Source organism: Ammodytes marinus, assembly GCF_949987685.1.
Source record: "Ammodytes marinus genome assembly, chromosome: 15".
Classification (NCBI taxonomy): Eukaryota; Metazoa; Chordata; class Actinopteri; order Uranoscopiformes; family Ammodytidae; genus Ammodytes; species Ammodytes marinus.
The window spans coordinates 20,293,363-20,365,451 of NC_137219.1; the positions used below are offsets into that span (position 1 = coordinate 20,293,363).

The 72,089-nt window shown below is 40.7% G+C and overlaps 2 protein-coding genes across 2 annotated transcripts; one reads left to right on the forward strand and one right to left on the reverse strand.

The window, feature by feature from the left end:
• Positions 1 to 3,254: 3,254 nt before the first annotated feature.
• LOC307261566 (serine palmitoyltransferase 2-like) lies at positions 3,255 to 26,349 on the reverse strand. The gene is made up of 12 exons (XM_080042141.1): positions 26,032 to 26,349; positions 21,556 to 21,750; positions 20,121 to 20,275; positions 17,803 to 17,951; positions 17,061 to 17,185; positions 14,352 to 14,445; positions 13,019 to 13,124; positions 11,602 to 11,821; positions 10,132 to 10,258; positions 8,115 to 8,250; positions 7,402 to 7,531; positions 3,255 to 4,285 (listed from the first exon to the last, which is right to left on the reverse strand). Exons 1-12 carry the CDS (start codon positions 26,233 to 26,235, stop codon positions 4,163 to 4,165), a joined length of 1,764 nt encoding a protein of 587 aa, XP_079898267.1. The 5' UTR covers positions 26,236 to 26,349; the 3' UTR covers positions 3,255 to 4,162.
• Positions 26,350 to 30,748: 4,399 nt separating this feature from the next.
• On the forward strand, positions 30,749 to 39,283 carry LOC307261710 (semaphorin-4E-like). Its single transcript, XM_080042288.1, has 14 exons — positions 30,749 to 30,904; positions 31,302 to 31,447; positions 32,334 to 32,396; positions 32,513 to 32,608; positions 33,261 to 33,360; positions 33,546 to 33,656; positions 33,759 to 33,907; positions 36,089 to 36,264; positions 36,393 to 36,540; positions 36,815 to 37,037; positions 37,120 to 37,238; positions 37,365 to 37,531; positions 37,639 to 37,688; positions 38,262 to 39,283. Exons 1-14 carry the CDS (start codon positions 30,811 to 30,813, stop codon positions 38,894 to 38,896), a joined length of 2,277 nt encoding a protein of 758 aa, XP_079898414.1. The 5' UTR covers positions 30,749 to 30,810; the 3' UTR covers positions 38,897 to 39,283.
• Positions 39,284 to 72,089: the final 32,806 nt, after the last annotated feature.

The window sequence follows — 72,089 nt, forward strand, 5'->3', positions numbered from 1 at the left end:
TTGGAAATCACACTTGCCAGTGCGATTGGCCAATTGTCCATGCTCCCAATCTTGCCTGCTTTGTTCTTAATGACGGCCACAAGAGTTACGGCCAACATAGAGTCGGGCAACAGCCCATGTGTCATAAAGCCAGTGAAACATATGGCAAGTAGAGTGGCCACTTTCGGGCTAGCAAACCTAAGGTGCTCTGCAGTGATCTGATCTGAGCCACTTGCTTTATTGACAGATAATTTTGTGATAGCTTCAAATACCTCATGTGTTGTGATTCCTACTGCATCCCTATTGGAAATATTGCCAACTGTATAAGGGTCACTTTTTACACAATTAAATAAAGCAGAGTAATTCTGCTTCCACAAATCAGCGATTTTATCAGTTCCAGAGACTCCCTCTGTGCTAGGCAACAATGTATTGCTCCTGTTAAGAGTTCTCACCTCCTTCCAAAATTCAACAACACTCCTACTTAGAAGCTTTTCAGCCCTTATTCAATGAACAAGGGATTTTAAATACAGAAATGTCGGCCCTCTATAAAGTATAATCATGCATATGTTCTCAGTACTTGGTTTGGGCCCCTTTTACATGAATTCCTGCCTCAATTCCAATTAATTTTCCATGATATTCTAATAATATGAGTATCACCTGTATAGGTCTGATTAAATAAGGTTATTCTGCTTATCTATGTAAAAAATGACAAAAGTGAAGATGATTCAAAAAAAGCTTTGTATTTATTGTTTTAATGATCTACTGATACCATTGGCATGTCTGTCACTTTACATATGAATCATTTGCAGATATGTTGCAAATAGTGCATTTTCTATGATCAAATGCAGGGCAATTAGTCAACACAAGAGGACACATCCAGTGAAGTATTGTTGAAGACAACGTAGTCAAATGAGAATGTAAAAGTAACAATAGACAGAATTCTTAGAAAATCCTTTGCTTCAAAAGGCACTATATCAGAAAATAACATCTGATGTGTGGTAACTTGCACTCGACCATTGCAATGGCTGCCTCCATTATTGGCAGCCTCTGGCGCTTCCAACGACAAGCTGCCAGTAACAGTGATAACAATCATTCTCAGGTTACCCAATAGTTAACAAAATATTCTGAATATGCTCCTTTTCGGTGCAACAATATAAATATTGTACAACATATTGGGACTATATTCCATCTCCCATCAACACGGCTTATGGACCTTTAAAAAGGCATGAGGCTTCTATGATTTTGCGCGTCTCTTTTTCCGAAAACCAAAGTGGTTTAATGGCTAGATCATTTCTCAGTTAAATTCTCAAATAGTACTGCCGAGATTGGATGTATAATAAATAATAGCCTCATCACAACATCGGGCCATTAAGTCTTGGGGTCTTTACATTAACAATTATTTATTCAACATTATATTCATATTAAAAAAACAATATTAAAATATGTTCTAAATGCCTGCTTTTAGTATCATGAGATGCCTTTACTGTGCGCAAAACTTAAAAAAAAACAACATAAAAAGACATTTCTCTATTTACACAAGTAACATTGTGACTCTTAGCTTTAAGCACATGGACAATCATTTGTAATTCCAAGATTCCGGTTTGGACTTTTTCCACAGAGAATAAAGTAACGAGCACAACCATCTCCTATTTACAGTTACAGAAAAACATTAATATGATAATAAAACATGTGAAATAACCTCCAAGAGCCCAGACAGAGCTGTTAACCTTCTCTGGAATGAAGTGGATTTTTTTATGACAACATTCAAAAACAAGTCACATCTAGCAGAACAGTGTTAATAACTGATCACCACTGGCAGTAATGCAGAGCAGCTTCAATGGCTAATTCTTACTGTGCATGCATTAGCATGTTTAACAAGTGGATACTCAATACTTATTAATGTGCATACGTGCATGATTGAATTTACGTATGTTTTTTTTTCCTCTTTTTTTTTTTTACAGCTGCCTTCATGTGGGAGTGTTGTTGAGCTCAGTAGCACAATGCGAAGATAAACCGAGAGATCAAAAGACATTAGGGTACGTGGAAGAAAAGCAAGGCCAAGATGCAGTAAAACACACACATTATTAATACAAAAAAAAACATGCAAGCACGCACGCAATCCCATCCCCATTCGCACACTGATTACAGTTATTAATGACTTCTGAGTCACAGCACGGAAGATAGCACTTTGTTTAACAAGGCATTCGAACAAGATTAGCAGTCACAAAGCCAGGAGGATATTACAAATAAGCACCCAAGAGATATGGTGGAAATGAAGGATAGGTACAAACCCGTGTTCAATCAAATCTAGCCTATTTGAGTCTTCATAGTTGATAGATGTTTTCCTGCCTTGCCTGGATATATACAGCACTGGGAAACATACACACTATCCCTCCAAATGTCCAGTGACTCTGGTTTGACTATTTATATGTATGCGTTTGAGTAAATTTACTTTTTTGTTTTATTCTGTAGACTACTGACAACATTTCTCCCAAATTCTCAATATAGATTTAGCCATTTATCATACAGTATATATCAATTAATTAATGTAAGGATGCTAATTGAGGAAACTTTTGGAGGGGTCTCATATTTTTCAGAGCATTAAGTAAGTAAGTAAGTAAGTAAGCTTTATCTATAGAGCGCCCTTCACAGACCAGGGTCACAAGGCGCTTCACAATGCACTTCCAAAGCGCTTTACATATCTTAACACATTTGATACACACACTAAAACACCGATGGCAGTTATTAAGTATCTAAATATACTGGTAAAAAAAAATGCAACTTGAGCTTTGATACAAATAAACTGGACTTTTATCGGACAGGTATTTAGTTACAAAGTAGGTGCTAATGTAGTAGCTGTGTATCTGTGTATCTGAATCTTATGGCAGTGGGGGCGGGACCCGATAAGCCTTTGGCTTCTCCTGCTTCCCTTCGGACGATAACACAAAGTAATATGTATGAATATGCAATGAGAAAATTATGTATTATGTGTAATTGTCCGGAAGAATAATAATAAAAAAAAATAAAAAATAAAATAATAATGTTATGATATCAACTCTGGCTATCTGATCTGTGGGCCATGTGAATATAGATTATGAGAAGAAACAGAAATGGTCCGATAAGGGAGGTAGGGATCCTTTGCAGTGTACTCTTGTCCATACAGATGCTAACTGCGTGTGAAAAAAATAAGTCTGGGCAGAGAATCGACTTGATTTCAACTTCCTCAGTTACACAATATAATGCCCCCCCCCCCCCCCCCCCGTCAGCAAGCGCTAGACATTTAACCTCGGACCCCACTGACAGCAATTTAAAAAGGACACACGGTAGTTTGTCATTTTGATAAAATACGCTTCTTAACACCACCCTTGTTTAGTTAGGATGAATGTGAAGCTAGAGCCAGAGGAGTTATCATCTTCTATTAAGGCTGAAAAGAGGGAGAGAGATGTCAGTTAACATTGGCAGAAAAACAACAAATTGTGGTTTTATGGGGATTTGAGGGCTGGAAGTACTTCTCCTCAGGCTGTGCTGCCCTGGCTGTATAGCTTCATATTTACCACACACGTCATGACAGCGGTGTTGGTATTGTCATGTAAGTCTAGGGAAAAAAACAAGTACAGTATATATACCTCCCAGAAATGTACCACCGTGTCAAACAATTTCTTTACGGTATAACATTTAGGAATTGAACTTTACTCACTTTAGATCCATTTTATAAAAAATTAAAACAATTTAAGAGACTGTTTGGGAATGTTGACATTTGTCTACACTTCAAATACACAAACACACGGCTTAACAATAAAGAATCCTACAAATACGGACACACACACACACACACACACACACACACACACACACACAAATACAGCTGAACAAAAAAATAATAATCTTAAGACACAAAGTGATTAACAAAACGTAATAAAAAAAATAAGCACACAGGAGATTTCAGTGTTCACCACATGTTCTGCATGTTAATGTAAGGCATTGTAAACCTAGATGAAAGTTTGAGGGTGCTCTCCATTGTGGGGTGTATGGGGTTGGGTGTTACATTATGGCAAGCTAGTGACAAGGGGTCAACCTGTGCACATCTCTGTCCTTGAGTGAGACTTTTGCGATCCATCTTCTTGACCCATTGTGTGTTTTTTTCTGGGATGGTTGTTCTAGTTCAAGGGGAGTGAGTGGTTCATCAGTGGTCAATGTCCTCGTACACATTATCGTCAGAGGGCCGCCGCGCCAAAGACGGCCGTATTCTGTGTCGGGAATACTTGAGCTGAAGAAGGTCTCCTACCTCGCTGATGGCACTCAGCGCCTGTGGAGACATTTATACAATAATAATAATAATAATTTTAAAAAAAAGCTTGTCACCCTGATGTGTGGCTTGAGGAAAATTTAAAGCTGCACCAAGGCGAGACTTTTAATGGAAAAAAATGCACCCGTCTTCTAAAGATTTAATCACAAACTTTGGGCTGAAACACAAAAAACGCCACCAAGTTTAATGCTGCAGATGGATCCAATCTTCTCAGTTTTGTAAATCTGTGTTACTCAGGTGTGTGAGGTGAAGTCACCAGTAAGATATCTTGTTTGGTCACAGGAGGGGATGAACACAGTAAAGTGTTAAACAATGCTAAAAAGCTGCATAGAGCTTTAGGAGAAACATTCTCTATGGATTTGTTACTTCTAAATTGTTTCTATTATATTACACGTGCTCCTTCGATTAAGTGTTGATATGAAGCTATTGATTGGTTTAGCTGTAACCTGATGTGTCCTTTTTATCAGTGTGTGGCACTTCTGCATCTACTGTATTCATTTATGCCAGTCCTACTGTTCCCATGCATTGTACCTGAATGGTATCATTAGACCACGTTTGGCACCAGATACAGACTTCCTGGTATGTTTTTAACTGTGTCTAGAAGACACCGAAGATCAGTGTTACTTAACCTTCGCTAAGGGGCTGCACGGATTGGATAGAAACGTGGCCAAGCAGTGACATGATGGGTATTTCAGAAGGACGGTAACAATATCATTTTGATTTAATGAGAAGGCCAAACCCGCAAAAGCTCACCAGCAGATAAAAGAAAGGCACAAATCAACATGACACATCAAAGAATGAGAAAAAAAATGTACAGAGAGGAAGGCTATAACAAAGGGAGATATTTACATCAGGACGCATTCAAAGCACTACAGTACACCCTTCTCCCGGTCTCCTCGCTCTTTTTAAAACAATTAAAAAAAGTAGAATAGTTGTGAAGAATGATCCCTGGTACCGCAACACTTCAATGCACACCTGAGTCACACAAAGACATTTACACTAAGCAGCAGGTTCACCCACTGTGTAAAATGAGCTATACTGATGTTAAAATGACAGGATGACTAAGGGTTTTTAGACGGTGACTGGGAAAGAAAGAGCTGTGAGATCAGTGCAGTAGAAGAAGAAGAAGAAGAAGAAGAAGAAGAAGAAGAAGAAGAAGAAGAAGAAGAAGAAGAAGAAGAAGAAGAAGAAGAAGAAGAAGAAGAAGAAGAAGAAGAAGAAGAAGAAGAAGAAGAAGAAGAAGAAGAAGAAGAAGAAGAAGAAGAAGAAGAAGAAGAAGAAGAAGAAGAAGAAGAAGAAGAAGAAGAAGAAGAAGAAGAAGAAGAAGAAGAAGAAGAAGAAGAAGAAGAAGAAGAAGAAGAAGAAGAAGAAGAAGAAGAAGAAGAAGAAGAAGGGCCCTCGTTGAGATGAGTGGGCGGCTGTCTGTGGCCGAGAGCAAATCAAAGGCTGAGCAGTTGGCTCTTAAGCGCAGCATGGCAGTGAGTAAAGACGGTGGGTAGAGAGAGGAGGTTTTGAACTCTAAACTCTGGGGATACACCTGCAGAGCGATATGGGCAACTACTTAAACTATCGGTTTTACATGAGGTCACTTCACTTGAACCTTTTTTTTGATAACCTACCATCAGTGACGGACTCGTTTTAACTGGCCCCTGCAGTATAGGGATGTCAGTGACAAGAGCTGGGAGAGAATGTAGGGATCACAAGAGATCACATACTTCCAATTACAGAGTTATTCACAGCCAATCAACTGCCTTTGTAGCCATTCTTCCCTTCAATGCCATGATTATCTCTTTGCTTGGTTTCAGAAACTTGAAGCATACTACCCCAACTCGGATATTCTCACACTTCCCATTTCTTCGTCACTATTTCCAGCCCTTTTCACTCTCTGTCTGAAACGCTCCATTTTAGCACCTGCCCACCCCCTTCCCAAAAGCCCAGTCTGCTGTGATTGGCCAGCTCCAAAGTGGGAGTGTCAACTGCTTGCCTTAGCAAAATGAACTCTGTAGCATCAGGTGGGGCTACCTATGGAAAGCACGATATGGTAATGAGCTGCAGAGTCTCTGGCGTCTCATTTGGAGCTAGACACGGATTATATAGACACGCATTATATACTAATGATGTGCTAATATTGCAAACTCCGCAGCTCATTTGACCAACATGCCAATTTACACATTTTCTGACATAAGCAGCACAAAAGAAACTGATGAGGTGGTTTTATTGCTGCTTTTGTGGGCTGGTAGGAACACCAAATACCCAAATATGTGTGCACTTACGCTGAAAAAGTCATAATATGGCCCCTTTGAGAATTAGTGTAACATCAAGCAGAGCAAATACTAGCCATTACCACCTACACTTGCTTAAACCTAAGCCACTGGTAGAATATTGGCTTTTGCATTCATTTATTCCTTCTGGACTCAACATAATTCATTAAGCTAACAAGACAAAAAACTTGATTTGTGCAAATCCTGTAATTAGTCATAGCCCCCTGTTAGAAATAGCTGCATTGTTGGAGTTCAGAAAGGCTTAGAAAAGGGTGTTTGTGACGGAACAATTACGGATTCAGCTGAGGCCTTTCCACTGTGTGGGCAGAGCACAGTGAGATCAGACACGCACGACTAGTCAACATCAATACACTCGCGACGGCAGGTGTAGCAGTCTAAAAATACAGATTATTTTAAAGAAAAAAACACGAGGCAGGTTTTTAAACAGTGAATTTAAGCAGGTGAGTGTGTAGGAGCTGGACAAGATCATAGTAGGTTGGCACAAGTTTGTTTAATGACAGTTAACTGCCAGGTTTGTGGAATTGCTTAAAAGGTCACTGTAACAATACACCTCGCATAGCAATCAGAACTGGGCTGTTCTAGTTGTAAAAGGATTTAATAACATAGTTAGCAAAAGCTTTTTTCTATTTGTTTGAAGTTGGGTTACACATTGTACCACTGATATGGTAATTTGCTGTGGGTTGGGTCAAGTCAACTATTTCTTCATAATAATGTTCTCAGATTAGAGTTTACATGTGGAGAACAAAAGTAAACAGAAAGCCATTTTAAGAGAAAAACAATCGTCATTCATCTCAAACTATATTATAAATGATAAAAAAGGCTGTTGGCCGTTACCCTGTCTAGCATGTCTTTAGTGTGGGCGGCTGAGATGCAGAAGCGCGCCCGGGACTCGATGATTGGCGTGGCGGGGAAGCCCACCACCACCACGCCGATGTTCCTCTTCAACATCTCCCGGCCAAACGCTCTGCAGGGACAAAACATGAGGAGACACAGTAAGAAAATATAATCATCCTATTCTTTGGCTTTCTCAGTGCAAAGTAACGTACGTGCTGGTTCTTTTGGCACAAAGAAAGACACACTGTCCCAATGCCAAACAACAGCTGACCACTGTAACAGATGCTTTACATCTGGAGCGGAGCAGAGACATCTCTCAAGGGCCAGGCTAAGTAATACAGCAAGTGTTTCTTTTTTCGAAGGAGTTGCACAGCTGATATTTAACAGAACTCATAAGGAAAGGCTGGAACATTCCTTCTCTTTATTTTCACTTCTCACTATTCTTTTTTTATGAGAACGGTTTGTGTTGATGTTTTTAAGATGATGTATCTTTTATATGTTGCCATTTGCACACACAAAATAAGCAACATGCCCATATACAGAGCCTAGGCTGTGTATTAACACTGGATTTGTTTTTCAGCACACAAACACACAGTACGGGCAGGTAGCGGATGGTGAGGAGATATATTCACTGCTAACAACTATTCTCCAGAATGGTTGACTCCACCTTTTTAAAGTCTATCAACATGAGCCGGTCAAAGCTGGAGGCTCACCCTATCTTGGCGGGCATGTAGAGCATCATGGGAACGACGGGAGAGTCCTCGTTGCCGTAGATGATGAAGCCCATCTCTCGGAGCCTCTTGCGGAAGTAGACTGTGTTCTCTGCCAGCTGCCGCACGCGCTCACAGCCTATAGGGAGGTGACAAAAAAAAGGGGTGTGTTGGCACATTAGAATCGACTGCAAAAAGCAAGGGAAAGTTCACCACACCTGTGTCAAATGATTTTCAATCATGTCGTTTATTTACAGTGTGCTGAACACGATTTACCAGGTCATTCGGTTGTGGCACATACAAGTCTTGTGTTATTCGTGAACGTTTTTTTAAGGATATTTATAGAGCTGTATTGAATGACCTCCATCTTGGCTCAGTACATTTCACCACTGAAAGAAAAAGTGCTGAATACAAATACTGGATTGCAATACAAATGCATACAAGGTGTTTGAGTTAAAACAAGATTACTCTCCGTTTTACACATCTTTTTTTCTTTACCAGATTTGATCTTTGTGGTTGGAGGAAAAAAATATAAAGACATTTTTTAGAGGTTTGTTGATGATGCTTTGAAAAGCTGAAAACAGAATAAATCAGATTTGTGGGCGAGTGTTTACAGCATCCAGGCACCATGGGGAGATCAAAAGTCTTTAAGTTTTTCGCCATCATGTTTTTTCTTCTCCCAAAATGAGATCAAGGGATTCACCGTGTCCTTTGAAAGAAAAGCCAGGTTTGCATCAAACACAAGGCGACAGACTCTTGCTAGTATGCGCACACATTTGGTTCACAGCTAATCACTTGCTATTTGTCGCATAAAACATACAGCTCCATAGCTCATTTTTCTTTCTGATTTCTGAAAATGTATCAAGTATATGCCAGCAAAAAGAAAACACCTGGAACAAAAGGCAAAACATCTGACCAAACCAAGCTTTATCTGGACTATAACTCCACAATAATGGTGCAATCAAATGTAAGGCCCCATCAATCAAATGCTAAACGCTACCTTCAGAGCCGTCCTAACCTAATGCAATACATAAGCTGATAAGCATTTACTATGTTTGCAATTAATCTGAAGGTAAACATTAGCAGGTGTTCTATATGAAGTCTACAAACAAACCAGGTACAGAGAGTTCCCCTCTAGGACAGCAGATGAACTAGCCTGGCACCGCCTGTCTACGTACTTCCGCTCAATTTTCATTTTCCTTCAGTAGTCAGTCTGGGCCTGCAGTATAGTCTTAGGTTTTCTCCGGACAGATTTCTGCCGGTTCAATTAGCGAACAGAGGGAGTGGCTCAGAAGCCGGCGCATGACGTCACAACCAAACTTTATGCGATTGGTTGGCAGATCCAGAGTGGCACTGGGCAGATCCAATAGTTTTAAACAGACACCCAGCTTCAAGTGTGCTAACATTTGTCAATTGAGCGATTCCAGACCTTCTGTACATATGAAATGAAGTACGATGGTCTGGTAGGACCAGGCTACAGGTGAACATGACTGACTACAATTAACTATAGTTTGTCTTCCCAGGGGCTTGAGTAGTCAATGCCGGTGAAAGAGATGGGATTTGTGCCTGACTGGGCTCAACTTTGGACAAAAAAAAGGATATTAGATCTTTTTTATTATATCAAATTCACAATGTTATATATTATACATTAAATATACTATATAGCAGCCATATTGTTCAGGTCAAATAAAGTCAAAAGCAAAACTGAGCTCTTGACCACACAATGCTAAAGTGAGATTCTATTACCTAGAGTTAAAACTGGGACAGCTTCAGCACCCTGGGGAATGACTTCTCTCTGACTAAAACACTGTTGCTTGGAGTGTGTCTTGGATTTTATTAGTGTGCAGTGACACCTGGTGGCAACTGGTCACAATTACAGAAGCAAACATTAAATTACTCAAAACAGCATTGTATGCTTTGGAAAGAAAAAAACAACTGTGCTAAGCTACAATAGATTTGTAATCTTTTCCTGACCAAAATCATTAGGCTTTCTGTTTGTCATGGAGTTGAAAGGACTCACCTATCGTTGTGCCGTCCTCTCCCATAATGCACTTCATAGAAGTGATGATTTGCTCCACCACAGGAGGAGACATGGACGTGGCGTAGACCGCACTGTGGGAATGGGAGCGCAGGTACTCAATAAGCTCCTAAACCCAGCAGATACACAGGAGATGTAAGAAGGAGATGTGCATTGGAAAAGCCTTAATCAGTATGTAGTCTCAAACAAGGAGAGTTCTATTGGGAGCAGAGGCCTTATATAAACAGCATCCCTTTCTTATTGAGAATAAGAGCATGCCACTTATTCAATGCATCTTCATTAAACAATTCACAGTTGGTTATCATCAATACATTTAACAACGAAAAATATAGAAAAACATACAGTACTTTTCATGTAAGACTAGAACAGGTTCTGACACATTATGTTATCCTGCCATCCATCTTCACTCTTTTGTCACAGGTTTTGAAAGGTAATAAAGAGTTTAATGCGAGCTACATCCTGTAACATGAGACAGTTTAGAGAGAATGCAGTGACGGTTGGAGGGAGAAAGCGACAAGAAGAAGCCATTGATTGTTTTAGTTTCTTTCCAATCTGTGTCGCACATCTGTTGAGACTTGTTCACTTTGTTTAGAATCCTCAACTGTGCCGATGGTGTCATCATCATTTCAGAGTTTCATGGAGAGGAATTTTTTCTTTTTTTTCTTTTAGAAGTCAAGATTTGTGTGAACCCAGAGTCTACTTGTGATAGTCACTGCAAGGCTGTACATCCGCATTGCTGTGATGACAGGCGACCTTGCTGTCACACGATACTGTACCCTCTGACTTAGCAGAGTTTGTTCTTGAATAAAGCTTTGTTAGTAAGACTGCTGGTGAGCCTTGTCAAGTAACCCAGCAAGAACACTGGCTAAATTAACTTTTCATTCCACTACAAGACAATGACTCCTATGTACAGCAAATTTTTTTACACACTGCCTTTGAACAAGATTAATCAGGACGATTATTGGCATTTTGAGATAATCTGCATCGACCTATACCTAGGCTCACGATGCTGATTAAAAACTAGTAAACAAATAATGTCTACAGACACTGCAGGCAGCCTTGTCAGTGTGGCTACTGTGGAGCAATGTTAGTGCTTTTTTAAACAAAATATTAACCTTGTGTTTTTGCATATTTTATTACTTACAGATGGCTGGACAGAAGTCCCTTATGGCAATATTTGACAGAGCCATGTGGAATAGACAATGGCATTTTTTTTATATATATATTTTTCTCTGTTTACATTTATTTAAGTTTAAAGTAGTACTTCATTTGTTATAATTTTTTAATTGAGAAAAAACAACAACAACATGAACTGGCATTATATATCAACCATCGGCTGACTTGTTTTCTAAATATCTGCACTTCTTACTGAAAAAAACCCATATCGGTCGACCACTACTTTGACCACACACTAAATGGCAATAAATGAAACCTACAACCCTCCATCCTCACCGTCTTCCCTGCGATGTATCCCCCCGCCGCGCCGAAGCTCTTTGTAAAGGTTCCCATCATAACGTCCACGTCACAGGGGTCCAGGCCAAAGTAATCCACCACGCCTCTCCCTCTGGGCCCCAGGGCTCCTATGCTGTGGGCCTCGTCTAGGTACAGGTAGGCACGGTAACGCTTCTTCAGGGCAATTATTTCTGGGAGGCACACTATACTGCCCTCCATACTGTGGGAAGGAATAGGAGAAAAAGCAGCATGAAGGTGTCAGGCAGATATACATTATATTTATATAGCACTTTCCAAAACAGAGTTACAAAGTGCTGAACAGATAAAAGCACGATCAAAACAAAGGGCATAACATACACGTAATGTACAGACAATAATGAGGCCTATAAAACAAAAGAATAAAAGACATACATTTAACACAATTAAAAGGCAGGCTCAAATGAAATCTGGAAAAGCTCTCCAATAAAAGTGGGTTTTGAGGAGAGACTTAAACATGGACAGTGACTCAGCAAACCTAATTCCCTCAGGCAGGTCGTTCCAGAGAAATAAAAAGCTCTGTCCCCTTTTGTTTTCAGCCCATATGATGTGTTCATGCTCATCTGCGCTTTTGACAATCAGGGAAAGTTTGAGCTCCAGGGAGTATTATCAATTCCCCTTACTTTACGTCTGGAGTTTTATCTGAATGACCGCTGGACCGGTCACAGGAAGTTAACGGACAGCATAAAAAGGAGCATGATTTTTTGCATGCATGTTGTAGCTGGAGATTACTTTAAAGTGCTGCTTCGTGCAGAACCGGCGAATAACAGTTAACCAAGCGCTGAATCAGCCCTGTCGACCAACCAATCCCAGTCCCAGGAGTGTGGATACTGTTGAACCTAATGGAACCACATGAACCATCAATAGAAGATAAGAGCCGTCTCCGGAAGCCTGGTTTTTGTTGTTGTGGTTGAGTACGTTTGTGTTAAGAGTTTTTCCGCACGATTTTACAGCTAACACACAGAACCAGCTTCGAAACTGAATAAAGTAGGTCAACTTTGAGTGTCACATTTAACAGCTTAACTATGGCTGTTTTTTTTTATAACTTATAGCCAAAGTGAGTTGATATTAAAAAGTTACCAATGCACTAAGTCTGATGAAAATACTGCTTGTGCAATGAGGTTGGGCAGCGCTCACGTTGAAAGGAGGAAGGAAATCACAGGAAACTCCTATTGTTCCAACTGACACTTTAAGCGCGGTTATCTATTAATGCTGCCAAAACACTGATGTCCCCGCTCTGGACTTACTCTATGCACCGATAAGATACCAACACTTGGACATTTCAGTAACCTTAAATCACAAAGCACAGAAGGTCAGAAACCCGATAAAAAATAAATAAGAGCGGACAACAACACATAATAAAAAAAGGGATAAGCTATACCTGTAAATGCCCTCTACCAAGATGAGGATCTTCTTCCATGGTCTGTGAGTCCTGGGCTGCCCGTGGACTATGGCTTCCCTCAGGAGTTTCTCAAGGCTCTGCATATCTGACGGGGAAAAACAGGAGCGATATAATTCAAAATGAAAGTTGTGGCGTCAATAGTAGTGTAAGAAAAAAATAAAAACCAGCAGCTTGTTGTCAGCTCATTCACAGACATTGAGACGGCCACCTGTAGTTTTAATATGCACCCAAACAAACCCTAAAATATTGTATATTGAGTGTTAAATAAAAAATCATATTCCTCATCAAAGTTAGCCTTTTTCTTAGCACGTTAGCCGTGGTGTGAGTCTTTAGCTTCCATGTTTTCTTATTTGGTTTGTTTGTGCTCTTAGTTGACAAGATAAACTACATTTACTGAAATGACTGAGCAGTACAAATAGAGAATAGACTGAGCAGATAGCTGCTAGCTAATGCCTAGAAGTGACAAGGTTGGATGCTAACCATTAGCCGCTAATTGCACAGACATGATTGGTTCATTAGCCTTGAGTGGGAAAGCTGTTTACTTACTAATTACTGTATTATAGATGTTGTTGACCCAGCTGGATTATTTATTACCGTAAATGTGATATCAACTAATCCAACCAGATTATCTGTGAAACAACACAAACAAACAATGCCTGTACACGGGTGTAGCTGCGGCTAGTTATCTTTTAATGCTTAAAACAATTAAGGCTAATCCTTTTTTACGACTAATTACACACGCACACACACAAATTATTACACTGCATAATTAATGTGCCTCATGTTCTCTAACATAAGGAGCCATTTTATGAGCCTCAAAGGCAAACTAAGTATATTTTAGTATGTGATAATTATTTGACGTGGATATAATGAGGATTTTGTTACATTATAAAACAACAAGATGGTAGCTTCATTTTGTATTCTAAGGATTTACACGTAAGAGCCAAACAGTGACCTAATGAAATGCAAAAATTGGGGTTAGTTAAACCTTACACAATACTCAAACTATGATTCAATCGAGACATAAGTAGATATACAGTATAAACCTACTGTACATATTTATACATACATAGAATATATTCATACAGAACAGAAAATATACTATGATGATCTCAAATGACCACACAGCAGTGGCATACATGTATGTGGAAGGATGAATTATGCAAAACATTGCCACAGTACATCAAATGATGGACAGATGAAAGTAGTTAGAGCCGTTGAGACTTCTAGAGAAAGAAGCAGAAGATGAAGGCAAACCGCGTACACTTGGGGGAAATAAAAATGCTGGGGGTGGGGGGGGACGACGACTCACTGTTGTGTTTGAAGACTCTGATGGTGGACCCGGAGAGTCTGGCTCCCAGGACCAGAGAGGCGTGGTTCAGTTCATCACTCAGAATCAGACAGCCCTGCAGGAGGACAGCAGACCAACTTCAATACGTATAAAAGATTCATAACGTCTGATTAGTTTCTATTCGTCAGAGGTAGGCGGATAGTGTTCCAAACACAGGCCTACTTTGGGTGCGGTGAGAGGGGTTTCCATTTTCTTTTCTTTTTTTTATTTATTTCACCTTTATTTCTACAGGCAGGTCATTAAGAAGGAGTTTCTTATTTACAATGGCGGCCTCGACAAGCGACAAAAGCCAGGGCAACTTTATACGTCGACTCTATCTAATCGCAAGATCTCTGGCAAATATTGTCCTTTCTACTTCCACTGCATTCATTTTAGGTTTAAAGTTACCTTCCAGATTACACGAGTCTCATATGCCCTTCCTGTTCAGAGAAAACCATGCGTCTCCAAATGTGAAGATTAACGTTTATGATAATGAGTAGGACTTTTGATACTTGAGCTACATTTTGCTTTTACTACTTACATACTTTTATACTTAAGTGTGATTTAATACAGGACTGTTTATAGTCAACCGAGTATTTTCTTACAGATATGATGCTTTTACTTTTTTCTAAAAGCATCTGTATACTGATTATTTCACAGTTACACAATCATTAAAAGCAACTATCTCCCACTCTCCATTGTTGCCGTCCACACACCAGTGGAAAATGAGCTATATTAAAGTATCTATCTGCAAAACAACATCAGGAGCATTGTGACAAAACAGACTGGGCTGAACTGTTCATTTCCACTCTGGCCATGGCAACAGGAAGCATTCCCTCCTGATATGAGGCCAGACAGTCATTTTGTGTCTCTGTGTCTTTGGTGCTGAGGGTGATAGATTGCGTGACGTTATGGAACAGTTCTATTAAAGCTAAATGTAGTCTGTGCTGTGCAAACAGATTGAGAAAATAAATACATCTGTGTTAACTAATCATATAAAACAAGTGCATACACTTATTCAAACATAACTTTCACATAAATATTGACAGAGACAGAAGACGGTGAGAAGAGAAAGAGGAAAGAAAATACTGTGACAACTAGGGTTGGAAAATTCTGCGAATTAATAGGAATTTTGAGAATAAACTGGAAATTAATAAAATTTAAGGTTTGCCGTTAACATTGATTTCAATTGTAGTTGGGGAAAATATATTTCAGCATAATCTTGACTAAAACAACCAGACATCATGCAAGTACACTTGAGAATATCTATGCTATTTCTTAATCACATGCACATGGCACACTGCTTACTGCAGGGGGATTGAGGCCACGCCCCCATACATGCACTGTGCATTCCTCCATCACATGAGCAGATGATTTCTAGAACCCTTGAGGCCACATTTTTGAGCTGAGGGGATGAGTAATATTTTACTCAACATTCAAGTTTTTGTTTGATAGTTCAATAAAATACTTAAAACTTAATAAAGTTCTACTTACACATAAATCTGTTGAACTGTAATATTTTTTGTTGTATTATTTTGCATGAAAAGCTGCCTATGACAATACAAAATATTTATATTTATGTTTGGATATGATACAGTTCGTTTAACACTAGAACCGCCACGGGGTCAATTTGACCCGTGGCGGTTTTTCAACTGCCCATAACTATACTTTTACGAAATATTGAAGCCCCCAACTCTTTGACTTTTCCTAAAATTGTGTTGTGATGCTCTCCCTATGGTTAAATAAAGTCACAATTAAACTGGATTAAAAAAAACAGGCATTTATACCTAGAACCGCCACACTGGGTCAATTTGACCCGCACAGGAAAATGAAATATTTTCGAGCAGGTTGCTAGGCAACGGCATTGTTTGGGGTCCGCGATCTGACAACTGTAGCCTACGTAGGCTACAGTCATTCATAAACACTTACAATAAATTAGAGATGAAGATAAATACCTAAAAACATTAGAGTTACTAAGTGAAATGAGTGATACGAGTCTGATAGCGAGAGATCAGAACTGAGCGCTGTCTTCCACACACCGCGGCTCGCAGCTCAACTGACAGACAGCTGAGTGCTGTCTGTGAGCCGGACAGAGAGCGGCGGAGGGATCCTCCGCCTCAAAACACGTCTACGTGGGGAAAAATGAATGAATAATCAATTAGAGCTTACCTAAAAATAAGTTTGCCATGTTACTGTTAATTGTACTTAGGATTTTAGCTCATTTGGACGCTGTTTTGACCTTCTGTTTTCATTACTATACTTGCGATATTATATCTACTTTCGGTTTCATTACTGAGTCGCCACGAAACGTGATTTGTGTTCTTAAAGATACTTAGATTATAAAACAAGAGGTCCAAAACACAGATGATTATTAAACAAACTAATTTATGGCTTTATACCACACTAGAAATGCACGGGTCAATTTGACCCGCCTGGCGGTTCTAGGTATAAATAGAATGCTGGCGGTTCTAGTGTTAAATTACCCCCTTTTTCAGTTAATTCCCATATTCAACTATTTCCAAAATTCCCCAGCTTTAATTTCCCATGCAAAGATTCCGGCAACTTTCCACCCCTTTGCAACCCTGGTGACAACACAAAAGAAATAAGAAGTATCAAACAGTGAGATAAATTCTGCTGTAGGAATAAATCTTAGCTCTACCAAGAAACACCTTGATAGCCTGTGCTCTTTACCTTGCCGGCCAGTGCTGGTATGTTCATGGAGTTGGTGGCGAACCCCATTCCAAACGCCATTGCTGACTCCACACCCAGGAACTCAGCCGCCAGTTTCTCCATCTCCTCATGTCTGTCCAGGTTACCTGAGATGCAGACACCATAAACACATACCAATCAGAACCTGTAGGGATCTATGACTTCATAGATGGCTCAGTAGAAGTTAAAGGAATAGCCCGACATTTACAACAGTAAATAAATTATTGTTTTTGTTTTTTTCGCTTTTTTAGATAGATTTTGGAGAGACTGATTTGAAATGAGGCAAAGAGGGGACAGACATGCAGAGAACCAACCACAGGTTGAATGGAGCCGGGTCTGCTGCTATGAGGACCGAGCCTCAAGGGAAACGCTATAACCACTAAACCACAAGCCTCCCCCCAAATGAAACAACATATAACATCTAAAACTGCCAACTCTTATGGAGCGCACACTACTGCACCCTTTTATCAAAATGTGGGCAAGTCTCCTCCGCTGTAACTAGAGAAGCATCATTGGCTCTCATCTATCAGTAGAAATGTGCTAACCATATGACCTGTTTCACTTCCTCCACACTGATCTGGATCTTATCAGACTGGCTCTGCAGACTGACTTAAGCCACGCGTTACATACCGACACTCGGACAGAGACACTGCTTCCTCATTGTAGAATACAACAGCATAAAGGTGTGTCAGTGTTATTTTTATTTTTTGGCGTGCGTTTGTACCGATCTCCTGCCTGGTGCTTGAAACTCCCACGCCGTACTTCATGGTGACCTGGGCTGCAGCGTCAGCACACGGCCCTGTGTTCTCAGCGAAGCCCAGGTAATTATACGAGCCCAGGTTAGTCACGTTCTTCACCACCCGACCCGTGTACCTGCAAGACATACAAAGGACACGGGAAGCAAGCGATGAGAGATTGCTAATGTTTTTTTGCAAGCCAGTTGGTGCAGCTGATTTCAAAACTACACTGCAGTGGAGCGGATATTTAGACGCCATTTTTTTCTCTATTTTCTTTGTATCATTATGAACAGCCATATTGTTTCATGCATTCTCTCAGTCGCACTCACTCGACTTCACACCACTCACTACCTCTCCACTGCAGCGTGGAAAGACCCGAGATGCATCACAATTCTAAACCAACACAGGACAGTGACCCTTGATGAGAAAACACAGAGTTGTGGTCAATCTGCTAAGGGCCGTGTTATGATTTGATTGGTTTAAATCTTCGCTGACGCGATTGGTTCCCCTTGTGGTTTTTGCTGTGTAGACCACAGTCTTCCTGAACATGTTCTAAGTTAACCACGAGGTGTGATGCTGCATGCTTGTGCAATGCTATCATCTCATGCACTTAAAGGACAATAGCAACCATTGGATTCTGTAGGGAATCTGTTTGAGGAAAAACAATCCCTTAACTTAAAAAATAAACAGAAAACACCATTATTTGCATCACACTAGATGCAAAGATGGACAAAAACTAATCTATACAATACGATATGGTAGACTCACTGGCCGTGAGAAGCATGAAGTACACTTAAAAATGGGACTGGAGGAAAAGGTGTTGGTGTGTTGGTGCACAGATGTTGCTTTATTCTTACTAACCCCTGAGGCCCGACTATTAAAACGTGTATAGCATTTGTTTGTGCTAAAAGTAATTAATCAAGCCAATGTGTCAAACCTCAGCTGCTTACAGCTGTCTTATATCAGCGTGAATTAAATCTGATAGGCATTTTGGACAAATTGATTTGATTTATTCAAAGTACAAACCAGGCCTTAACGATGCTAGGATGCGCCAAATTGATATAGCATCATATATTTCAGAGTTACTGCTGCCTGTTCATTTCTTACAGGATTTAGAGCCTTGACAACCCCTCACCTCATGTGTTACCTTGCATAGAACAAGGAGAATGCTGGTAATGGGCCAATACTCTAAGTGCAGGTACTGGAATCAGTAATGGCAAGGAAAAAAGTTGAAGTAGTGCTTACGTAAATTACTTCATAACGGAAGTTAAAACGGTTCAAATGTTTAGTACTCCAAGTCATTTGGTAAGCAAGAAAGAAAGAAAAATCTATTGTATATCCAATTAAAGATGCACAAATGTAAATATTTGCTGGTTTCCTTAGCACATTTATACTTCATAGGATCTCCGAGTTCAATACACCTTCATATTCCAACCGGTGAAGTAGGCCTTTAAGCTGGGCTATGGGAAACTGATGGAGTTCACTAAGACCAACTATGAAAACAAAAGTCACAGAAATCTATGAGAATAATTTGCAGCCATAGTTTGGTTTTGATTATTTGGATTTCAAAATGATCCTTGGAATTACTATAGGCCCACAGATGACAATGACCACTTTATGACACCATCACAGCTCAACGGCCACTTTCATTAAGTGCCAGTTCCCTCTTTTATGGCTGCTGCTCAGTGTTATTGTAGACTAGTGACGCATTCACTCACTTTCTCTTTTCTACAGTGAAATGAGCAACTTTTCTTGGTATGTGTAAAGTATGGGGATAGGCGTGTTAGCACAGTTAATAGTAATCCATCACTGGGTCATTAACCATAGAGCAAACGTCCCTCTGCTATCGTCCCTTCAAGACCTCTTGCACTGCCCCAATGTGTCTGAAAACCTTGAGGTTAAAAGGTGGAATCAGCAATTCTGGAGAATGCTTGTTGACGAAATAACTTTGTCAAAATCAGTGAATATCTCTTCATAATCCGCTACATGTCCGTACTGTGTGTGTGTGTCCGTACTGTGTGTGTGTGTGTGTGTGTGTGTGTGTGCTGAAAATAAATCTGTAAATGGGTATGTTACTAGCCACGGTGGGGCAGTAAACCCTTTGTTTACATAGCCTAGGATGTGTATTAAAAACACTGGATTTTTTTTCAGCGCACACACATTACGGACAGGTAGAGCGGATAGTGAGGAGATATTCACTGATTGTGACAAAAAGTTATTTTGACAACAAGCATTCTCCAGAATCGCTGACTGCACCTTTAACTTATAGATCAGTGTATTCAATAAACAGTATTAGCTGTCTCACTTAAACGTCCAGTTGTAGTCGAGGGACGCCCGCTCCATCAGGTCCACTTTGGCCCCCGGGACGCTGCATATGGGCCGGTTCCAGTTGTCCCTTATGCGCATGTAGAGGTTCCTTGTGTAGAAGTTCTCAAAATCCTGGTAGAGAGGCACAAAGTCCTACACACGGACGGATAAGGAACACGTTAAAAAAGGAGGAGCAGCTTGGAGTAGTACACTACAAGGGTGGCACAGAATGTAGGAATTTCACTCTTGTTTTTTAAAGGAGTACAACAACAGCTTCAAAGAACGGCATGCCCCGCATACCTTGGAGAAAAAGCTTAGTTGGAAGGAATTCAAATCTGCAGAAGTGTAATCTTTAACACGACAGCACATGACTGGCGGAGAGTTCATTTATTTACTCTGGTTGCTGGAAGGGCACATCCGTGGGGATATCCTCGGGGGTGATTTAAAGACTTCCCCGCGTCTGTCCCACTTTGCTTCCTTTCCTCCACAGAACATAACAAATAACTTCAAAACAATGGGCTCCACTATCACACGTTACACAACCGCTCGAAAACAGACCCAGTGGCCAAGGACGTGCCGATAACACTGGCTCTTAGCTGAAACACAGTCTAAAGCGCACACATTAATTGGTTAAGACACATGAGGTGGAATATTCCAAATGTTAGATTTTAGCCTCTGTGTGTTTGCATTTAATAAAATGGAGGCACACTGAATTCTTTCACTGTTTCGACACTTTCCTTGCAATCTTTTTCCTGTTTGGGATATGATAACGACTTTCAGGTTTTGTCTGCCAAAATGTAAGCCTTCTTTTTCCCCAAACACTGAGCTAGAAGCAATACTCCTTGAAATGTTTGATGACGTGACAGCCAACAGCTTGGGAGGCTTAGCTCTGTGCACTCCAGTCTGCTTTTCCACTCGCTATCGTTGTTGTTTCCTACACACGGACGAGTCAAACGCCCCCGTCACCAGGCAACGTGTAATTAGTGCTCAGCCTACCAAATCAGTTCCATTCACCATCTGAAATGCATATGCCCCTTCTTTTCCTTGACAGCTTTTTTTTATTTATTTTGTTCTCTCTCTCTCTCTCTCTCTCTCTCAGGGCATTGCATTGTCACCGTGCAACCAAAACAATCACAACATTCCAGTCATGACAGCGTAGAATGGGCAATGTGCTGAATGTACAATGCAACGACCTGTTTCTCGACCACATATTTTATAGGTGAAGCATTCTGAAGAAAAAAAGGGTGTGATCAAAACAATGCCAGCCAGGGTGACAGTCAGGTGTGTTGAACCCACAAATCCCTTTCTCTCAATGAGTGACGGCTTCTCCAGACTCACCAGCATATTTGATTTATGTATTTTCCTTTGACAATGACAATGAACCATTTAGAAAAAAAGAAAAAAGGGAAAAATGAAGCACATCTTGTCCTTACCTTTTGCTCCTCCTTCTCTCTGGCGATGTGGCAGCGTTCGATCTTCCAGTGGCGGAGGAAGTCTCGGAGGTAGCCGAAGACGGTCAGGACGCCGTAGCCCATGTAGGTGAGCACCGCCACCAGCATGGGAGTCTCCTCGAAAGACTCAGCGAAGGGCTGGCTGTACACACCGCCATTATGGGACGCTGTGTGGAGCTGGGCAGAAAGGGAAAACACAGTCAAAATAAATAAAAATAAGCTTATAATAACAACTCACAAACCACAGAATTGGTATCAGATAAAACATAGTTATTAAGATAGTAGAGGAGGATACCCGAAGCTACTTATTTGGGTCATGATTACTGTATATTTGTAAAAGTTACAGTTTTCTTAACTTCTTTTAATGCAGATGGCAGTGGTTTCAAAATGCAGTGTAGGCTCCGTAAAGAAAGTACAATGACTACATCATTTGAGCTAAGTAACTTTACACCACTTGTAACATGGCAGAAAAATGATATACAAGATTGCACTTTCTCCACGTACACAGGTTGAACTTGTAATTAATCACATCTTGTTTTTCTGTTCAAACATACAGTCAAGTGCGAAAGTTTGTGAACCCCTTGAGCCTTTTGGAATTTTATTTATTTTAACCATTATTAATTCATTTTTATCAATACCAGTATTTTTTATATGAAATAACAGATGTTTGTTTATCAATTCAACATTTTTCTTTTCCAGAAATCAATTGTTAAAACAGATAAAACAAATTATTTGACGAATGTTGTATGTGCAAAAATTTGTGAACCCTGAGCTGCATTGCTTAAATCGAGCAAGGTAAACACAATCAGGTTGGCCAAATTGGTTGATGAAATAGACCAATGTAATGAGAGATCTTTAGGAAAGAAATTGGGCGGCACTAGATAAAACAGAGATAAAACCAGGTCAGTTTAGGCTCACCAAAGTGAACCCATACAGGTCAGACATGCTAAAAGGGAAACAAATCTCAGAGGATCTCAGGAATAGAGTTTTGATGTTACACATTTGTCTGGGGACAGTTATAAATTCATAAAAAAAAATTTGAGCTCAATCGGTCCACCGTGAGGCAAATCATCTACAAATGGAGAGCTTTAAGAGTGACTTAACATTTTATTTATTGTTTAACCTTTATTTACCCAGGCAAGCAAATTAAGAACAAAATTCTTATTTTCAAGTGCAGCCTGGAAGTGGACTTCCTTCAAAAATATCCTCAAGCGCCACAAGAAAAGTGATTTTTCAGGTAAAAGCCAACCCAAACATTACACCTGGAGATTTGCAGACAATTTGAAACCACCATTATTCACTTGGGAGAAGGTTCTCTAGGTGGTAGGCAGAATTGCGTTTTTGCCCAAACATGGCGGTTTTGGTTATGACCAAACAGTTCAATTTTTGACTAATCTGTCCACAGAATAAGACTTCAGGTATCTCCAGGTGCTCTCTGGCAAAGTTGTGACAAGCAGTTTTGTTCTTTTTTGAGAGCAGAGGCTTCTTCAGCAACCATCCCATGAAAGCCATGTTGACTGAGTTTTCTTCTTATTGTGGAACCATGCACATCTGTCCCAGATGCTGCAAGAGAGGTCTGCAAATCACCAGATGTAATGTTTGGGTTGGCTTTTAACTGAAAAATCACTTATCTTGTGGCGCTTGTGGATATTTTTGAAGGAAGTCCACTTCTAGGCAGATGTTCAGTCACTCTTAAAGCTCTTCATTTGTAGATGATTTGCCTCACGGTGGACCGATGGAGCTCAAACTTTTTTTAAAATAATTTATAGCTGTCCCCAGACAAATGTGCAGCATCACAACTCTATTCCTGAGATCCTCTGAGATTGTTTCCCCTTTTAGCATGTCTGACCTGTATGGGTTCACTTTGGTGAGCCTAAACTGACCTGGTTTTATCTCTGTTGTATCTAGTGCCGCCCAATTTCTTCCCTAAAGATCTCTCACTACATTGGTCCATTTCATGACTCAATTTGGCCCATCTGATTGTGTTTACCTGCTCCATTTAAGCAATGCAGCTCAGGGTTCACAAACTTTTGCACATACAACATTCGTCAAATAATTTGTTTTATCTGTTTTAACAATTGATTTCTGGAAAAGAAAAATGTTGAATTGATAAACAAACATCTGTTATTTCATATAAAAAATACTGGTATTGATAAAAATGAATTAATGATGGTTACAATAAATAAAATTCCAAAATGTTCAAGGGGTTCACAAACTTTCGCACTTGACTGTATATTTGTATTATCTTGAATAAGGTTTCACATTTCCTGTGACTCCCTTCTCCTTTTGTCCTTATGTGAGAGAAAACAAACACACAGATTGTCTTTTGTTATCGTTGGCTGAGGTTTCCGTAACTCACTTAAAGGTGACTTATGTGAGGCCAAACTAAGTGGGAGGAAGATAGGGAAGCCAACACAGTATTAAGCCCTGTAAGTCTAGCTGTACACTTACTATGAATTCAAGAAGGAAAACAGTGTGTGACAGAGGCCAGGGAGGGAAGATTTGACTGCCAAATAAGGGAAGAGGTGGTGGTGTTGATGTAAATCTGTGCACTCACAGCCGAGCTATCTACGATGCAGTGATAACCTTCACACATGTAGCCTGTTACGATCTTAAAAGCTGGAGAAAGCTTGTTGTCAAAATATTTTTGTGACAAAATCAGTCATATCTCCTCACGATCCACTACCTGTCTGTGTGTGTGTGTGTGCACTGAACACATCTGGAGTTAATCCACAGCCTAGGCTCTGTAAACTGGGCATGTAAACAAAGGGTATGAAAACAAAGGGGGGCCCACCGTAGCTAGCAACATGCCCGTTTACAGAGCCTAGGCTGTGTATTAACACCAGATTTTTTTTTATCAGCTTACACGCCGTATGGACACGTAGTGGAACGTGAGGAGATAGCTATGCAAAGATTTTTTGACAAAAAGTGATTTCGACAACAAGCATTCTCCAGATCTACACCTTTAAGATCTGAAGTCTGGATGGATAGAAACTCACTACTCGTTAGCAGCACTGCAGCTGGCCTTCCCATCATGCCGTGCTCGTGGCCATTAAGCGCCACATGTGACCGGTCATGCCTCGCTCTCAAATGCCTCACAAGGGTAAAAAGCACTGACTTCTGCATGAACCGTAATCAGCTGAGGTTCAGTCACCAGTTCAGTTCGTGTTTTTCAGCACGCCCCATTCACTGAAAACAATTTGCGTCAGGAGCTGTCTGGTTTCAATGTGTGGTGGTGAGAGAAGCCTGTCAGCTGTGTGTCTCCACCCTTACCTCCCTTCATAACCCCGAACTGCAAAGGATTGTGAAGAATTTGCAGATTAAAGATGGCCGTTATTAGCCTCTCACAAAGACTGAAGACTACTGAAAAACGTTTATGCAAAAAGTCACAAACCCCAGCATCTGTCGCAAATTAATTTAAAATACTCACAATGTATCAAGGGAGTCGCAATGCTTGTGTGTGTGTGACGGCGCCGCCTAATCACTTAATCAGAGGGGACCAGTTAATTGGGACAATTACAGAGGCTGCATCCAAGGGTGGAAATTTCATTAGCCTCTTGGGGAGGTGTGTGTGGGGGGGGGGGGGGACAATCCGTTCCACAACATAGGTGCATGCAGTCCCAGCGGGCCCATTTAACACAACAGGTGCACTGTTTCAGTCAGTGGCTAACTCATCACAGTTAAAGACTTAGTTATAAAGGGAGTTAGTTACCCACTTCCAAGAAAAGTGGAATGCCAACTGATGAGTTATGGATACAGCCTGCAGACTAATTGCTATAATCCTGGCATCAACAGTTGTTTGACAGGCTATGGTGGTATGTGCATCATAGGCCTATACATTATGAGTCAAAGTATTTAGAATTTTTGGGGATTCATGCTATACCCAGTCTGTGGCTGTGATTTTAAAAATAAGTCACAAACTGGGGATGAGCTAAATCTCTTCTTAAATTTGGCATACATGTTATGCACGTAACAGTAATAGAATAGGCTAGTGCAATGTCACCTTTCGTGGGTAGTAGGCCTACACCAGCCTGTTTTAAAGCAACTCCATAACGTTATAACGAGTACGACTGGAGCCCATTCAATAAAGTTGAGATTTTAATGTTTTCATAATTTAAGCAGCTTGGCGCAAATGTAATTTAGCCGAATTAAAGAGTGTCGCTTAATGATTAAGATAAAGCCCTTTGTTCAGGTTTCGAGGAACTAAATTATGTTAAGAACGATCAAACACTCTTCAAACTAGATCATTTTGAATGGAGTTTCACTTATCTGTACGTGTCCAATGACAACAAACTGTCAGACGTTATCGTGTCTGTCATGTCCTAATAACGATGTAGCCTTATCCATAAAAAATGACAGCAGCAACAGCGTGGTTTTTCCGGGTCCACACAGTTAAAGATGCTTCCCAGGCTTCAACCGCCTCTCCTCCCGCGTCCCGTCCCATCCCCGGGGCCTCACCTCCTCTTCCTCGGGGTGGCAGTGGTCCTTGCTGGGCTGTCGCTCATGTCCACAGCGGTGGGGGCTCTTCAGCAAGCCGTTCCTCTCCGCTCTCAGTCCGTTCCTCGCACGCCGACACGAGTCCCCGTTGGCTGGCTTGGTCGCGGGGCTTTCGGTCATTGCTGGCCAATGATGGAGGAGCCGCCACGGTAACTTTTGCAGCATGTATAAAACACGGTGCCTGCCTGCGGTGCAAGGCGGTGACAGTATCCGAGCGGGGAACGGTCACAACCACAGTACAAACTCTCACTCACTCACTCACTCACTCACACACACACACATTCAACACACACTCACACACACACATTCAACACACACCCGTTGATAGAACCTGAAAATCCAGAAGCCGAATACCGGAAATCAATGCCCATTAATAATAGGGGAGGGGCGGAGTAATGTCTCTCACATGTGAAAAAAGGCGTGGTTTAGCCTACATGAACTTGATTCATGCTCAACTTTTCTCATGTTAATCACTGTCACTTTCGAGCAGGAATTCGCTTTCTGAGAATGACATGACACATGCATGTAGTAGGCCTAATGATAGGCTACTTATAACAATACAAATTGAATTTGATCATGCAAAAAGCCTACTGTAACCTTAATAAAATCAAATAGCCTACATGCATAAATGATAAGAATCTAAATAATCAAATAGGATATTAAAAAGAGAACTCAACATTGTTAGCCTGTACGTCTTGAATTTATCAGGTTACTTTGAAATATAGTCCACAGTTTCTCAGATCTCAATTATTATTATTGTTATTTTTTCATTCTTAGCTGTGTATTCGCTTGAAATCGAACTGAATTTTGAACATCATTAGGAATATTTTCAGTTTTTAAGGTTATGGCCTACGATAAGGCCCATTGGGACCACAGCAGGTATTTACAGAAACATCTCACATGATAAAACTCCAACCCTGTTGTTAAAATTGTTACTGTGACATAATAGGCTAAGCATCTAGGTTTTACCAGACTTTGTATGTGGAAAATGTAGTTTATGAATGTGAGGTTTGTCTCTCAGAAACAGTTTCACCTACTTGCAAACTTAATTATGGTTTTGATTTACATTTATTTTCAGTACACCTTTATAATGAAATAAATCAAAACTGAAAGCGTTGAGTAGCCTATGACTTTTATTTGCATTGACTGCTCAGTAGAAGTCTTCATTTCTTGTGTGAATCCCAGTTCATTTCCTCCCTCTAGTGGTTAAAAGTCGGTAGTGACACCATAAGGTGAACATTTTCATTAACTAAAAAAAAAATACAGAGGAAAAGACAAAGTTTCCTCCAAAGCACATGATAAAAAAAGGCACCAGGGGCCTCAGGGGCCCAGGGCCTCCACATGGGGAGGGCCCTATCAACAGTTTGACAAACTAGGCTATTTATATTGTATTTTATGTATCTAAAAACATGTTATTCAAAATAAACAATAGGCTATTAGAGCATACGGTATAACCTAGCCTACATACAATTGTATGGGACTTGATGTAGGCTACAATGTTTCTAATTGGAAATATGATCAATTTAATAGTGTTTTGATCAGCTTTATAAATAGGCTATATGTTGGCCTACAACCTTTATGCAGATACACCTCAAATCAGTAGAGGGAAGTATTATCTTCTTTGACTCCCTGTAGTAGCCAATCAAAGAACCCTTTGTGCTCTGGCTATTATAACATGCCTGAAAACCATGACAGAAATAATAGGCTACAACCTCACATTGAAAGTCACAGACAGTAGCCTAATTACAGTAAGCTATTCTGATTAAATGTGCTTTAAACTCTTAACTAGGCTACCCATTACACTAATTAGCAATACTAATGTGTGTGTTTACTTGATGGTGTTTACAGGCGTGACATTGGAGGGGGAGCAGCCCAGATGTTTGTGATGTTGCTGCAGAGATGAAATGGTAGGCTATAAGCTTTAAAAGAAATGACAACGATGACACACAGGAGCTTTGGCATTTCAAAAATGGTATTGAGTTTTATGGCGGATCTGTTATTATTTTTCACTTGTGATCCCCATGTGTGCACTGTGCAGAAACCTAAACAAATCGTGCTTTGTGTAGGCTGTCATGGTTTAACACGTGCGCACATGTGATTGCGCAGCGCTTCAGACAAACAGCTGACGGCTGTACGCACATCCCTGCTACACAGCTAGATTAAAACTGTTTAATCTGCCGTTCTTTGTTGAGAAATTGGATTTTGATGCATTTTTCCCCCCGGAGAAAGTGTCTGCACACTTACATTTTTCCCAGGTGATGTTTTCGGTCCAAAACGTGCGTCTACCAGACATTTGATAGAACTCCAAGCGCAGACCTTCGGCTCACGTAGCCTAGCCTGGTGATTATTTCATTTGGGTAACTTGGGATGTCCCTGTGGTTGTTAAAAAGAAAACAATTCCTATGTCATCATTGCTTATTGTGCTAACGTACTCCTCTGTAGGCTACTCACTTATATTGTATCTGCTTTTATAGCCTATTAGCCTAATAGGCCTACTGTTTTATGTTGAAATTTCACCATTTTTACCCAACAGAACTTTGATGTTTGGACTCGGAATTCTCTAAAAATGTTATAGGGTCTATTAGGCTACTATGAAGTTGAATCAATTATTTCCTGTCAAATACCCTACTTAACCTTAGAACAATTCATGACTTAAAAAAAATACAAACCTTATAGGCCTATGTCCCTTATCGCTGTCATTACCCCCCATCAATAAAGTTAGGCCTATGTCAAAGTTCGTTGATTTGGTAACCATGGTAACTACCAAATGTAGTGACACTGGGGAGCATGGCTGTCAAGGTTAAAGAATGACGTTTTGATCACCAGAAATGTAGGAAATGTTCCCTTATTTACTAGTTTTTATTGCATGTCATCACCAAACAAGCTGTATGATAATGGTTTTGAATTATAGTCATATTTCGTCATATTTTTATGTTTATTGAATAGCCTACATTGCTAGCTAGCCCTGAAGGTGATGTTAGAAAGTTTGACGAGTGTGGTTATAGCCGAAATTTCAGAAATGTTATTGGGCTACTGGCTACCATCACATCACATGAGGTGCTTGTGTGTGTGGTGGTGAATACATCGTCAGTTAATGATTGTTTTAAAATACAATGAGAATTGTTTTAAGATTAAAGATTTTAATGCTGTTTTACAGTAGCCTAATAGATGTCATTAGGCTAACATTGTTTTTGTCTTTAAGCTACCACTGTTCATCATCAATGGCACATGACATGTTTTTAGATAGCCTACATTTGTAACACATTGTTAAATTGTTTAAAATCTAACCACTGAGGCATCAGAAGTAGGTTTGAAGTTACATGTAATGTGTTGAAAGCACTAACTTTTCACTTTTTAAAAGTTTTAAACAATTATTTGATCAGACTAGCCTATGGTGGTAGGCGAATGACCATTCCCTCTCACATCCTATGAAACATTTAAATTAGGGCTGTCAAGCGATTAAAAAAAAAAATCTAATTAATTACAGGCTCTGTGATTAATTAATCTAAATTAATCGCATACTTTTATGACACTTTTATACCTGTTTATAAACAGCTGTATAGCCTGCTACAGTTTGTTTCTCTCTCTCTCTCTCGCTCTCCGTCTCTCGTAACTTCTGTCTCCACAACAGACAGCGCTGCACTTCCACAGATGCCTATGCCGATTCATTCACCATCGTCGTACTCATAGGCAAAAATATTGACACACACACACACACACACACACACACATAGGGTGTCCGTTTACGCGGGAGACGAGACAGCTAGCAAACAAAATTGAGACACATGGAGGAAGATTGAGAGATACTGTTTTGAACCTATATTGTTGCACCCACTAAATCAATAATGCACAGACACTGTGGAGAATAAAGTAAGATGTCTTTCATGCTTATTTGCCCAAAGCATCCCATAAACCGTCCATAGAGCCCTCGGCCCCGCCCTTTCCTCTGCTTCTCTCTTTACTTTTCTCCCTTTCACCCGTGCGGGCTGTGTATGCAAGCCATGATGCAAGCTACAGGTTGCACCGGGTCAAAGGGCACTATAGAAGTGCGATTTATCTGCGTTAATTTTTTTAATCGCGTTAATTTTTCTGTGATTAATTAATCGAAATTAATGCGTTCATTTGACAGCCATAATTTAAATATTTCAAATTCCTTAAAATGATGTTTACAGCAATGTTCAAATGATGATTCCTGACAAAATGACAATAAAGCTTAGGTATTATAATTGAAGGTTTTATGAGATTTAATTTTTTCATCAAATTGAATCGCCTTAAAGTGCCTGCAATCAAATAATCACCCATCCATTAGTCTATTGTAGCTGCCATTGTTAAATCCACTTGACGTATACGGCCAAACCAGCCAATTAACAGCTGATGAAAATGATAAGAATGCCACTGCCTCGTGTTGGACTAGTGAATACAGCCCTTAATCTGCATGAGAGAAAACAGGAAACATGTGCCCACCGACTGGCTTTGCAACATATAGGCTAAGAGTGATTCATTTCCTCTGTGAAAACCACCAACGGGTAAGACATAAAAGAGCCAAGAAGATAGAGGAAATAAGACAGTCTCTCCGAGTCACTGTTAGTCACAGCTCTGTGATGGCGCTTATAATCCAAACTAAAAAGTGAAGACAAACTTGGTCTTAAGGGGCGTGTGTGTGTGTGTGTGTGTGTGTGTGTGTGTGTGTGTGTGTGTGTGTGTGTGTGTGTGTGTTTGTCCTGATTTATATAGGACAGGATGGGACCTCCACTGGTGCTCTTTTATTTCCTCCTCATCATGGGTGAAGGCCTCGCAGCTAGCAGCAAACCCCGCAGGACTGTCTCCTTCCAAGGTAAGGCGTCTGATGAAGATTTACATCCAGACTACAGAGGGTGCTTTGAAGTGTGTTTGAGCCGCACAGCTGACACAGAGGCTGCAGCATTGTATAAACAGTGTATTGTGCATAATCTCGACATATATATTCTTACATATAGACTGTAATATATTCAAACATATAGCACAACATCCATGTATGTACATTGTAATACACTTTGAAAGAACACTGCTATTCTTCTGTTGTCATTGACCCAAAGAGGAATAACAGTAAACACAATTGTGTGTGATACAAAGTGTAGTATGCAGCAGCAGCAGCAGCAGTAAAGAACACTCATCTGAACTGTATTTAAAATGCATGGATTTGGCAGGTGACGTTCCAACCTATTGTCCTTCTTTTCTCTCTCTGGCTTTAGACATGAGCTTGAAGCAGTTCAAAGAGGCAGGCTTCGGCAGCTTGAGCTCTTTGATGATAAGAGAAGACATGGGCCAGCTCGTCGTAGGAGCCAGAGGGAAAGTGCTTACCCTCAGCCTGGATGACGTCACCAAAAAGACCAGTGAGGTGAGAGTGAGTGGGATGCTGGTTAAACCCCAAAGCGCTGAAGAAAAAAAAACAGAGCTTTTTTAGCCGGGCTGTTCCAGAGTCAAAAGTACAACCTACAATGAATAATGCAAAAGGAATTAGTTCTGGTTTTTTCACATATTTTAACACAACAGAAACATTTGGGGGTTTTCGTCAGTTCCTCATCGTGACAACAGTGACTAAAAACAAGCTAAGATTTCTAAAGTGATATGAGAATACCTAGCCCAGTGTGGCTTCCCAAAAGTAGTTGAGTCAAGTTTATTCAAAGTGCACCAAGTGTATGAAAGTGCCCTAGCTGTGTGTAATGCATGTACAATGTTTTCCAGAGAATAACCTGTTCAAATTCAAGTCGAAGAAGTCTGTCAAAGATGAACTCAGCAATTGTGGATACGGGTTGTTGTCTTATTACATTTTTGTAAAAATCTGTTAATGTCTCCTCTCGATCTGTGACCTGTACATACTGTGTGCGCTGAAAAGAAATATGGTGTTAATACACAGCCATGGCTCTGTAAACTGGTATGAAAACAAAAGGCCCCATAGCTAGCAAGGTGCACGTTAACCACCTAGGCTGTGTATTAACACTGTTTTATTTATTTTTACTGAGTGGAGTGGATTGTGAGGAGATATTTACAGATTTTGACAAAAAGTGATTTTACATCAAGACCTCTCCAGAATGGCTGACTTCACATTCTAAGCAGTGCAGTTAATGTATCTCTTCTGCAGACTGGACAGTTATTTTTGGTTATAAAATAAAATAGCTGTGAAAAACATTTTCCAATACGATACAAATCTATTTATATTTCCTCTTATAGTATGAACACAAACGCTTATTGGTCACCAATACTTGTTTTTTTTTTTGTTCCAGGCAATCTGGAATGTCAGTTCAGCGGACCAAGCCACGTGTCAAATGAAGGGCAAGGACACGGAGGTGGAGTGAGACGTGAATTATTAGTCATCATCATCAGCTTTCACCATTAAACACAATGCACACAGTTTGATGTTACATTTGTTTGATGTTTGATGTTCTTCTTGTTTGTAAAAAAGGAATGCGATAACTTCATCAGAACTCTGCACACGAAAGAAGACGGCAAAATGCTAGTGTGCGGGACTAACGCTTTCAACCCTGCATGTGACTACATGGTATGTATTATGTAACTTTGCTAGCTTAGCTTAGCGCAAAGACTCGGAACAGATTTTTACACTGCGTCATATTTATAGTACAGACATGAGAGTGGTATTGATCTTCTTATCTAACTCTAAATGTCAAATTGAATGGACTGACTGTATAATTGAGGGCCCCAAATATTAAAGGTCACCTATTATGACGCACTTTTACATGGTTTTTCTACATCAAACTAGACTAGAGACTCCAAAAGACAAAAAATAACCCTCTTTCTTTGTATCCATCTCCACCTTTCTGAAAACCTGTGTACAAAATCCAGAGTCAGATTTGTCTCTCCCTTTATGACGTAACAAGGGAGAAGCCACGCCCCCTCACACACCCCAAGATACCCCTGAATATAACTGCCAGTCAAGTTCAAACTAGCAGTTAGATTCAGGGCTAATCAAAGCAGACTTGGCTTTTCCGAAGGCGGGGCTTAAAGAGACAGGCTCTAAAATGGAGCGTTTCAGACAGATGCTTAAAAGAGGAGGTTCCGCACTGGCACTAGGAGAAATATCTAGGTTTTTTTGGACACTATACTATGAAAAACAGTTTGTAGTAGAATCCCAAATTACAATTTTGAACCTGAAAATTTACATAATATGTGACCTTTAATGTCTTCTTCAACAGACTTTCACCAACGGAAAAGTCTCTCTGGAAGGGCAGAAGGAGGGGGGACGGGGGAAAGTTCCATTCGACCCCTACCAACGCTTTGCCTCCCTTATGGATGGTGAGTAAAAAACTGTTTCCAAATTTCTTCGCAATTTATCACTGTTTTGTTCCCTGGCTACCTTCCATAGATAAAAACCTGTAAAAGCTGTAAAAAGTTCAAGGTCAGACAAAAATGAAGCTTGGATTGTACCTTAGTTCTGACAACAATGAGGACATATGGCCATTTCCCTTTACACTTGACAGGAGACACTCTGTACTCTGCCACTTCCTCCAACTTTCTTGGCACGGAACTGGTGTTCCAGAGACATGGACCGAACCCTCTCAAGACTGAAATTAAACGCTCCTTGTTCAACGGTGAGCTGCTTTTTTTATAGGGCTAGTCATGCAGCAACACATGATTCATAAGGACAGATCTGTGAATTCTTAAAAAACGTATTCTTTATCGATGTGATGCAGAGCCTACCATGATTTCCATAAGTCTTGTTGAAGCGAGCAAGACCAGTGGGGACGGTGGAGACGACAACGTTTTCTTGTTCTTCACGGAGAATGCTGTAGAGGAACGTCACAACAACATCAAGGTTTCAAGGATTGCCCGTGTATGTAAGGTATGCATCTAAATTCACCTGATACGGTAGCTTTAAACGCCTGCTCTAGCTTAAAGCCACTACGAGTAAAATGGCACGTTGGCGTCCCCTTTGGACAAAAGCGGTAGTATTTTTATGACGCCCGCTGTCGCAAAGCTGTTTTCTAGCTCGTGCCAGGCATGCGAGTGTGAACTGAGAAGGGCACAATATAGTGCATGTCCGTGTGTTAAAAGTGTGAGGACTCTTTTCGGCTCCGTGAGAGTGGTTTTGACACTGCATCAACTAATGCCAGTCAGTGCTACACACACCTGATTGCAATGAGTTGATGCTGTGTCACCTAACTACTCTCTCTCATGGAGCTGAAAGATTACGTGTCCTCACAGAAAGCGAATGAACGAGAGACGGCAGTTAGTATGGATCACGATGAGGTAATGTGTTTGTGTTGTTGATGTAAATAATGACTATTTCAGATAATGGTTATCTGATGATGGTGAAGCAAAGCAAACTTTGTGTTAGTACCAACCGCTCATTCATTTAGGAGTAAACAATGCAGTCTAGTTTCGCTCTTGTGAAATCGTATACACGTTGCTTGGCAACGCCCTCGTCCCGCCCGTAGCCTATATCACTCTCCCTTTTAGCTTTTCTTCATTGCATTCTCTTTTTTTTCTTTGATGGTTCAGCCCCGTTATCAGTCTTTATGACGACAAATAACTGTCTCAAACAAGGCTCCCGCTCCCCTTCCCTCACCTGGAGGGATAGGCTTCTCAAATCGCGTTGCTGCTCCATACTGAAATCTGCGACCAATACGGATATGTGACCATAGAGCCTGCACGAGCAAACCGAAAATCGGACTGGGTGTGCGACCAGACCAAATGCAGTAATAAAAACTATATAAAAACGTCTTTCTTTGCACTGATGGTCTCGTTTGCTGTGAAAGGTAATTTATGATTATGAGAGGAAACATGAGGCTGTTTAAAAGATATTTAAATGTTACTCGGAGCTGCTTTAACCTAGCTTAGAGTGCATGTTAAAGCAGAAGCAAGTGATACATTTTTGTTAGTATACTTGTTACATCACTCTATATGAATACAACAATCACTTAGGGATGAGGAAGGGGACTGCTAACTGCAGTTACTGAGAGGAAGTTAGCTAAACTGATCCAACCACTTCCTTCCGCTTTAATGGCCAACTGCACTGCCGAGAAGACAGCATCCTATTTGCATGTATGTAAATAAGGAAATATTCACAAATTAAGTGCACATTTGCTCCTTTTTTTGCCTTGCCTTTCTTATTCAAATAATGCTTGTTGCAAATACCATCTAATTTACAAAGACCATCGCTAATAGTTATAGTGTTGCTATTTTACTCTTGTATTATCTCTGCGCAATTTATCTCACTCTCTACCAAGCTTGTGAGCTTTGATAATATTTATAATAGCTATAATGTGATTTATTCTTGATAGATAAAGTATATATCTTCTCAAAACGTTATTGATCAATCTCATCCAAACATATTACAGTGAAAATTAAACCCAATAAACCTTTGCAAACTGTGTTTTCAGGCTTAAACAAAATTGGGGTAGGCAGGCCATGGTATCTGCTGCACCCCCTCTGCATCAAGCAATGATCTCACTGCAGCTGCCCCATGTGGTCTTGCGTTGTTGTCTGACAACATTAAGCCTGAATACACTGTTGGCAAAGGTTAATTGTGGTTTCATTTTCACTGTGATGTGTTTGGATGAGATTGATCAATAAAGTTTTGAGAAGATGCATACACTTTATCAATCAAGAATAAATCACATTATCACAATCATTTCATGAGTAGCGGTCAAAAATAATTAATCCCAACTTTATGGGCCACCGTGTATATGGGAATTTGAATTTAAAAAGTCCTGATGGACTTCAGGATTCATCCGTTGAGCTTTATTACAAATGATTTCATAGTATAAATCTGTGATCTGTGTAACAGCTGACCTGTGTGGATGTGAAGCAGATTGCAGCCTGAAACATTGGAAAACACCGTGAAGAGATCTGCTTAATCACTTAAAAGCAAATGGAGGGCAATTTACGCCCAGCTGCCAAACACTGCGGACGTGTTTGCGTAGTCATATGATTAGTGCACATTCTCCTGTGAATGTTGTGCTTAAGCATTGCATATTGTCGGCCCACATTCTCTCTGCAAATCACCTGTTTGTTCTTTTAGAGTGACCTGGGCGGCAAAAGGACCCTGCAGAGAAAGTGGACCTCTTTCTTGAAGGCTCGTTTGGATTGCCCATTCGGCAATGCTGGCTCACCTCCCCTTGTCCGGGACGTTTTCCTTCTCAGAGACCCAAATAACTGGAGAGATAGCCTCTTCTATGCCATCTTCACATCCAACTTGTAAGTCGCATGCATCCACAGCATGTACCTCATTGATTTGAGTGTTCAAAGCTGATGAGTAATATGACATACTTATGTAAATAAGTTATATATGGTAGGAATAGAAAATAAATGCTTTATCATCACAGGGAGTCACAGGTTTGCAGCCAGTCTGCTGTCTGTGTGTACAAGCTGTCAGACATCAGCCAGGTGCTCAGCGGAAGGTTTTTGACTGAGGGGGTCACTGGGAGCTGGGACACGTACACAGGAGAGGAGCCCTTCCCTCACCCCGGCTCAGTAAGTGTCAAGACAAGAACAATTTTAAAGAACACATCACTATTAGGGTTAGGGTATTTTATTAAAGGACACATATATTATGCTCTTTTTCTGGTTGAACATATAGAGGGTTGTTTTTTCCAGAAACTGGAGACCGGTTATTAATGTTGAAAACACATGAAAAAGTGCATTTTGCATAATATGTGACCTTTAACAGAAGCATATACTTGACTCTGTTTTCCACTGTTCGCACCCTGGATTTCTGATATCAAATGTAATCTGTTTGTTCTCACAGTGCATTAACGATGCACTGCGGGCCAAAGGCGTGAATACCTCTCTGGACCTCTCGGACAAAACCCTGCTGTTTGTAAAGAACCACCCTCTGATGGAGGGGGTGGTCACGCCGATAACTGGCAAGCCTCTGCTGGTCCGCACGGGGACGCCATTTTCCAAAATTGTCGTGGACCAAGTTACGTCAATGGATGGACTACGGCATCACGTTATGCTTATTGCCACAGGTATGCTAACTCAGTAGCTCTCACGTTGGCAATCAATAACATACATGAAACATGAGGCGTATTGACAGATGAACTCCCTCAGACTCTGGTTGGCTGCAGAAGGCAGTGAGCTTTGAGGGGGAGGACGGTCGCATCATCGAGGAGCTGCAGCTCTTTCAAACTCCTCAGCATGTCAACTTTCTCCAACTCTCCTCCAAAACAGTAAGGCACAAGGCATCAGTGTAGTCTTCCAGAGTCAAATTCTACATCAGAAAATACAGTGGTTCTATCACACTTCAGTTTTACATCTTGATCTCAACTATGTTAACACCTCTATGTTTTCTGTAGGGCCAGCTGTACAGTGGCGCCAATAACGTTGCTGTTCAACTTAATGTAAGGGACTGCGGACGCTACACAACATGCGAGGACTGCCTCCTTGCCAGAGACCCATACTGTGGCTGGGACAAGATCAGAGGTCAATGTTCGACTGTTGTTGGTGCATTACTTTCATCTATGTAAGTCAACACTCTGGTGATCCAAAGTTACTTCCAAGAACACGTTTTTTACAGGAGTAAAAGTGTTATGAGCACAATTCTGAAAGATTTATTTCTCTTCCTTTTAGGGTTCAAAATTTGACTGATGGAGACATCGGGATGTGCCCGATCTTGGATTGTACGTTAAACAACAACGGATTATTCTTTTGACCTATTCTCTGTCACCAAACATTGAAATACCCTGCATACCAAATCACATACGCTTTCATTTTACTATACAACACACTGCAGCTGACCATAACAAGTCCCTTGTTGCATTCAGTAGGCAATGCATACAGTATAATTGGGACATATTTTTACTTATTTATTACATCATAACACTGAGCCTTGAACTTCTCTTTTGCTTATATATTTGTCACTTCCCTTATTGTTTGTTCACTCAGTCGATGTGACATCACCTCCGCTGTGCAATGGATTGAGGGTCAGAGTTTACAAAAAAGCATGCTGGTTTGAACACTAAACGTCATCACTAGATTAAGTAGGGCATCTGGGTATTTGTTCCGCATACTACATTTCACCACATGTGTTGGGACATGCTAATTATATTTCCATCATACTAAATAGCAGGGACGTATGGGAATTGGAACGCAGCAAGAATCTCTATTACATTGCATATAGGAGATACATACTGGAAGGCGCTTAGAAAAATTAAAAAAAAATTGAAATGTGTGTGTATGTGCTTCTTCCCCAGTGAAAGAGAAACCTGCCAACATCCACCTAACCATGGGAGTTGCCCAGTTGCTCCCGTGTTCCCCTGACACTAACCTCCCGACCAGCTGGCACCTGGCTGACGGCCCGCTCCCACCCTCTCGCCGACACACTGTACTCAGCCAGGGTCTCCTCATCACGCCCTTCTACTCTGACTCTGGCCTGTACACCTGCGAGACACTGGAAACGGTCAAGAGCACAGTGCACCGAAGGATAGTGGTCCAATACCTGGTCCACGTTCAGGACATTGATAGTCTTCTCACGCACCTCAAGGTGGCCGTGATCATCTTGGCTGTTCTCGCCTGCTTGCTGATAGCACTCGTGATCAGACACTTAAAGGCGAAAAAGCCAAGTCACATAGGACACAACGAAAACAGCAACAACAACAAACTGTTTTACTGCCATTATGACTGGATCCCACGTCGACGCGTAGGGGAGAGTAGGGTTCACAGTGACAAAGTGGGGACGCACAGTACGAGCGACGCTGCCACAGACGAGGACAAGACCGCAGAGACTGGGAGTGTTGTGTCAATACTCATTCTACAAGATGGCACTGTTGTAGAATCGGCTAAAGAGGAGGTGGAGGCAGACTATGAGAGCGGCCGCACAGATATTTAGATTGGAGGTCGATCCAATTCCGTTTACATGCTGTTTCCTTGTATTGTGTTTTTTGCACGTTTGCTACGATAAAGGCAAAGAAAATATCTCAGGCGACTGATTATTCAGACTGCAGTGTTGAGGGGAACACATTATGTTTAAGTGATAAGTATTCATGATAGAGTACATTATGGCATGTTCAGTTCAACTCAGCAGTATACCAGACAGACATAAAAGATACAGATACTGCATTGCATTTTTATATTGAGAGGGCAAGGATATTTCTTTCTGCAGTTGACTCAGATATCCATTTTTTTTACACTTTTTAAATTATATTTTCACAGCTTTTGGACAATATTTGTAAAAACAATCAGTCTTTTCGGTAGTTCTAATAAAAATGTGTACTGGTTCGCATACAGTTGTGGGATTTGAGCCATGTGATGTGTCATTGTGCACACAAATTCGAAATGTACATTTAAACCCCATGTTGGTGTGTTGTTATACCTCCGTGCCAGCGACAGCAGTATTTCTTCGGTCTGTCCATCCGTATGTACGTACGTCTCTCTGTCTGCAAATGTCCACTATAATTCAAAGATGAATCGATACAAAATTTGGAGATCAAAGGTGTCAAGCTCACTGTGACCTCACATATGTTGATAACCGAATATCTCAAGAACGCTTTGAGGGATTATCTTTAAAATGTGCGAAAAAAAAAGTTTTAGAAGACGAGGTGATTAGATAAAATACGATAAGATGACCTGTCTGTCTCGGCTTTTGAACCACTCCACTGTGAATGACTTAGCTTCAGAGTTACTCTAACGGTCAAGTCTGGCCAGTCCTATATGGTATGAATCGGCCACCACAGATGACAATCGAAAGGCTTACATGCAAGACAAGGCACGTTTTTTTATATAGCACATTTCATACACAGAGGCAATTCAAAGAGCTTCACATGAAATATTTAAAAGATAAATTAAACAATACGTATATGAATAAAATGGGGAGAGAATAATTGAAAAGCATGGATGTACATGAAGACTAAAAGGAGCATACAATTCAGAATGCATAGAGAGAAAAAATCACTTTTTAACCACAAAAGGAAATTGTGTAACTATAGTCTCCCTTTTAATATGTATCAATAGACTTTCTAAATTCAGTTCAAAGCAGAGGTAAACATTGAGGTCTTTAGTTTAGTTTTGAATGTGAACACAGGGCTTGGGCTTATCTAATATATTCAGAAAGTGTATTCCAAGTTAGGTCAGAATAATAGCTGAGAGCAGCTTTACCATGTGTTGTTATACACAATGTAAGAGCAGGCAAAAACCTTTTCCAGGTGTGTAATACCCAGGCCGAGAACATAATAAGGGACAGTATGGAATGGACCGCCAGGATTCGAAAGCAAGTAGTTCTCCGGTTTAAGCTACCTTGATACCGCTCATATACAAATTGCATAGACACACCAAGGCTAAATTATAGGAACATGTGCTATAACGATGATGGGATGTATGTGGAGAGCCTGTGTGTGTTACATCAAGTGTGACGGGAAAGAGTCACAACATTATGTTTTCTTCTTTTTAAGTGGCCTTGAACCCAGCTCTGTGGTTATGGTATAATTAGGTCTCAGGGGAATGAATGTGCTCTCTATACTGTCTGCTGGCTCTCCCTTTACTCTCCTCCTTGCTCTCTCTCTCTCTCTCTCTCTTTTCATTTTCCCTCTATTGTTCCCTGTCCCCCCCCCCTTGTTGTTTTTCTTCTCCCTGTGTCTAAGGTGGAGGAGGTGAGCCTGGAATAGCTCCACTATCCTTTGGGAGTATTTTCTTTTTTTCTCTTTTGAAAGTCATTGGATGCGTCACAATTACACAGGCCAGGGTATAGAGAGGAGGAGAGCTTTGTCATAACAGATGAATCAGATAACAAATCTATAGAGGAGAGGCAACCAGAAAATCAAAGTGAAGAAGAAGTAGTTGTTGATGATTAAAAATGTATCTTAAATATGTGGGGTTAGGTTAAGCTATGGTAACAACTTTGTACAAAATCAACAGGTTAGATATTGCCAACATTCCTCAGACGAACTGCCCTTTGATTCATAGAGGGAAAGCCAGCCAATTATAAAAGACAAAATTATATTTGAATCTGTGAGTGATGATGTCCTTTGTTTGACAGAGAAAAGCAATAACACCGATTAAGAGGCTTGGTAATATGCACACATGTACTGTGTCTGCACATGAAGGTATTGGTATCACACACTGCCACAAGATGGCAGTCATGTATAATCTTTTATTAACGGCTGAAGGCAAGGCATGACCCTGAGGCTGTGGCAAAGTGGCTCAATCATATGAGACCCTTCAACTAAGAAGAGCTGCAATGAAGTTGGACAGCCTCTCTCTCTCTTTTAGGCCTTTTCAAATCAGACATTTTAACTTTCCGTCAAAGGGAAAAGCAGAGGTGATACTAACTATATTAACAAGCGCCCTGTTATGTCTAAGAAAGCATTAAGACAGTGTGACAGTGCAGCACGCACAATAGTTCATTTATCTTTCAATAGGTCAATTTACACAAGGCACATTGAAATTCGTCTTTTCGCATTTCAAGTTACCACACTTTGGAGGGGGTCAGAGTGCAGGGTCTGGAGCATTCAGGGTGAAGTGCCTTGCTCAAGAACAAAATGGTAGAGATGGTTGGCACCGTACATGTTATACCAGCCACCACTAGTCTTACAAATAACACCCTCCTGTCCGATGCCGGGTATCAAACCGTCAACCTCCTGGTCGGCCCCTCCTCCTCTAGGCCATCCTACCATCCTTTTTTTTCTTGGAAGACCCTCAAACCAAAGCGGGTAAATTAATTCAGCCATCATTAATCTTACTATGTACACCTACAAACACAGTCATTGACGACGAGAAGCAACCAGGTTGGCAGGTATATGCTGTTTCAATTGATCATATAATTAAATATTCATCCTGTATTCACTTTAAATTGTATTTTTCCAAATAATAATGTGACTTCGATATGTTTAGGGAGGAGTGCCAGGCATTGCCCGGACTCATTGCCGGCCTTGTACATCTGGGGGAACCTAAGCAGGATAATGTTGGGGCCCTGGCTAGCAGTTGATTGTGAAGTATTGCCACTGCGAACCAGCAACTGTATTCAATCATAACTTATAAAAGTGCATTCTAGCCTACCTCTTTTAACATGAAGGGCCGCAAGTATTTTCCTGCTTATTACGTTTTATTACGTTTTTTTCTTTATAATTAAGTGGAATGTATGGAGCAGCTACAGCGAGTAGATCAATAATTACATGAATAATCATTTCATCAATACATATAACCGTTCTGACATTCAATCATTCAACATTGAGTCAAAAATTGAGGCCAAAACAGCTGCCCACAGCCCGGGTAAACAAAGCTAAGGTCACTATATGTTGCAAATGTGGAAGGAGGCTGCCTCTGTAATAACTGATTGAAAACATAGCCATTTTTTTTTAGTTTGGTTAAACCGAACATACAGTCACACACGCACGCACGCACGCACGCATGCACGCACGCACGCACGCACACACACACACACACACACACACACACACACACACAAAGGGCCAGCTCTGCTGCAGGACTGGAATGTCAGTCAATAGATTAGGCTAATGGTGGGTGATATGCATAATATGAAGGGGTTAAAGGGTCATACGTAGTTTTTTCTTTGTGTATCTTTTTGCTAATTTACTATAATCTCTGAGCGTTTGAGGGGCTGGGGGTGTCAAACTCCTGAATCCTCCATGACATAGATGTATGTTGTACTCTAAATTCCTTTAAAATGTCCACTACAAAGTACAGTACACAGACAGAAACACTCCAACCAGTGGCCGCAGGGGAGTTACAGCGATAGCGGAGGCATCTGGTGACATAAAGAGGAAAAGAGAGACACAGCAGGAGAGCACCATGCAGCCTGCTAGAAATTCTGCTGCAGAATTTAAATTAGGTTTTTCTGTGAAATCTCCAATGTAAGGAAGAGTATTAGGGGCCATGTGAGAAAAGAAAAAATGAGAGGATGGAAGTTCATTTTCATAATGTGCTTTGAGAATTAAGTCAGAATTTGTTCCTGTGGCCCTAGTTCTCTTCCGTACCAATGCAAATGCAAATTGTGCAAAAATAATCTCCCTTGCAGAAAAGTCACACAGCGTTGTCTCTCATCCTTCCTGCCCATTTGACCACTTTGTATGAATCTCCGCCTTTCCCTCTGTACCCTGTACTCCCTTTCTAATGAGCTCAGACCCATAATGCACCTTACCCTCTATCAATGATAAATTACAGTGATAACTTCAATCAATTTTTAATAGTCAAAACTTAACTGATACTAAAAAGCTGATCTCTGCACCTAATGTACCCTTGAGAAGACATTTAGCTGTTTAAAGAGAGAGAGAGAGAGAGAGAGAGAGAGAGAGAGAGAGAGAGAGATATAAGTAGTTTCTTAGCTCCCTTTTTCTCTGCTCTTATGCCATAGTGGGCCCTATATAAGGGATGTCGATACATTAATTATACCCTGGTAAGTTCTTAGGCATATATAAATATACTGTATACTGTATATGTATATGCAGGCATGTCCCTGCATAATTTCCCGTTGTAGGACAGCCATTAATGGTATGGCCGCTCATTGCAGTCAGGTTGGTCTCAAGGGCGGCTTCTATTTGCTTCTGGTTCCCCAGTGGATGTTGAACTAATTTTAATCAGGCATGTGCAAGGCTGTCCTTTCTATGGCTGAGAGTACACCAGGTGTTTTTCTCCTCTGACTTAAATAGAAGAACCCTAATGATAGCACATTAATAATAAAATACAGGCATGTCCAATGGCAGCCTTTTTATGGCACCTTAAGATAATAAAAATATTGGGTGTGCAGGTGGCGTAGTGGCTAGTGCCTCACATAAGCTCAGGCCTTATTGCAGTAGTTGCGGGGTTCAAATCTTACCCATTTTTAGAGACATTTACAGCACGTCATCCCCCCCCCCCCTCTCTCTCTCTCCCCATTTCAACTCCTGATCTTGATCTGACAAATAAAGGTTAAAATACCCCAAACAAATACAAATATATTTATAACATTGGAATAACTTCTCAATGACTTTCTGGAATACTGTGGAATTTTGCAAAGTATTTCCAAGACAAGGAATCTCAGAAACAAGGAATATCAAATAATTCACTTGTATGAAAACAGCAGCTCTTTTTTTAAATAAGTTTAGGATTTTTCAGGCCAAACTGCTTAAAAACAGTTTTCTGTTTTGTAAACCCAGAAACAACATTAAAAGAACATGACACCCCCCTCCCCCACCCCCCCCCCCCCCCCTGTTGCTGTATTTTATATCATGACCGCAGACCTAGGCAACCTGAACTCACTGATAGATTGGGATTATGAGAGGAAGCTTTCTTTACACTAGACCAGCATCGACCCTAACATCAGTTCTCATATTTCAACAGGGCCTCCTGAGGGGAATGTCAGGTTAGCGAGAAGTTGTCGCTCTTCACCTTGCCAAGTGAGGAACAGGAAATGTGAGACAGGGGGAAGAGAGAGAGGCATTGACAGTATAATGGGTAGAGGGGTAGACAGTACAATGCCGTCTACCTGAACTCTTCCCCATGGCAACAGCATGTCTGTGTCATGTCTGTGTGTCTCACCATGCCAGCTTAAAAATGGGTCAACCGTGGCCATGCCTGGAATAACTCAGTAACACATCAGTAGCAGTGAGCCCCAATTGTATTTCACAAAAGGTTGAAAAAAGTATCTAATTTTTAACATTCTATCAAGCTGTTGGTATTGGTTTTTCTTTTCAAAATAGATCTCATAGATAAGGATACACTTTTATCCATTAGGGCGAGACACTGTAGGTGAATGGGGGAACATTTTTCGACTTATAGATATCATCATGAAACTTTGCCATTTTGAGTACTTACATTTTGTATTACATTTTCTTTCCAGAAAATTTCCAATTTCTAACCAACACATATTTGTAGAATTTGGACCATAGAATTGGATAATTGTGTATTTAATTTAAAAAAACAGAGATACATTCAATATTTATACACAGGCACAGTGCTGTCAGTACAACAGGAGCTGTCCGAGGTGCTGAACCCAGTTTTGCGGCAGCTGTACTGATTCGGTGTATATTTCGAGGGACAGAGCCAATGACTAAGGCCTGTTTAATCATTAAACAAACCTGTTAATGTGATTACACAGTTTCCCCGTTCTCTGTTATCCTGACTGCTAGTGAGTAATTCCCCAAGGGAGCTTTTTGTCAAATGTTCTGTTCTTACCCAGGACAATTAGATCTCAGAGCTGATGTTCTGACTCTTGTTTTTGCAACTTTACTACAAACTAAGGCTGGCAGCATTATAATTCAATCAGTCTCATTGGCTGTAGCCATTTGGTAGGGAATATAATACACCGCTTTTGAGTGCATCCTCTGTTTCCTTCTTTTTTGAACTTGGTCTGTATCTGAACATTGTTTGCAGCTCTTGATGCCGTTTTATTTATTTCAGAAATGTTCGATAAGTCACTTAAAAAAAACAGAACAAGGCACTGTGGGCTTATCAGTGTTTTCAGCTGTAGTCAACTTATAAGGAAGTGGGGAAGTACTCCACTGAGCACATACTCAACAGTGGATGGTGTGGGTGGAATTATTATGTAAATAGAACCCGCCCAAAGAGACCGTTCTTACTGGATGAAACACTGGGAGTTATCAAGACTTACTTAGTGACTTAAACGAAATGCACAGATTCGGAAAAAACACGAAATAAACGAGCTTTCAAAGCCGGCTGCTTGGCCCGACCGGGGGTAAAATACAACGGCAAATATCTATAATAAAAACCAAATCAACAACTAGAATTCGGCCATATTGACATTTGAGAAGTCACCTGACTTTGGAATGACATACTCAACAATCACAAATACAGTGTCCATGTACTTTTGGACCATGTAGTGTACGTGTGAAGGCACTCTTGAACTTGGAAAGCGGCACACTGATAACAGCCAATAACGTAATGAATCCATTGTTACAATAACTCACACTGTGTCCACTTAGTTTGATTTTTTCTTTCTTTTTCCTCGTCCTTCCCCGTCTCCCCTTGATTGCATTGCCCTTCCTTTGTCCCACTTTTCCTTTTTTTTTTTTTTTTTCAAACAGACGCCCTCCGCGACTTTGATCCAGCATTTGCAGCCTTTGTGTGCGTCCACTTAAACCAGCGGGTTCTCTGTGAAACCTGCCTATTTTGAAGAGATGAAGTCTCAATTCTCAAAGAAGGCCGTGTGCTCGACACCCCTTCAGTGGGAGGCTGAAAGGTGATGAATAGCAGCACAGTACTGCAAAGAAAAGGTAGGGAGCGTTTGTCAAGGGCACTTCAGCTTAGGACACGTGCCAGCATTTTGGCAGTTTTTGAACAAAAACATATCCTACTACTATATAATTGGCAAAGTGTTTGTGTGTGTGTGTGTGTGTGTGTGTGTGTGTGCGTGCCTCTTTGCTACAGACACCACTACATTCCCACACCATTCTCCAAACTTTACCAAACCACTTTCTTGGGTTCCAGACGCAACAAACAAAATAATTATTATGGTGCTAAAACCATTTATCATTTTAATCCATATATACTTCGTATTGCGCGGTATATGATTTGGACTCCAGTCTCTCCAAAAGGTGGCAGCAGTAACGCACCAAAAGTTGCCACACAACACAAACAAGAAATACAAGAAGAAGAACAGAAGACGCTGAATTGAATAATTGAACGCCCTAAGAGAAGCTACAATCACATCATCAGGCAAAGGGATTGAAATGGCTGACACTAAACGAGTCAGGTTAAAATTCGGAAGCAGTAACGTAACTTAGTTTGGGCGTTGAATCAACATAAAGTCTTTATTCGTATTGCAGTCTGATTGGTTCAAAAAACAAACAGGAGACTTTATATCCCCCCGGTGTGTGTGTAGAAGCCAAGATGATTAGGAGCTGTGTCATCACACATGCAGAGTAGCCCTGTACCGCAGTGCTTTGGATAAGTTGGCCGTATTTTGTCTTACTTTGATGTTTGGTCAAACAACATTCACAATCAGGTTCGGTGAGCACCCCCCCCCCCCACTCAGCTTCAATTAAAGAAACTCCCCTACACACAGTATAGGTCTATAGATAGCCCATCTTCCTGCATTAGCTGCTGTTCATGGGCACCTTCACACAGCCTTTAAGGGAAATCAAGCCAGCAGAGTCAACATTTTCACTAAAGGTGTACAGGGAATAACAGACAACTTAGAATCTGAGCTAATACAAGTACTTTAACCTTATTCATTCATCTTTCTTCTATTTATTTTTACGTTCAGCACGATAGTTTTGAAAAATTTCCATATCAATTTCCATCCGTGCAAAACTGATGGCTCTCCTGTGGTAGCAACAAGCCTTTTTACAATGCATCCCCTATATATACATTTAAAAAAAAAAAATAAGAATGATCATATTCACGATAAATATTCTCATATTGTAGCAAAGTGTATAGAATAATATCCAACAAATGAATATAAGTCTGTGTAGTAGGAAGGGCCGCGGGCACAAAGTGGTGGTATTGCTTTCTCACTTATTGCATCACATGAAAAATGGAATTTTAAATAACAGATTGAGATATATACATTTTCTATTTGTTCACTATGAGCGGATATACTGGCCAATCACGTGCCTCCAAGGAAAGCACAGTGGACTCTTTGAGCAAAGGTTAACCGTGTGTACAGCAGACAGATTTCAAGCAGCAGGCACAGCTTTGTGCCTCAGGGTATACTGTTAGAAATAACCATGTGACTTGCTTTTGTCAGACCTCATGCCTGTCCCAAACGTATAGGGGACTTATGATGATGATGTCGCTCTATCCTATGGAAATATAATATGGGGAATGGTATGATTTTTTTTTAAAATTATTTAAGATGTGTAAAAATACAGGTGCTTCAAACAGCTCCATAAAATGAATCCACTTGACATCCTGTAGATTAAACTTTAATGGGTCTGAGTGGAAAAGAAAGAGGTGGCGTGGCGGCTCTGTGTTTGTGCACACTCGTGTGTGTGTGTGTGTGTGTGTAGAGGTGTGTGTCTGTGTGTGTGTGTGTGTATGTGTGTGTGTGTGTGTGTGTCTCTGTTTTGGACTCCCGGTGTATTAAACTTTCATGGTCGCTTGGTTTGAGCTGGTTCTTTCTCCTACTGCATGTGAATGCGGGCAGTGTTGTATGTATATGTGTGTACGGGTGCGTTCAAGTGAATAAGACAGTGAGGGTGTGTGCAAATCGTTTGTTAGAGTGCGTATAAAAAGCTAGTGTGTGTGTGTGTGTGTGTGTGTGTGTGTGTGTGTGTGTGTGTGTGTGTGTGTGTGTGTGTGTGTGTGTCTGTGCATGGGTGTGAGTGTGTGTCTTGTGCATGTGCTATGAATATTTGATGCGCTACTCAGTATTCATGAGGCTGATAGATAGAGAGAAGCAAAGAGAGAGGATGAGATAGAGAAAGGGATGATGGGAAATCTAAATCATGCAACAACACCATATGCCTATACTCTATGTGGCAATAAACGCTGTAGTCCTTTAATGTGATCATGGGCACAATAGTAAGTGGACACGCCTGTTTGTCGGGCGCGGTAAAATATAGCAATTACAATGCAGGAAAAGTGTTCCAGTCCGAGATTTCCACTGATTTCTATCAAATGAGCATGCAACTACAGCAATGTGTAACTTTACTGTAGTTTTCAAATGGCTGTACAAGTAGTGTACTGTATAGTGCTGTCTTGAGCATTTTCAGGTAGTGTCACCGAGTTCTGACCTTTTTTTTGCATTGGAAAACACTGAGAGAATAAACTGTCATAATGAAAACATGACAAAGCCATTTGACTATCTTGTTCATAAACGATGGTGTCAAGACTTCTCATTTTGATGACACTGGCAGTTTCATTGACATGAATACTTGCTTTTGAGGAATAGACTATCCATCTTGAGCAAGTGATGTACTTTTGCAGGTTATCCACTAGGTTTGCACTAATTGTTTTGAGAAATGCACTAACTGTTGTGCAAATGTTAATAGTGATGTGAGAAAAGCACCAAAGCGACTGAGAAAAACTGTAATAAGGCATGTGGTGTTATTGTCAATACTACTGACTGAGTCATACAGCAAATTCCCAAATCGAAACAAACTCAAACCAATGCACACACACACACACACACACACACACACACACACACACACACACACACACACACACACACACACACACACACACACACACACACACACACACACACACACACACACACACACACACACACACACACACGACGAAAATAAGTGGTTGTGTGTAATCCAATATACCTCTCTTTTTCTCTCTCTCTCTCTCTCTAACATTTCGTATCCCCTTAAAGAGTTCTGCTTTAATGTAACTGTGCCGCTAAGTGTCGTGCTCACCGCCGTCTGGTTTCATTATGCAAACAAGAAAAACAATGCATTCGCTAGAGTGAGCCATTACATTTTCTTTTAGTTTTTAGCCATTTACAAAGATTGTGACTGAGCTAAGCCCTGCGACTGTTATCTGGCACTATAGACATGTTCAGTGGTTCAAAATCTTGTCTTTTCTCAAGCTTACATCACAATCCTGTTTTGTTGAGAATGTGTGTGCCAGACATGATCTTCTTTGTCCATGTGTTTCTCTGTGGTTCCCGAGCTGATTATTGTGTCACAGTTTTAGTTATCTGGAATATCTCCGGCTCTGTCATAAATAAGCCTGTCAGTCTGTCACTGTAGTCCCACATTGTGATAGTAGAATTGACTTCCCTTGATCCTCCTTTGGCTCCGGAAAGATGACATCATCAATTTTTATTTAAAGGAATGCTTCAACATTTTGATATAGAAATGGGCAAAAGGTGGCTCATCCAGCTTGGCTTATAGATCAAACACTGATAGTCCAGGGGCGCAGGTCAAAATAAGACATTTAATTCAAATGACGGTTGAAGCCTGTTCCAAGATGTTAGGGGTAAAGGAACAACAGCAATGCAACATTACACACAACTAACACCCATACAAGTGTCTGGCTGTCCTACAGATTTTACTGCTGCTGCACGGCTAGCAGCATAAAGAAACAAAATGAGAACAAATGAGACTTTAATGTTCCCTGTGGGGGGAGGGGACTGTGTCGATACAACAGTAAAATACAAAAGGGCCACAACAAAGAGAATCAATGTAATGAAAATAAAGACAGAGCAAATTGGATGTGGACATTGGCGTTAAGTAAAAACATGAGCGAGTACAATGCACTTGCACAGCGTGTATGAGGAACATTAATGCAATACGAACACAATTTAGGCAAAATAACAATACACGGAAAATAAAGAATAAAGATTTAATTCTAGTGACTACTATAGGCAATTTTGTGGAGCACAATGCGCGGCCATTATCACAAACTGAAGCCCAACTGTGTGAATCAATTGATGTAAAGTGGACCTCAGTGCCCCCGAGCAACAGCCTGTACATCATCCTCCTTATTGCACCGCTACTGCACCCAAAAAATATAAATCATTTGGAGCAAAAATATCGACTTAGGCTAACTTCATTACAAGCTAGAGACATTGCTCCAGCTCTTTGCCAACAAGCTCATTTAACAGGCCTGCAACCGTGAGAAAACATTTGTATCGCTTAAAATCCAGGGTGCCAGCCTGACGGATTCTCGGACACACATTTGATCTGAGTGAACCCAACTTACTTTTTCTTTAAAGATTAAAGCTGGGGTATATGATTTCTGATTGGTCAAAGTTAACACGAGCTGACACTTTGACCAATCAGAGCGAGGCTCCGATTCTCTGTTCTTATTGGCTGTTTGGACTGTCCATTCACTTTGGCACGACTTTGTTGGTGTAGAGCGTGTCAGGGATGGACCATAGGGGAGGGACCAAAGAGAACAAGTGGAGCGGTTGAGGTATTTGGATTCAAATCTCTATCCCAACTGCCATTTTTACCCCAAATCCTGCTTTAATTTTTGGCATTTTCAAGCTTTATTGGATAGTACACAGTTGAAATGGGGAGACAGAGAGAGAGAGAGGGGGGATGACCTGCAGTAAAGGTCCCCGAGTCGAATTTGAACCCGCGACCACTGCAACAAGGCCTGATCCAATATGGTACACGCTCTATCCACTTTGCCACCTGAGTGCCCTCGAACCCAACTTACTTGGACTAGCTTTAAGTCTGCGCCGCAACATTTCACTTCAACACAACTCTTTCTCTCCTTTCTCCCCGGTGAGTGTGTCAAGCTGAGACAGATGCAGGACTGAACAGCAGGGGGTTCCCACAGTACGGAAGCTATCTGGACCAAACCATTAAGGACTTAAGAAGACTTTAGCTTTTCTCCTTTTGAAATGTTCTATTTCTTTTCCAGTAGTGGTGGCAACATTTCTAACAATTCAAATGCATTTGTGTATTGTGGTACTAAGCTGTAAGACAGATGGAACGAAATGAGTCAACAGAATGATCTGTTTATACCGTGACCTAATATAATCTTGTTGAGTAATCAAGCAGCTAATGGGAAGTGATGCCACGCAATACATTGCTGAAAATGCATCTGTTTGGAAGACGAAGAAGAAGAAGTGCTATAGAATAAGTAACTGAACACATCTTCAGCTCATCACTTGATATTGTGATATTTTGACTTTGAGGCAGTGGTGGATAATTCCACCTTAAGTAACCAGCATCCTGTCATTGAAGGCCACCATAGCTTCTGTAAATTCTCAATACGGGTAGAGATAGATATTTACACTCTAGAATCTCACCAGTAGATGCCGTTTGCTGCTACCATATGGACTGCATCGACACTGATGTTAACTCACTCCAACTGTCTCCAGTCCTAACCCTAACCCTGTATCATCACCATTATCAATATCATCCATTCTCACAGTCTCCTAAATAAATACTACGTGAAGACTTATTTACCTGTGATTTATTCCCCACAGTGTGTCACACTGCAAAACATATAGTTAAACTGCTCTCTCTCTGCCCGGTGTGGACTTCCAGGGTAAACACTGGGTGATTACTGGGCTTTGGGAGTCGGCAGCTCTTTGAGTCTTTATTTAATTAACTGATTTTGAACCTGAAATCAATTTGGCAGCAGGGCTACTGGAACTTGGCACCCTGGTGTGTAAAAGCTGGAGTGTCAAGCAACACCACTCAGACTCAACAACTAATGGCTGGGCTTTAACACCCGGGCACGCACGCACACACTCGCACACACACACACACACACACACACACACACACACACACACACACACACACACACACACACACACACACACACACACACACACACACACACACACACACACACACACACACACACACACACACACACACACACACACACACACACACACACACACACACACTCGCACACACACACACACACACACTGAGAGAGAGAGAGAGAGTAGACCAACTGCTGAAGTGAAGATGCCAAACCTTGTCTATGTAGGCAAAGAAAATGGACATTTAATTGTAGAGCAATCAAGGGCTGAGAGCTTAATGGGACTTGTATCGCTTCTATCGCTCAACCACTCTCCCGTCTTCGCCCCTCTCTCACTCCAGTGTTGTTGTGTGTGTTTCTCTCTCTCTCTCTCTCTCTCTCTCTCTCTTGTATTTCATTTTCTTTATCCGTTTTTCGATCCAACAGCTACAAAGATGTAAAGGGCTTTTCTGGTGCTGCTATTTCCGCTATGAACTCCATAAAGTTATATTTCTCTGCTCCTCAAATTCAATGGTCTGAAATAAAGAAAGGGCCACATTTTGCAATAAAAGCAATTGTGTTGTCTTTGCTATAGCTGGCTCTAGTTGTGTGTTCCTCTGGCCTGGGAGTCTTCATGTTGTGCTGCCTGTGAACAGTAAAAGGCACAGCTCTTTATTAAGAGTGTTTTTGTAACAAAACTGTAATTTCTGTGGATATACAGTAAGTGGGTGAAAATCCCAAAGAGGGGGGGGGGGCAGTATTTTGTGTTTTGTTTGGCTGATAAATTGGCATAAAACTTGGACTAAGCAAACATTACATAGATACTACAGTTTCAGAACAACGTGAATTTTGTTTTGGACCATTTAGACGGATGGAGATAAAACCCAATACTATGGATGTGAGATGTAGTCTATGACAAACTCTGAGCTTTCAACCATTGAGCAAAATGGTCAGGACCTCTTTAGATAGATCAATAGATCGATAGATAGATCGATAGATCGATAGATAGATAGATAGATAGATAATTCAACTTTAGAGTAAACATTTGCATTAGGATGTACATCATGCACATCCACTATAGGCATGTCTCCTCTATGATATGTCTTGGAATGTTTCTAAACGCAGCTGTAATCAATATTTTGAACACACACACACACACACACACACACACACACACACACACACACACACACACACACACACACACACACACACACACACACACACACACACAGATAATATCTAAAAAATACATGTTGATAGCACGCCTCGGGATCCCCCAGTCAGAGCTGAGGGGTATACTACAAAGCAAACTCAACAGAGCCCGGCTCTCTTTTTTTGATCTGGTTCAACATAACACATACCCTCGCTCAGAGCTAACCGGTATCACGAAGGCAGTTATCAACCTCTTATGTTGAACGAGAGTTTCAGCTTCAGGCTCTGTGCGCGTCCCCATGAGAGGGGGCGTTTGGCCGTCATTTGACTCTGCTTCCGCACAGACTGGACTGATCTTGTGCCGCTAACTTTACACAAACGGACTGATTGTGAGCAGCTGAGTAAAACAAAAGTGTGTCGCCAACTTCATTCAAGAGGAAGAGTTTGTCAGTCTGAATTATTACAGCAGAAAACAGAGAGCCGAAAAAAACTATTACTGCAAATAGGCTAAGGAGAGTGGAATGCTGCCAGCATGGAAATTATTTATTTATCTTGCCGATCGTTCTCGCAGTGCGTAACGTGACATTATAAAACAATGAAACGTTGAACTCGGATTTAAACACTATACCATTTAGCCTATATATAGGCTACTTTGCTATATTTATAGCACTACGCCTATAGTCCCACACTTAAGAATGTAATTTAAGTCTGACACTGTCTCAAAATGAATAGCCTATGGAAAATCATTTAGTTTTGGGCCACATCATAATGAATACAATTTTGATTTAGACTATTAGCCTTTTATTTGAATCTTACAAATACCAATAGGCCTACATTAAAAAACCTGTAGTCTGGACAAATATGAATCTAGGCTACTGTGAGAAGCTTAACCTGCGAGTCTGCAACGATGTCCGAACTGTGACAGCTGTCACCTGTCACGTCCCAACTGTAATCGCTACTTATGAAAAGAAAGCCCACAGTGAAATAATGTTGCAAACTGTGATTTTATAGAACGCTTTATTAAGAGCCAGTGTGTGTATATCGCCAGGTAAAATCATTTGAGAGGAGAGCATAGAGTGGCGCTGCATACAGTATAGGTGTGGGCTATTTTACATGTTCAATAACTGTATGCATGTGGCAAAAAGCCCCAGCGCGATGTTACAGTTCACTCTGCTGTTAGCCTAATGTCACGGCTTCGTTTCGTTCATTAACTTAGCCTACTGATCAATAAATTTAGATGTAACAGCTTCCTCAGTGAGAATGTAGCGCTCAGACAATATTGTCAGGTCCGCGGGATTTCTAAATGTGTAGTTTCCTTGAAGGGCAGCGCTCTATAAAAGCCGAATTTAAGCTCAAACTCTGAAACAAAAACTGGTCTGAGCAGGTTAGCCGTGCAGCCTCTGTTACCACGGTGATCTAGCCAGGTAGAAAGAGAGCCACCTTTCGTGATACTGAAAACTCTGGCTTTAGACCGCTTTAGACTCAACAGACCTCGCTCAGCCCTTAATCTCGCTTCGTAGTATACCCCTCTGGTTGATGTGGCCCGGGAAAGAGAAGTTTGGGGTTCCCTGCTCAAGCTGCTGCCCCCGCGACCCGATTTCAGATAATAAGATGATGATGTTGATAGCCTACTACATCAACAAATTATATACTGATCTTTTAATATTGATTTCTTCATGATAAGTCATAATAGTTAATCAATACAATGCATTTGTGAAATATCAGCATAACGTTTTTTAGTCCTATACAAATATATATATACACTCACCGGCCACTTTATTAGGTAAAGCAGTTCATTTTCTTGTTAACACATATAACTTATCAGCCAATCACATGTCAGCAACTCAATGCATTTAGGCATGTAGACCTGGATAATGACAGACAATGTTTTAAAATGACAGGCCAAAGAAAAGAGCCCAAACAAAGTCACAAATAATTCTGACAGAGTTATACTGTCAGGCCTGCCCTGCAAAGCTGAACCAGAAACCACAACAACCATGTTTTGTGTCGTCTTTATGGCTTGTGTCACCGTCTCCAGGTATGACACTCCTTCATTTAAAATGTATATGCATTTGTGTTTGGATGATGTGGTTGGAGTAATTTTCAAACAATAAAGCCACAATATTTGGGTCAGGGTTAGGGTCACCAAGAAGCTTTTGAGAGTTAATTGGTTGTGTTAGAATCAAGCCTATACTGTATCCACTAAGTAAGAACTAAGAATGTAGGTTCATGATTGTAATCAAGAATGATTGTCTGATGATTCAAGTGGATTTCACAAGAAATAACAAGCTGCAAAAGAACACACTGTTTTCTTTGTTTTCTACACAGAAGTGAAATTCAAGTGAAAGTGACTTCAGTCTGAGGTATATTGACAGTAAATGACAAGAGATATAGGCAGAAATTTGAATTTGGATATTTTTATTGAACTGTTGTTGTTATTGAACCCTTTAGTTTTTTTAATGACACCTAATAGTTTGGTTCTTATTGCTATAATATGTAACCCGGCGCCCCCCACCCACCAAGTCCTGCCTGACGATGAAATGAGATGATAGATGTTACAAATTCTTATTAATGAAACCAATAGCTAGTGTCTAATTGCTGTGTGGTTTTAGGGAAACCGGAGCACCCGGAGTAAAACCCTATGATGGCAGAAGCCAGCAGATGAGAAAATAGATTAGATAGAGGCAGGACTTGAGCTCTGCATTGTATTCATTCTGAAAAAAAGAAAATTGATTATCAAAACATTTCCCCCAAAATGAATGCTACATTTCACCTAATACTTACGTAATTCTACATTTTAAAGCTGCAGTAAAGGGCATGAAGATGATTTTGCCCACAAAGGAGGAGAATCTAAAGATTGCACAATAATTCTTTTGATGGTCCCCCCCCTGCAACTCATGTTCGATGAAGATGTCATGAGACTAGATGATAAATGTTACAAGTTCCTATTATTTAAACCAATAGCTATTGTGTCTACTTGCTTTGGTTTTTGGGAAACCGGAGCACCCGGAGATAACCCTATGATGTCACACTGGGGTGGCCCTATGAACCCAAGTCCTGCCCTACATTATGGTAACAACAGAGGAGAAGATAGATGGCTTGGACTTGAGGCAGGACTTGACATCTGTATTGTATTCATTTTGAAAGAAAAAAATAAAACATTTTCCTTAAAGATGAATGCTACATTTCACCTAATACCTATTTCTAGTAAAGGGCTTTGACATGACTCTGAGAGTAGCTGAAAGGAACCTGCGGATGATGCCATGCTTTGTTGGTGGTACAATCAAGTAATACCCGAAAAATGAGGCAATGCATTTTTCAAGTTCTGGTTCCCCTAAATACATTGACACCAGAACCATCTCTGCACAGCCCCACTTTTTGCACAGGTCCTTCAGAATGACCTTGTCTAGTTTCTTAAATGTTTTTATGGAGATGTTAAAATCTGTTCCCTCAACTTCTGCCCATGTGTTTTCAAAGATACGCTGCATGATGACCTCTACGTTACCAATCGTCCAGCTAATTTTAGCCTTGCTGAATGTACGCGAAACTAGTTTCTCAACAAAAACCCTGACCAACATTTTACGTTTTTCTTCCTGCGCGTTTCCATTTATCTGTTTGTTTCCATCTATCTCTTCATTTCCATCTATCTGTTCGTTTCCATCTATCTGTTCGTTTCCATCTATCTGTTCGTTTCCATCTATCTGTTCATTTCCATCTATCTGTGGGTTTCCATCTATCTGTTCGTTTCCATCTATCTGCACCTGTTCATCTATCTGCGGGTTTCCATCTATCTGCACCTTTACATCTATAACAACTTCAATTGGCAAAGGGTCACTCACCTCCACGGTGGTGACCTCCAGCGACTGTGCTGGTGGCCCAGCCTCCATTAAGGCTCGTGTCAGCCTTCTACTGTGGCGGAGGACCTGGGTATTAACCCACCAGCCCATCAGTGCCACAAAACCCCACACTTTGGTCTTTATTGTCGCATACATGTCGTCATGTGACCTGCAGGTTGCGCTTCCCCTAATTGTTTCTGAGATGATCTCTGATGTCATCCCATCCGTAATGTGACTGTAGAGGAGATCTGATAGTCCTTGAGCAAATACCAGCATTTTATCGCTGGAAACATTTTTAAATTTACGGAAGACACTTACCTCCTTTCCACCCTGTTGTTCACCCTCCTCTGTCATAAGCAGAGAGTTAACACTATCCATTAGTGACTCCATTGACTTTGTACTTTCAACTTTTGGGTCAAGGTTAAATCTAGTTTTAAGCTTTGTCACTATGTGATAGATAGTAGCTTTGGCAAAGCGCTTTGCAAGGAAGTTCTTCACCTTGCATCCGACACCTTTCATGGCTGGTTTGCCCTTCGGTGTGGATTCTGATTCTGGACTTGGATCTTTTGCTTCTGCCTCCTCTGAACTCTTTTCAATTAGGACCTGAGCAATGTCATCTGCTGCAAAATCAATCTCCATGGAGGTCTCTTTGTGCAGCAGCTCATAGTCAGAGTCCGAAACATCATCTAAAAGAGGTTCCATAATGTCATTGACCTCCTTTCTAATCAGCTCCTGGACAGCATTTGTTGTTGCTGTCACCAAGCTTTCGTGTGAGGAAACCTTATCCGGGGTCGGCGTTCTTACAGCTCCGACTGTTGACTGAGACCAGTCATCAGTGACTACCAATTCCTGCTTATCTTCACTGTTCCTCTGTCTAAGTTGTCGCGGAGAGCACAACACCTTCAGCTTCCCTCCGAATGCCTGTATCATTTTACAGGCATTATTGACCATGGCGTTGAGTTTGCGGGGGGGAGTGACACGCTGATTAATAATAGGCTCTGCCCTGCCCAGACTGCTGGAGATGGCAGAGTTTACACTATCTGCTATCTCCTGACCCATCATGTCCGTGAGCCGCTTTGAGCTGTCACTCACAACCTGGTCCGTTACTTCGAGAATCTCGGCGAAGCACTGAGGGAGTTTGTCCCCCAGATTAGAAACTACAAACTCCTCAGACACAATAGCATTGATGCCCCTGAGAGCCATCACAAGTGCCTTTACAATTGCTGCTATAACATCTAACAGCAGGTCGGCCAACAATATCTTAGTGGCCTCCTCAGGGGTACCTGACCTTAAAAGGGTCCACTGTTCCTCTGTCATATGATCAAAAAAGTTTTGTATCAGTGGACGAACCCCTTCAACGTTAAACTGTGGCAGCTCCTCTGTCAGAACTGGTACTGCTCCATTAATGGGGACAACTTCCGTATTTTGATCCATTTTGTTTGATGCGTTTTGGTTTTTCCTTTCTAAACTCCTGTTTTTTTTCACAAACTGTTTGGTTAGTATGCGACCGGCTGCAAAGAAGACCAAGAATGTTTTGACCAAAGGAATTCCCTAGAATTGAAAGTCTAATGTTCAGGTGACATCATCACCTGAGATCAAAGGATCTTCAGAGATTAAAGGAATAATGTACCTGAAGCTCCGCCCCTCAAACCAGCCGGCTCATAGATCAAAGGATTCTGTTCCAGAAACTCCGCCCCTCAAAACAGTGACAAAAAAAAACAAAAAAGGCTGCAGCCTAGCAACAGTTGCTAAGCTGCAGCTCATTTTTTTCAGCTTAATTTTCATGGGAGTTTGGTGGAAACATTGAAGTAGGTCTTTGAGTTTATGAGCCCCAGTGATAGCTGTCATTTAAAGGTGGGGTAAGCTTGTCAAGCACAGGTCCTCTTAGTGTGTTGTCGGCAAGTCTGTCAAACATTTCGGCTCTCGAACTGCGCGGCTGCTGTCCAATTTCAAACAGTCCCTCGCACTTCCGTCATGACGTCACATCCTGGCGCTAAGGTGCTAGGAAGTTTAGTTACTAACATAACACTCATAAACTTAGCTACAACATGTCAACATTCAGCTCTAGTAAACAACATATTACAAACAGGGAATGGAATACGTGCAACAGTCCCTCCCCTAATAAGACAACAAACAAAAGATCGTTTCGGATTTTTCTTTCTCTCTCTCTCTTCCCCCCCTTTTCTGCTATAATGATTTTTTTTATATTTATTTATTATTTTCATAAACCTCCATCTATAGCCTACAGTTATTTATAAAAACGTTTGTCCCTTTCGTTTAGACCTAAAACCAAGAGTTGTCAACTGGGAATTACATTCAAAACTGTAACCTCCCTCTCTTTAGTGCACTGATAAATGAAAATCCAGAAGAGACACGTATTCATGTGCCTGTGGCTGTAAATAAAAAGCACTGAACTCTTGTCTGCTATTTATTAAACGTGGAAAAAGTGAAGAGCTGTGAATACTTTCCGTATGCACTGTACGTAACCATTTGTTTACTGGTTTTAGTAACATTCTTTAGTAATATTTTGATAGTCCAACTAACAAAATTTTAATTTAGCCTTTTATTTAGGCTATTATATTAACTAGGTATAATATAGTCAATTCAGGACTAAATACATAGCTACAGACTTACACACACACACACACACACACACACACACACACACACACACACACACACACACACACACACACACACACACACACACACACACACACACACACACACACACACACACACACACACACACACACACACACACACACACACACACACACACACACACACACACACACACACACACACACACACACTCTGAGATACAAAACTCTCTAGATATAGGTATAGCAGAATTAAATATTGCATACTCTGAACTGCATTTCCCATCACACACTTCCACACATCCCCGTGGCCACTGATATGATAATGGACAGTATGCTACATACATAGGCCTACTACCCCCCCCCCCCATCCCCCCCACTCTCTCTCTCAGATTAGACCTGACTGAAATGAGATTCCCCTGGAAATCCAATCTAGCCTTCCTCATTCCATTCCAACACATCTCCACTGTCCATTAATGTGCACCTGTGTGGCTGCCTTATGTGAATGTGTGTCAGGGTGTGTGAGAGTGAAAATCAAGCCAGTCGCTCACAGAGAAAAACCCACTCTACTACCCAATGAAGTGCTGGGTTTGTATATGATATCAACTTCAATTATTTTGAAAAAAAAAAAATGCTTTTATTTTTTTATTTTGTATAATGTATAATACTACCAGCTGGCTTAAAACACACCTCTGTAACCACCTTGAAGTCGAAGGCCTTATTTAGTGGTTTGTGCTAAATTGAAAAGGAGATTTTTACTTTGTAACCCATGCATCAAGTCGTTGTAAAATGTTATCCAGCAACAATGTAATTGTATTTTACTGGAGCTCAGTAACAAATCACAATTTGCTCCCTATATACAACCTTTAGACTCAAATGAGCCTATAGCCTATTATGCTATATGCATTTAACCATCCTCTGTGCCTCAGGGTACCATTGAATGCCCACAGCGCTAACATGTTCTGTGAACGCTCACATAAAAGGAACGTGAAAAAAGGAGAATGGAATCCAATTGAACCGATGAATAGAAAAGCTGAGAGGTTATATCCTTTTTGAAAGTGCATTTGACCGAAACGGACACATTTTGCCGGTAACATGAGAGAGTCGCGTTGTACGGGGGTTGGAGCAAAAATCCATTCCTATCTTCTACAATTCTCAAATAAATTCACAAATCTTTATACTTGAAGTGAGGTTAGTTAATAATGTTCTATTGGCCTAACCAGCAAAAAAAAGGCAGAAATAAGCCACAGTGCAGCTGCACTCAGTTGGGGTTCATCTTGAATTTAATTACTTAATAATTAGCATATTAGCTTTGGTGAGGCTGCCAAAGACTCTCACCCCTACTGTATAGTTACAGAGCTGAGGTGGAAAACCAAGAAAGAGAATAGAAAACTTGTTCAGGTGTGAACGTCAATCCTAAACCTTTCTTACAGAATCCTGTCCTCATAAATGGTAAATGGACTTGACTTGTAAAGCACTTTTTTAGCCGATTTTCTCAGCCCCAAAGCGCTTTACATTTCTTACCACATTCACCCATTCAAACACACACTCATACACCGATGGCTGTTGCTGCCATGCAAGGCGCTTTCTGAACCATTTGGAGCAATGTGGGGTTCAGTGTCTTACCCAGGGACACATGGACATGTGGCGATTGCCCGCTATATTTAAGAGAAAGAGGGATACCCTAGTAGTCACAAAGGTTTTTTTTGTATGTTATACACCTATATTCCTGTCATCCCTCTACTGTGATGTAAAGGGATAAAAACAGAGAAATGCTCACTAGCCGCTAGTGGTAGGCGAGAAAAAAATGGATTTCTGTAGTTTGCGTGAACCTTGATCACATTCCAATTTATCCTTTTGATGGGGACTGAAAAACGTCAAGCAAGATACCGGGGGGTTGGAGGCTGGATGCGGTTACTTGATATTCAGTATATTCAGTATGTGCTACCCTATGTATATTATGTTGCTTTGACCATGCGGGTGTATGGAAATCAGCCTATGCAGAAATTAGCATATGGTTCCATATTTCCATATCTGTCAAAATAAGATTTCACTGATGTGAAGAGGCCATCTGGATATACCGTGGATTATCACTTTTTGTTTAGACAGCAAAAACTCATAAAAAATCCATATAGTTAAACTAAATTAGCTGACTTTATAATTGGCTTGACCGCACAAGCAATTATTCTACCAGACACACACGCACACAAACAAACACACCAGGGATGGAAATTAACTTTTTTGCCTACCAGCCACTGTGGCAGGTAGATTTAAAAATCTACCAGCCACTCATCTTTTTTACCAGCCACTTTTTATACGCAATATGTTTTTTAATATATGCGTTAATGTTAAACAATACAATAGTAAGAATAGCTAATGAAAGTGTTTTTCATACAAATGTTTTCCATCAGAAGTCATTTGTACTGTTAGTAGGTGCTACCAAGGAACTGAGTTGCAAATTAAATGGTACACTCTTACTATATATGATACACAATACACGCCATCTTTATTTCAAAACATTGTATAATTGAACTCCATATATACTCTGGGTTCAATGCAACTTTTTTTCCCAACTGGCCCGCTTGGCCAATAGATCCGAGTTTTACTGGCCCCTTGTATATTTTCACTGGCCCTGCAGACACCTTTTTTTCATCATTTAGTCAATAATTATAATACAGTATTGAAGTTACCTTTAGATTTCTTTTTTCTTTTGATATGAAATGTTGATATTGTTTATCACTTTCTCCATATGCATTAGGGATGTGAATGTGTCGACACATTGACCGGTTTTCCACTTGCGCTCAAGTCGAATTTAAAAATAGAAATCTGAAAATCAGGGAGTTATGCCGTTTTATTAATGGGAGATGTCACCGTGTCACGTCTGGTCGTGAGCGCGCTGCAGGAGCGTCACTTCTGCAAGGTGCGTGCATGAAGTAATCAGCTACACATAAGAGTCCGGTGTGGGACCATTTTTTCACTGTTGATAAAAAACAGTGCAGTGCAAAAGATGCAGCATAATGTTAAACGCTCGTCTGAGACTATGACGTTAAATCATCTAGAAACACACGATGCCTTCGTCCGAGCAAAGCAGCGTTTCACCGTGAGATCACTAGTGAGTGCGCGAGCCACCGCACGGGGAAGAACTCTGTGGTTTGAGGCTCAAATAATAACCGGGGATAATCTCCCCGTAAGCGATATCGATGGGAAAGGCTTCCCTGTTTGTATGCGATCTGATTGTATGTCTCGAGCCTTAAATACAAAGCCATGTCGGCAAACTGACTGCGCGACTCAAGGGACTGTATGTGAGCCGAATCCCTCCGTTAGTTTCTGTTTCAGCCGACACAATTAAAATCACCTCTAAGCACGGACAGGGTTTAAATAAAGCATCTCATTTGTATTACCATTAGGGCTTTGATGCAAATACTGTAACAACGGCGGCAGCTCTGCTGCTTAAAGGAAAAGCGCAGTTTTCACTTTATTTTCAGCACCTCAACCTCTGCTGTGGGAAGAAAAAAAGGGGGCAAAGTAAGTCGATTGATTTGTCGACTTATGCCTCCACACGTTAACTCGCAGATAGTATTTCCTAGCGGAGCGGATCGCGCCGTAGTTCAGTTCGACTAGAAAGGCAAAAAGAAACTGTTGAACTGTGTAGCGCCCTGTCATCATGTTCATGACGAATGTATTAAATATGCAAATTAGATCGGACCTGACTGGAAAGTATTACCCGACACAGTGGCGGGTGAAGTGACACAATTTACACGCCAGCACGCAAATCTACCCGCATTTGGCGTGTGGCGGGTGTTAATTTCCATCCCTGAAACACACGCACACACGCACGCACGCACGCACGCACGCACGCACGCACGCACACGCGCACGCACACGCACACGCACACGCACACGCACACACACACACACACACACACACACACACACACACACACACACACACACACACACACACACACACTGTACTGACAGTGTTCCTGACATCTTTGGAGGATCTTTGTATGTACAGTAACTAGAAAAATAACTGGGGCTTTGGAGGCTTATATCAAAGGATCTGTATCGGCTAAAATGAAACCAATCAAATGTACATCCTGTCTTTACTGCACTAGAATGTGTTTTGTCCACGTCAGCCTGTTAGTGTCGTAGCGCTGCTCTACTATATGAAAGCCAGCCTCCAGAGTGCTGCGTTTCACTGCATGCCGCACTGTTTGCGAGAGAAAATCACAGAGAGAAAAATGTGAAAAAGGATTTTAGTGATTTATTTCAGATTGGAGTGGCAAAATGCATGAGGTCAATAAACTATAGCCTTTTGAAGTGCTCAAAACATTCAGTTAGGGGTGCTTAAAACGACAAATATTGCCAGTTGCCAGGGCATATCATGAAATAATATAGATTATTTATGACCAAATATGATATCTCAATGTCATAAAATCATCGGAAACAGTAGTACCTAATACTGTCATCTGTTATGTGAAATGTGCACATGTGCCTTACTTATCTCTTCTGCGTTATAGGTCAAGTATCGGCATACCTTAAAGGAAGCTTACATGTGATATATTTGATGCTAATGGTAAATCAATGAAAACCATTTGGCTACAGAATACATGCATTAAATGTCAATGAAACACGAGTGGGAGAACATCAAGCCATGAGCCCTTGTGTCAAAATCAACAATTAATTCCAATTGTATAGACAACACTTTGAAGCCTGTGTGTAGAAATGATTATCAGACATTGTGTGTGTGTGTGTGTGTGTGATGATAAAATGACCACCAAGGCAACCAACATAATGTAAACTCCAGAGTGGCAGCAGCCAAACAACAATTTAAGAGGGCTTCACTGTTTTTACACACATGGTATGGCGCACTTACACAACACTTCATAGATGTCCCTCTCTGTACAGTGAAGTCCTAACAAAATCTTCAACACGCATTGCATCTTGGGTGTGTTTGATCTGTGTCACCTGGCGTTCTGGCTGGGTGGTGCATGCTATCAGTGATTAACTGAGGTGTTTGCAACCTCTTAAAGGTGGAGTTAGCGATTCTGGAGTGATCTTGTTGTCAACATCACTTTTTTTGTCGAAATCATTGAATATCTCTTAACAAACCGTTACCTGTTTGTAATGTATGTGCGCTGACAAAAAAAAAGTTTTAATATACAACCTAGGCTCTGTAAACGTGTATGTAAACATAGGGGCCCACCATAGCAGCATTCCCGTTGACAGAGCCTATTGGCTGTTTATTAACACTGGATTTTCTTTTTCAGAGCACACACTGTACAGACAGGTAGCTGATCGTGAGGAGATATTCACTGATTTCGACAACAACAACAATCATTCTCCAGAATGAATCGCTGACTCCACCTTTAACTGTAATATAGTGCTTTATCCCTCCATTCATTACAGTAACTGCTATTAGCATGCTGTAATGGTCGCGTACACACTGCTGCTGCTGCTGATTAAGTTTGTGTTTGTTCCTTTGTAAGACAATTGATCATGACTTTTTCATTCCGACTTTTATTTTCTATTAGGAAATGCAAAACGCAACTTAAAACATGGATGGTATAAACTGGTTGAGAATGTTTAAAATGTGAGATTTTTTCTTACTAAGTACTCATAAACCGCAAAAGTACATAAATAAAAAACATATTTCTAACCCCAACACAAGTATACAGTATGTACTTGTTACTTCCAAGCCTGGTTGACACAGCTTCTCAAGTTGTGTGGGGGGGAGTGAAAATGAAGAGAGTAGGTGGAAAGCAGACGGTGTTGCATTGTTTTCTGATCTATTCTCTGCATGTGTCATCTCTCTCTCTCTCTCTGCTCTGTTCTCCCGCTGAGCTCCACCTTTCCTCCTGCCTTTTAACAGTCCGTCATCAGGGCGGCTAAAAGCAAGACGTGGAACACTTTGATGCCGGGAAACAAAAAGACGATACTTTGTTCTGCAGAGAACCTTTCATGTCCCTGGAATGAACAAAAAAAGAAAGAGAAAGTGAGACAGCAGAGGGTGAGAGAAGAGAAAAGACTCAGATGAGGGGGAGAGAGAGAGAGAGAGAGAGGGAAGTTCTGCAAGGCTTTTTCATTTGTGTAATTACTGTGAAAATGTAAGAAAGAAAATTGGACAATGGACACAATTTGAAAGGGGGGAAATGGTTTAAATTGGAACTGGAGGAATGTCTTCAGTTTTGACCAACCTATCCTACTACACTATTACAGACACTCAAGCATGTTCAAAAGACTGAGGGTTACTTAGAAATAATACGTTTGTTTAAGGAAATCTGGACACCGAGTTCTCTATAGCCAACCATAGAAGCTAAGGAGTTAGCTCAAATCCTCCTGTGCATTGATAATTGGTTTCTCTGGTTGGATTATCTGAAAAAATGATGAAATATATTGCAGAGCTGTTGTCATACTAACTGGCTAACATCTGACTGTTCCTAAAATGCCGGTTTCAGTCTGATACCAAATGGATAAACATCAAGATACAACACCCAAGACTGATGCCCCCAAACAGGTTGTATATTCATCAGGCTGCTTGTCCACTTGTGAATACCAAAGTATAAAGTGAGAGATGAGAGTTGACAATATTTTCTAATAAATCCATTTTTTTCAAAGGGCTCCTCCAGCTTACATTAAACCTTAGTAAAAAGCCTTTATGTATTGTCATAGTGTAATAAAATAACGTATCTTATCGGTCTGAAGACTTGACAGTAAGAAACTTATTCCCAGAGTTAACTGTCAAGCGTGTGAGAAACACACACACACACACACACACACACACACACACACACACACACACAAACGCACACCGACACACACACACACACACACACACACACACACACACACTGTTTCACGGTTACTATATATTTTTGTGAACCCCCCCTTTTTTCCGAAGCCCTTTGAGGCAACTCTATTATTTGTGATATTAATCTTTATGAATAAAACTTACTTGAGGAATCATAATAATTCTATATGTACCTTTTCATTACTCTAACTATCTAACTGCTGAGAGACATTTATTATCAGCAGTACCTATGAGCACTGGCATTGCCATTGTCACATATGTCATAATTCTATAATTGCTGTCTTCTTAAATGTGCAGCACCCCATGGTGTCATACATGGCTGATTAATGGTGTTTGTTTCAGTGTGTGTGTGTGTGTGTGTGTGTGTGTGTGTGTGTGTGTGTGTGTGTGTCAGACAGCAGAGGAAAAGAGTGACAGGTTTGAAATGTAAACTAGGCTTCCATAACAATTAACATGCAAACCATGTCTGTAGCCCTGTAATTGTGTTGTTCACTACAGCATAACAACATTACATTTAAAGTCTCAGTCCCCAACGAGAAACACATTCTCATATTGCACACACACACACCTTTATAATTGCATGCCATTTACGTGACATTTCTGTAATTACCTCTTACAATGTGTTTGTCTCACTTTTCCTCTATTGGACACGACATCATAAACAAGTGTGTGCTCTTTGACAGCATGACAAATGTGTGTGTGTTTTGTGTGTGTGTGTGTGTGTGTGTGTGTGTGTGTGTGTGTGTGTGTGTGTGTGTGTGTGTGTGCGTGCAGCAGTAGTGTGAAGTTATGACATTGACCCAAGTACATAGAAAGTTGATGAATTACCACGTATGCCTTATTTGTCTATTCAGATGAGAATTTCACAGTTCACTTTCTTTCATGGTTTTCTGATTTGCAGGGAAAATTGACTGGGAATTCCAGTGTCCCAATTGTATATAAATAACCAAAACATATACTAATCCAGGACAGCCTTGTGTTTTAAAGTTGAAATTCTCCCAGGGTTCCTGAACAGCCCATGGTGCAATGTGCACATCTTTCTTTTGGTTGGCTAATACTGCTTCCACCTAAAATAAAATCAAGGTTAAACAAATGTATTATCTTACATGGTAAATCATTTAAAATGTCCTTTGAATGCAACCCATGAACACTAATCTAATTCCTTTAAATTGTTCATTCAAGATGCCTCACTTCAGGGGCATGCTAAGCTTACCGGAAGCATTTTCTAAAGTCAGCAAATAACCTTACCTATGTCTGTCACAGTTTGTCAAAGTACGTCCTCACATCGCCTCTCATGGCTCACTCGTTTTTGTCGAGAACTAAAACAACACACTGATAGAGAGAGTATAGGAAGACATGTGAGCTCAAACTCCCTCGTATGGTGCCTTGGTTGAGTGCTCTGTCCATATGAAGACATATGAGAATTTGCCCCTGGGACTTTAACATTATTGTTTCTGCATCAAGACATGGGACGATAAATCATTTCTGCTCGGGGCTCTCTGTGACAAGGCCGGCCCAGAGTACGGCGTGGGTGAAGTATGTTGGGGCGTGATTAGTGATGCTGCACTGCATGGAACACGGTAAGGTAAGATAAAATAACCATGCTTTTAGGTCTGCCCATGTAGTACTATGAATAATGGCTTGTACAGTGTGTGGAAATTTTCAAAGTGACCTCATCTGCAAGGTGAGACAATCGACAAGACTAAAAATAATCATGTCCTGTCCTAACCCGGTAGAGGACATCAGATTGGCGTGGTGAAAATATTCAACGTGTGGAAATGCTTTCATTTGAATACAATGTCACATATAGCATGGAGCTACTTTTGCATCTATTTCTAAATATATAATTTATTGCTTAAAGCTCCTGCCGGAATCAGTTACACCACTATAAATCACTGTCAGAAGATGACTTTGATATGAGGATAACTAAAGTGAAAGCAGAAATCCATGGTTTAACATGATGTATGGCTTCTGTTTCACACCAGTGCTAGTGTTTCTCAGTCTGTTTCTCTCAACAATAAACAACAACTTTACATTGATCATAACCCTGTAATGATTGTGTCGTGAAATAACTTTCACCACTGATTGAAACTGACACATATCCATCCGTCAAAATGATGTCTATAGGGAGGGGCGCTCATGGTGTAGTGGTTAGAGCTAAACAAAAAACTCTAATTGTTTAAATCGCATACGGCTACATTCTTACATAATGAGAACACATGGTACAAGTGACATGCGTATGATGGACGTTTTGAGTAACTTCTGGGGGAAAAATATTAAACATGGCGACGAATATGTGTAGGGGTGACTCGGGCTAAGAGTCTGTAAATAAAGGGAGAAGACAGTTCAAATTGATAAGACAACGCCAGATGTATTTGACTGATATTAAGAAATCACCAGACACCTAATAATAATAATAATAATTGATTGGATTTATATGGCACTTTTTTTTCTAGGAACTCATGCATTGCTGCCAATTTGCGCCTACGGCCCCTTCGACCACAACCTCAAACATACAGCAGGCATACACATTCATACGAGGCAAGGTGGGTGAAGTGTCTTGCCCAAGGACACAACAACCATGACACAGGTGGCAGGGTAGGAATCAAACACCAAACCCTTGGATCTTTGGCCGACCCGCTCTACCACCTGAGCCACAGTCGAGCCTTTGCCCGGAGCCTTGGGGGGGAACCTTCCAGCTCCTTGTATGTGTAATTGCATCAGTTGATAATTAACTTATTGCATGACTGTATGCCAGGGCTCTTTGAAGGCCTTCGAAGAAACCAAAATGTTAATATTATGTACCATAGACTTTGATTGATAAAGGTTGCCCTTTAAAACAAACCATGGCACGTGTGTGGACCGTCTGACTTTCAATGTGCTTCGGGGCCGTCATGTTTGATGCGAAAGTTCAATAAAATCCTGTTTTTCTATGATAAGGAAATGCTAAATCTAACATGCACCATGTCCTGTGATTGATGATAAAGGATGTACATCTACACACACACACACACACACACACACACACACACACACACACACACACACACACACACACACACACACACACACACACACACACACACACACACACACACACACACACACACACACACACACACACACACACACACACACACACACACACACACACACACACACACACACACAAATATTTGCGACAATAATAACGAAGACAACAGCAATTTGAGCTAACCTGGAACTGGCTGTGATGATGAAGTAACTTTACCGTACACTGCAAAAATGTAATTGAAGTTACGGCTTGTATCTAGTTTGCCATGACTGATGGGATAAACTTTACTTTATAATGAGGAAGACAATGAACCCAGGAAATGAGGTCTGCTTGGGTTCGGAGCACAGCCGCAAAAAAGACGTACGATAAGTGTGTGTGTGTGTGTGTGTGTGTGTGTGTGTGTGTGTGTGTGTGTGTGTGTGTGTGTGTGTGTGTGTGTGTGTGTGTTATCCTTGAGCTGAAGAGTTCATTAATCAGAGGAAGCAGACTCTTGTAGAAGTGAGAGAAGAGGAGGAGGAGGAAGAGGAGAATGAGTAGGCAGTCAGCCACTACATTAGATCTGATTCTTCTTCTGCGTTTAGGTTTTGCTTGCTGCCTCTGTGTCTGCGTGTGTAAGTCTCTGCAAATCTCACAACCCAACGACTATACTATACATACATTTAACTGCCTCTCACCCAGTGCCTGGCTGTTGCAATATATTTCCCAGCCCAGGATAAGCAATGTATAGAGAAAATAATGGATGCTTGGATAAAGAAAAGGCGCCCCATCTATGTAGTATTACAGATGACTGATTTAGAATATCAACCACAATGTCTGACTACAAATTATAAAGCTGGTTTTCTGTCGTAAGTAGGCAAAAATAAAATAAAAACTACTTTTAAATAAAGTGCTACTTTCAACTGATTTTATGTTAAATAATACGGATGCTACATGTTTCTAAGGGTCTTAGGTTGACTTTAAAAATGTCCCATAATATGATCCAGAAAAAAAGTTAAGTGATATAATTTAATGGCTAGCCTCTAGTATATATCATATTAAAAAAATATGGACCACTCTTTCATTAAATTTTTTTTTTCTTTTAACCTTGTCATGGTTAATCGTGCCCATATTTGTAGAACCATGGCGCATATTTAGAATAGTATTTCGCAAGTCTATCAATTGTATTCACTTAAATCACGGCAGGTAATTGCTCAATTCATTCATTCAATATTAACTTTTTTATTTATTTGTAATTTAGCATTGAACATTTACCTAAGCAGTTTCAAATGCTTATTTCGAAATAGAAAATAAGATGTTGTGTGCAGGGCTTGCAACCAGGCCTACTTACCCACCCTATGTCTCTTTTACAGTAATAGGATAGGAAATAACCACGGTGGCTAGCTGATTGAATGTTGTCAAGGCTGTCAGACTGGGTTAGATGCTTTTGACATAGCGTGGCGAGATTTTTGACATCTTTGCAAATATCGACCAACAGAACTGGGAGGTTGTGTCTCCTCAGGGAACCATTCTTGTTCCTTATATTCAATGGCTGAAAAGGGATCACAACAGAATGAGGGGGAAAAAATTATATATGAAGGAAGAAGGGAATATCATTTGGGAGTGAATTTATGAATAACATGAGCTTAGCGAATAATAAATAAATATAAATGGCTGGATGCAAAGGGAAAACAGAGGATGACAGCAGGGAAATGGGATAAGGAAAAGTAATAGGAAAAGAGGAACCGGAGGGAAATTAAACCTTGATATGTTCAGAGAGAAAGAGAGAGAGAGAGAGACACACAGAGAGACAGAGAGAGAGAGAGAGAGAGAGAGAGAGAGAGAGACAGTGAAGCAAAATACAAAGAGTGTAGAGAGATGAGCCAATTCTTGCATGAAAGATCAAATCAATGAAAACCCATAGCAGACAGCGGGCTCTGTTGGTGTTTCTTTGGTATGAATTGCAGTGATGGAGCAGAAGACAGGTTGAGACAGAGAGGAGGATTAATACTGTAAATAGAAGGAGAAAGGAAAAAAGTGCTTTAGACAAATATGTGTTGCTATTGAATTGATCAATATTAGGAGTGACAGAGTTGAAATGGGGAGAGAGAAAAGGGGAGGACATGCAGAGAACAGCCCGGGCCGGTGTCGAAACCCAGCTCCAATGCGATAAGGACTGAGCCTCAATACTGTATTTTACGCGCTCTGACGAGTTAGTACAGGTCTTAAAAATGTATTTTTTTGCATGTTTTTAAGAAGACAATATCTCATAAATCAGACAATTTATAACATATGAACACATCCTTCTGTAATATCCTTCAGAGCAGTGCTAAGAATGATCATGGAACGTTTAGTTGATGTAAGTGCTTTAGAAGTTGAGAATAAGGGTACTGGAATTTCTTTTTTGATAATGGCAGTTAAAGGTTCAGTAAGCGGAATGGTCAGTTTAGCTAACTTCCTGTCACTGACTGCAGTTAGCAGTCCCTTCACGTCACCACATTAATGCACTGCAATCTTCAAGCAGCGAGTTATCTAGCATCATCT

What these genes read in the sequence shown, in the direction of transcription:
- LOC307261710 (XM_080042288.1), top strand. Translation starts at nt 30,811, where the DNA reads ATGGGACCTCCACTGGTGCTCTTTTATTTCCTCCTCATCATGGGTGAA. An exon ending in GGATTGCCCGTGTATGTAAG is followed by an intron (nt 33,908 to 36,088) that starts GTATGCATCTAA and finishes TTGTTCTTTTAG; the next exon opens with AGTGACCTGGGCGGCAAAAG. An exon ending in GATGTGCCCGATCTTGGATT is followed by an intron (nt 37,689 to 38,261) that starts GTACGTTAAACA and finishes CTTCTTCCCCAG; the next exon opens with TGAAAGAGAAACCTGCCAAC.
- LOC307261566 (XM_080042141.1), bottom strand. Translation starts at nt 26,235, where the DNA reads ATGCTGCAAAAGTTACCGTGGCGGCTCCTCCATCATTGGCCAGCAATG. An exon ending in GCCACCCCGAGGAAGAGGAG is followed by an intron (nt 21,751 to 26,031) that starts GTGAGGCCCCGG and finishes CTTTCTGCCCAG; the next exon opens with CTCCACACAGCGTCCCATAA. An exon ending in CTAAAGACATGCTAGACAGG is followed by an intron (nt 4,286 to 7,401) that starts GTAACGGCCAAC and finishes ATGTCTCCACAG; the next exon opens with GCGCTGAGTGCCATCAGCGA.